The sequence below is a fragment of the Tachysurus vachellii genome, chromosome 16, assembly GCF_030014155.1.
Source record: "Tachysurus vachellii isolate PV-2020 chromosome 16, HZAU_Pvac_v1, whole genome shotgun sequence".
Classification (NCBI taxonomy): domain Eukaryota; kingdom Metazoa; phylum Chordata; class Actinopteri; order Siluriformes; family Bagridae; genus Tachysurus; species Tachysurus vachellii.
Genome location: NC_083475.1, coordinates 465,812 through 537,900, shown reverse-complemented (window position 1 = coordinate 537,900; position 72,089 = coordinate 465,812). Strand labels below are relative to the sequence as shown.

At 42.5% G+C, this 72,089-nt stretch overlaps 2 pseudogenes; one reads left to right on the top strand and one right to left on the bottom strand.

Annotated features, from left to right (window-relative positions):
• The first annotated feature begins 23,695 nt into the window (after nt 1-23,695).
• Nucleotides 23,696-26,993, top strand: LOC132859424 (uncharacterized; annotated as a pseudogene).
• A 34,508-nt stretch (nt 26,994-61,501) lies between these two features.
• On the bottom strand, nt 61,502-63,326 carry LOC132859422 (uncharacterized; annotated as a pseudogene).
• Between the last annotated feature and the right edge of the window lie 8,763 nt (nt 63,327-72,089).

Below are 72,089 nucleotides of genomic sequence, written 5' to 3'. Positions count from 1 at the left end.
ACTGTATACACAAAAAAATCGTTGACTTAAGTAAAGTTGGCTGCAATTTCCAGAGTCAATAACTCCTGATTTAAATTCAGTTACTACACAAATAACAACTCTTTTCTATCGTAGTAATGTAGATTTTTAGTAATGTTTTGATTTTTCCTCAAAATACATATGAACCTAAATATGAAACAAAATGAATATGCGGCCAACTTTACTTAAGTAAATTGTTTTTGTCACCAGTGGTGTAGTCGGGGCCATACGCACGTACACGGAGTATGCTTACTTTTTCCCCAGGGGTGTTTCCGTATAACGACTTCTATGGCTTAATATTAGCGTATACCCTCGGTATACCCACTTGTTTTGCTGCTTAAAAGGTCTATAATTTACCCTCGTCTTTTCTTCCCCTTTAACTGCATCACATTTTTAACTCACAAAACTTCGTTGTAATTGGTTAATTTTTATTTGAATTCCGCCCCCTTTCCCCGCCCCCGACAGCTGTCGTGTACCAACCTCACCAAGCGTTTACAGGGAGGAGAGTTGACTTCATCCACAGAAGCTGGGGCCTGTTGCACAAAAGTAGAATTAAGACATCCAGGATAAATGACTGAGCTGAGCTCAATGAATCCAAAACAAGTGCTACCGGGCTTAATTGGTTGCATAAAGACCAAGCCAGGATGAGCAGACACGGATTCATCAAGCCAGGTGAAACCAATCCTGGATATGTGCGCGCTCACGGCTCACTCAAACAGACCTGCCACCGATCACAGATTCACTGATTCACCATGGCAACTAGAGCGGTGTACTTTTCCCCGTCGGAGGCACAAATCCTCACGGGGGCATATGAGGAGGTAAAAGACATAATTAAGAAGAAAGGCAACACAGCCACAGTGATAAAGCAAAGAGAAAAAGCGTGGCAAAGTATTGCAGACCGCCTGAATGCGTAAGTAGTGCACAATTACACACTCACCGCTCCACTAAAAACATCACAATTACAATCCAAATAGCTAATTCACATCTCCAAAAACGCAGTTGTACTCTGATTATGAAACATTAGAATTTTAAATTGAAATGGACTGCAAATATGAGTGAAATTGTGTACAGTAACTCCATCACACTGTATAAGGCTTTGATAAATGATCAAAGCCTTACATTATTACTACGCTCACTAGTACGGTTTAATCTTAGCCTTTGTACTCTGCTTCTTATGTTGTCCACCGATTTTTCTGTGTGTTCTCCTGCTTTTATTAATGTAAAGCTGCTTTGAAACAATGAAACAATTGTGAAAAGCGCTATATAAATAAAATAAAATTGAATAAATAGATGAGCTAATAATAATAATCACTTTCATTTATATAGCGCCTTTCAAAGGACCCAAGGTCGCTTGCTCACTGACTCCATTGAATGTTCTTGTGTGATAAAGAAAGTGTCTCTTTTCGTGTTTGGTGTGTGTGTGATGTAGATTAAACATGACCGGGCCAAAACGGTCCACTTTTTACATCATGGCTGTGTCAAGAATATCACTGTGTTTATGAGGTAGTAATGATGAGATTTTGTGTTGACAGGTGAACTCTCTGGTGTGTTGCTGGGAGACAGGGGGTATGGCTGCCAGACTTTTCTCCTGACACCTTTCACATACCCCCAGGAAGCACAGCAGGCCTATAACCATGCCCATGCCAGGACCAGGGCCAGAGATGAAATCGCCTTTGGTCTCCTGAAGGCACGCTTTCACTGCCTTCACAAATTAAGGGTCAGCCCTGTGAGGGCATGTGACATTACTGTGGCTTGTGCTGTTCTCCACAATGTGGCCTGCCTGAGGAAGGAGAGGGCCCCCAGAGTGCCACCAGCCATGGACTGGGACAATCTGGCAATCTTCCCTGATGACGACAGTGGTCGGCTGCTGAGGGACCAATATGTGTTGAATTATTTTAGTCAGAATGTGTGCTTTCAATTTTGGTTAAATATGTCCTGCGGTGGCAGAGGAATTTGGGTTTTTTTGTGTTCAAATTTTATTTTATTTTTTTTTTTTAATTGATTTGGCCTCTTATGATGTTTGTGCTGTATACTGTGTGTAATACAAGCTTGCAGGGAGGCTACTGCATCCATTTATTTATCTGTTCAGTTGATGTGTATGGATTTGTCCTGCATTTATTTCAGTGTGCAGACATGCGGGGTGTGTTATATACAGACCTCTGAATGTGTACCATCACAGATGAATTAAGCCAGGATCACCAAGATATCCTGGCTTAATCCCTTATCCTAGTTTTGTGCAATAGGCCTCTGGTGTCATGCTGATGCAGACTTTAGTAAAGTTGGCCACTTATTCACAAATTCGTGTTTCCCGAGTCAACTCCTGAGCTAAATGCGGTTACTACACAAATAACACCTCTTTTCTCTCGTAGTAATGTAGAGAGGCAGCTACAGCCCAATTTTTCTCAAAATCAGCTTTCCTCCGTGGTGAACTGAGAGACAGATTCCAAAGGACCATCTGCAAAGTGCAAAACCCGAAAAGCGAATACTAAAAAACAGTCAATAACTTCACTGTAATACACAGTACTGTCACCAAATTTAGCTCACACATCACCGATGTCCTGATAGTTATACTTCAACACTTATTTTGGGTAAAATGTCTTTTTGTATAATGTTTATGATTTTTTTTATATGAAAATTCCATAACTTCACTATTATGGAAATTATATTCAATACCTTCACTGTAATACACTGTACTGTCACCAAATTCAGCTCACACACCACTGATAGTTATACTACAAAACTTATTTTGAGAATCCTTGCTTTTTGATTATTTTTATTGTTTGCATTATAAACAATATACAACAATATACATTTCACTGTGATGTAAACTTCATTCATTCATTCATCTTCTACCGCTTATCTGAACTACCTCGGGTCACGGGGAGCCTGTGCCTATCTCAGGCGTCATTGGGCATCAAGGCAGGATACACCCCGGACAGAGTGTGATGTAAACTTCAATGTGTAAATCAGCTTTTGTCAAACACATGTAATCCTGCTGCTTATATAAGAGCTATTACAGATATTGTTAAACTCTATGGGCTCTGTACTTGCTTTAGCTCAATGCACAATACCAAGGGATATGTCCGCTCGGTATTTGTGCTTCTGTCATCCCAAGGCGTTTTATGTGGCACCATTTTGTGCAGGTTCCACACTGAATCTATAAGGGGGAAATATGTAAATATGTCTAGAAACTATTTGCTTTAGGAATCCTGTAATGCATAAACAAATTGCCTATCCAAGTTGTAGGAACAACAGATAATAACTTGACTTCTAGTTGATCATTTGGAATCAGAAGTGGCTTATACGAAAGGCAAAGGCCTCTAGATTAAGCTTATTTTACCAAAATAAAATCTTATCATGCCTTGAATTTTTATTATTTAATTAGGGCAGAAAGGTGGAGGCTGAAGTATGAGAAGGAGCACCATCCTACTGAAGAATTTGCCCTCTCCTGTGGTACTGTATGTACTGTAATGGGTAGCAAGAATGTCTTGATACCTCAGGCTGTTGATGTTTCCATCCACTCTGCAGATCTCTCGCACACCCCCATTCTGAATGTAACCCCAAACCATGATTTTTCCTCCACCGAATTTGACTGTTTTCTGTGTGCATCTTGGGTACATGCGGGTTCCAGTAGGTCTTCTGCAGTATTTGCGATGATTGGGATGCAGTTCAATAGATGATTCATCAAAAAATCAACCTTATGCCACTTTTCCACAGTACATGTTACAATAGATAGAAAAAATGTTTGGAACATACTGTAACTGAACAAACAATACATAACTGAATGATAAATAGTTTTTATATAAGTGTATGAGTGCATTATGGTAGAGCATTACGTGAGCATCGCAAAGGTTGCGGGTTCGATTCCCAGGGAACACAGATACTGATAAAATGTATGTAACTCAAATGCACTGTGAGTTTCTTTGGATAAAAGTGTCTGCTAAAGGCATGAATGTTAATGTCATGTAAATGCAAACATTGACTTCTGTGTGTTGTTTTTGCTTTTCTTGTTTTGGCAGCGTGGCAGGGAACAGGAAGGTTTAAAAGGTGGGCAGGGGTAGTAGTATACCACATTTTTTTTTTGAGGACTACACCACTGGTTGTCACACACTAAACTGAAAAGACAGTTTGACCTAAGCTAATTCATCGATTCTAAAGTTAATAGACTTTTAGCTAGCTAGTGTGTTCAAAATAGACTTTATGTTTTGTTTTACAGTGGCAGCTGTATGATGTTTATTGACATCAAACATGCTTAGTGCCGTCCGAATTTAAACTTTACACTGGGTTGATTAAGACAGACAGACAGACAGACAGACAGACAGACATGCATACACACACACACACACACACACACATACACACACATATACATACAGTACATACCCATATACATACATACATACATACATACAGTACATACATACATACATAAACCTGTAACAAGTTAAATAGTTAAATAATAAGCAAGTTAATTTAAGCACAATACCTAACATGACAATGTTTGTGCATGCCATTTTTATCTGCTGTGCTGACGCTTATGTTTTCACAGTTGATCCATCTTGTAACCTTGTAAACCTTGAGCTTTTTGTAAATTTGCCATTACAACATTTGAGTGTTTATTACTTAGTTTAACACTTAAGACTACATTTTTTTTATACAATGTATAAATCATTTATGTTTTTTTTATAAGCTTTTACTGTCAAATCATAAGTTTAAAAGGTCTGAATTTTTCTTGCAGTGTATACTAAGATTTAACTCCTGTGTCCAGGTTACTAAGAAAAAGACTTAATTCTTTACTTGACTTTACTTGAAAAATACTTGAGCCCTGGATAATTATCTTTTTGTCCAAGTATTGTAAAAACCTTTTTGGACATAAGTTAACATCATAAAACTGGAATTGCTGTGATATTTCTCCTGATTGAAGTGAAATAAGTTACTTGTACTCAAAAAAAATTAAGGTAACAATTTGCATGGACATATACTGTATAAGTAGAATGGAATCAAAATAAAGAAGTTAGAATAGCTTAAATTATGTAATTCGACCACTTAATATCAAAATTAAGTTGTTTCAAATTAATGAAGCTCTTAGAGTCAAATCATGCTGGTTGTACTAAACAAATTGGGTTAGTCTAACTATAAAAGCTTCATGATGTCTACTTAATGACTGAGTTGAAATTACTTATGTAAAAAGATGCAAGCAAATTGTTACCTTAATTTTTTTAAGTTGAGCCAATTTATTATTTTTTTAGAGTGTGGGAAGTCCAGCTGAACAACCAAATTTACTGCCTTCTTCCCAGATAAATGACAAAAACCTCTCATATTCCCTTATTATGGATTGGAGAGGTTGACATGCAAAGTGGAACATCCAGAAGGATTTCCTACTGGTGGACAACCTTCAATGATCATTCTTAAATCCAGTTTCAAGTTATAATTTTTTATCAAATTATAATTTAGGATGAACACTTTACATGTTCGAATCAATGTAATTAATTCATATATTTTATGGAGACACACTATTGGTCCATCAGTAGCCATGTTTTTTCTCTAAATGAATAACTGAGCTTGTACAGATGTCAGATTACAAGTCAATTTTTTTCACACAAGAAGAAGTGAGGAGTAAATGTAGAATAAAATAAATTAATAAAAAAAATTTAAATATTTATAGTGTAAATTTATAAATAAAGTGATAAATAGCTAAATTAATAAATGGATAAATAAATGCAATTGCAGAGTATTTATTCTAAGAATAAAATGACAAAATAATGTATAATGTGAAAAGAACTGCTCATACCTGTAGCTAAGATATTTTCCAAAGACTTGCTGCATTTTGTCAGTATTTAATATCAACTAGTTTTGAATCTCTTCTTTGCCCACATCCCCAAAAGCTCACATCTCTTATTATAATTTGCAGGGCTACAATAATTACAACTGGTGTTATCAAGACACATTTAAAAAGGGAAAACCAGATGTGTTATGAGAACTTATTAACAATTTTTATTCATTATAATAGAATACAAAACCAGATATATTAATATATATTTCATATCCACTTCTAAATATTATGCTAACATGCATATAACAGGTAAACAGTTATTCCAAAATTAGCATGAATCTAAAGCTGACTTAGAAATAAGTTTCAGCTTGTGAAACACAACTCCATCTGGTTGCTTACGCCATTTCACTGTGATGTTCTCTGTCCTCAGAAGATCCTTCAGTTTCTGTTTGGTCTAAAGAACAAAATGTTATTATTAAATAAAGCACTATTGTAGAAAATTATACAGAAACTGAATACAACATCCTAAATCTAAATACAATACAGTTTATGTGTTTATATGTGTGATGAATACTGGGAAATGTACATTATAAGTCTTATGAAGGATGAGACCCACCTGCTCTAAGATGGCCTTCATCACTGCAGGATCATTCACATCCTCACTGGATTGGACCTTCACTCTTAGTGTTTGTTGTTGTCCTGTGATTTCTAAATGCAGAAAAACAAACAATAACACAAATACATTATTATTTTTTAACTTTTTTTTACTTAATAAATCATTAACTTACCTGCGTAACAAAAGAAAGGCATTATGTCTGAGCACAGAGCATCAACAGCCTGACTGTTATTTATATAACCACAGTTTTCATTCCCCAGGGCATTATCAGGTTTTCCAGTCATCCAGCTGATGGTAGAGAAATTGGTTTGGTCTGTCCACTTCCAGTAGTCTCTGAACAGACCAAACCAAGTCTTCTCATTGATCAGTCCCTGTATAACTGATTCTTCAGTTGGATCTCTCGAGCTGGCCAAGTCTGTGTGATGCTGTCTACAGTAAGCCTGAGCTGCCTGCCATGTCATATTAGTAGAAATGTAAATGTAACTCTGATTTCCAGTATAACTGTCTGTGAGAATAAAAAACACAAAATGAAAATAAAGTATTCATGTCAGTACTTCCAAAAATAAAAGATATACAGATTACAACATTAAAACCCTACAATGCTGACAAAACTGCAAGAATTTCAGAGAATCTAAAATGTGTTCTAAGAAAGTCTGTTAAATATTTTCTGCTTTAATTTAGCAAGAATACTAAAAACCTGCAGTTCAAAATTTTATTTTAAGAGCATTCTCTACTAACAAATAGGAAAGTGAGCAATATGTAGATTCTTACCATCAAAACAGACAAAAGGGAATTGAAATTTACAGGCCATATCTTTCCAACCCCAGGGAGCAATCGCACCACACTCCTGACGTCCATCCATATTGTTGGGTTCACCATTTTGCCATCTCCAAGTTCCCACTGACTCATTTCCCATAGACCAGCGCCAGCTGTTGATGGGATTGTAGAGTCCAAGCCAAGCACTGGAACTGAACTGTTGTTTTTGTGGTTCATTCTGAAGTTGGACCATGTCATCATTACTTTTGATAATAGCCAGGTCAGTGTGTGTGGCTCTGCAGTAAGCCTGAGCATCACTCCAGGTTTTCCCCTGCTGGATCAGATAGTACTTTCGAGAGATGGACAGGATGAGAGGGGTGAATCCTGGGGAAAAATTATTAAACATTTTATGCAATTAGCAATTTTGCAATTTTATTAGCGCTGTCAGAATTTATTCAATGCATTTAATTATTTCTTCCTATAATTTCCTTATTTTAATTGTGTGTTTCCCTAGTAAATGTTTTCAGCACAAAATATCTTCTTTCTCAGGTTTTCTCTTTGATGCAAAACATGAAATGATGAATTTTATTGATTAAGTCATCATTTTAATTCAGCAGACACAATTACCAATGCAAGTAAATTGAGAATTTTACATCTTTAAAACACACACACACACACACACACACACACACACACACACACACACACACACACTTCTCTCACCTGTGAAAAAAAGGAGTATAAAAAGATGATGTTCCATAACTGTTGTGTTGTGGACAAACTCACTAAGACATAAGAAACATGATTAAAGTCCCTTAGCAGAAAAAACTGATAGCAAGTACAAGAACCGCATTACTACAAATGATTACAATTGAAATCAATTCAGGGGAGGTGTTGTCTATAGTGTAATTATTGAATATATATTCTTTAGACCATATGTTTATTTTGAATTGTCAGAAGAACAGAAAAAAGGGCAAAGAGAAAGACAGGTCATAAAACAGCAGACAGTAAATAGGTCTGAATCAGGCTATGGCAACATGAAGCATACACAGAGCAGTAGGCAAAGAGCAAAACACAGGCTGTCATGACCAGATATATACTTCACAAAGAAGTCAACACACACAAGGATATAAATAAATACATTAATCAGTAATTAAACTGGTTAATTTCTTCATGTGCAGCATTTAAAGTCATTGGTGTTATTTGAAGCTCATGTTGATAATACCACAAGGGTAGCCTCCTTTTATCTTAGAAATATTGCTAAGATAAGAAATATGATGTCATTACATGATGCAGAAACACTAGTTCATGCATTTATTTCCTCTAGGTTGGATTATTGTAATGCTTTACTGTCTGGATGTTTAAGTCTAAGCTGAAAACACATTTGTTTAGTCTAGCTTTTATGAATAGCTTTTCTTAGGTAAATGAGCAGATCTGGAGGGTTCATGGTCATATAATGTTTGGTGAACTGGGATGTCTGGATGTTGTCTCCTTACCACCCTCACATGTTCGCTCAGGTTTGCAGACTGTGGATCGGTGGGACGCTTTACATCCCAGGAAGCCCTCATGTCTGTGTCACCTTCTGGCTCTAGCCTTTTAGTTATGCTGTCATAGCTAGTCTCTGTCCGCACTTTACACATAATGTACATTGTCAATAACCTGATTACAATCATACCTAACAATTTTCTCCCCTCTCTTGCTCTCTCTCTCGAGCTACAGTATATATGCCACTCCCTAGTTCCTAGCCTGATCGTCTCTTCTTATGGAGCTACTTTCTCAATCCTGATGTTCTACCCATAGTTGGAGTCTCGTTGCCTGTTGGTCACCCTGCCAGGGATTGATCTGCATGGTCAGCCAGTGACTCATGGGATTGTTGTGGATGAGGCTGACTGGAGACAGTCATGCCTTCTCTGAACCAATGTTGTGTCAGTCAGCTGTATAGTCTGGTGTTTATCAGCAATCATTTAAAGACTTTGACATTAGGGAATTAGTGTTGGGTCTGTGGTGAACTCAGAGTTTGTGATGACCCATTAGTTCCTGAGGAGCTTCCTCAGGAAAGGACATTATTTACATTATTTACTGTCCAGTGTCACCAAATGAGGATGAGGTTCACTTCTGAGTCTGGTTCCTCTCAAGGTTTCTTCCTAATATAATTTCAGGGAGTTTTCCTTGCCACCATAGCCTCAGGCTTGCTCATTAGGAATAGATGTTAAAGATATATAGTAACTTAATTTTAAACTTTACAATTTTCTCTTTTGTTTCTATGCTTCTGTAAAGTGGCGTTGAGACAATGTGAATTATTAAAAGTGCTATACAAATAAATTGAATTGAATTGAATTGAAAACAGGTGAGCTTAGTCATGGTACATGAGAGGAAACAGGCAATGACAAGAAGGGTGTGGAACAGAAGTGGAGGTGAGCTTCATAGCTCCTAAACCCTAACCCCTAACCCTAACCCCTAACCCACCCTTGAGCAACTCGCTCAGTGTGAGGAGGAGATTCATGACTGTATTATGCATACATAATGCTGCATTTATGCTACAAAACTGAACAAAAAAAAAATAAGTTTTTTATTCAAAAAGTAATATGTTTAGCTAGTTATCACAATTATAATAAATAATTTATTTCTAATTATTAACAAATAAAATACAATGCCTCACCTGCACTTCACATTTAACATTTTAGCATTTAATAGTAACATTATAACAGATCAGAGTGAAATTAGAGTAGTAATATTTAAATGAATAATTCACTCATTAATTTCCAAATATTACAGATGTTCATGACTGGGTACAGGTTTTCTTAATATTCACGTTTTAAAAAGGATTACGTAATTACTTGTGAATAATGAGGAATACAACAACAAAAAAATTAAATGCGTAACTTATTGTGAAATATTTATATTAAATACATAAGTGAATAAGAAAGTTCATCTTAACTCTTTTCTGTGTCCTGTGTGAAGTGGTGAAATATTAACAGCTGCTAATTTTTGATTATTAAAACTATTTAAGACTCATGGGTCTGTAATGTTTTTCTTACTTCAGGCTTAAACTCAGCAGAAATGTTCCACTGATCAATGGCAACATTTAAATATTTTATACATTACAGATTTTTTTCATGAGCTGTAGTAACTAGCATTGATTTAGTGTTAATTCACTATTAATTGTTTATCAGATACTGAATGTGATTTTTCATTTATACTTTTTTTTACATTCAAAAGTTTTTAATATCATGCATTAAGCTCTGTAAAAAATTCCCCATCAGGAAATAACTGAAGAATTATGAAAAATATTGAAACATACCTGGAATGTTAAAGATAGTAACCATCAGTATTTGAAGCTGAGAAGTAGTGTATCTCAGTATCTTTCAGATCCGTTCTGTGGTATGTGATAAACCAGGATTGCTATTTATTCTGTTTTAACCGTGATGACATAGTCCGTCTTCCCCCACTTTACAAATCAGATTAGATGGAAATCTGAGATTGACAGGTCATGAATGAACAGGAGGACTGGCCAGAGGACAAGTTCAAGTTCAAGTTCAAGATCAAGTTACTTTCATGTTCTCTTTAGTGTGTAATTGAAGAAGGCCTCATCAGTCATCTGGTAATCTGCAACACTACTGAAAAAAGAGTACAAAAAGAATTTTTGTCATGAATCTACACTAATTATTCCATTATAAATTATGTAATATATTATGTAATGCAGTTAAAAAGCATTTTTCAGCTGCAGTGAAAGAGAAAGCAAAATTGAAAAACAAGAAGTGGTCCAAAAACAGGTGATCTACAAGCCAAGATAACAGGTATAATCCAAAACAGACAAATGAGGTAACAGAACAAAATAAATACCAGAATAGCACAACAAAAAAGCAGGCTCAGTACTGAAACATTGAACATTACTTTGCACCAAATGTAGAAACACAATCGTTTAAATGCACAACCTATTTTAGGGTTGAGCTGAAAATAGATGAGAGCAATCAAGAAACATTCATTCATTCATCTTCTACCGCTTATCCGAACTACCTCGGGTCACGGGGAGCCTGTGCCTATCTCAGGCGTCATCGGGCATCAAGGCAGGATACACCCTGGACGGAGTGCCAACCCATCGCAGGGCACACACACACATTCTCATTCACTCACGCAATCACACACTAGGGACAATTTTCCAGACATGCCAATCAACCTACCATGCATGTCTTTGGACCGGGGGAGGAAACCGGAGTACCCGGAGGAAACCCCCGAGGCACGGGGAGAACATGCAAACTCCACACACACAAGGTGGAGGCGGGAATCGAACCCCGACCCTGGAGGTGTGCGGCAAACGTGCTAACCACTAAGCCACCGTGCCCCCCCCAATCAAGAAACATGAGGGAGAAAATAAATGACAATACATGGAAGGATACAAGACATGGGTCAAAATAAAGACATATTGTCAGGCCCCCGGATACGGAAGGAAGGAGACAGACCCGTAGGCAAGATAGCTTCAAATGATAGGGGTTTAATACATAAGGGAAACAAACATATCCACACGACACGGGGAACTAACGTTACTAAACTAATGAATCCTGAAATGAAAACTAATGAAAACTAATGAGCTCACATATATATACACACACACACAAGTCAGTCACACGATGGGGAACAGGTGAGGAGACAGGGAGGAGCAGACGAAGGTGGGGCAGACACATGACAATAACAAAAACATTAGCACGTGTCCAAAAGTCCGTGCTGATCCCTGACAGAACCCCCCCTTAAGGCGCGGCTCCCGAAGCACCAAAACCCGACAAGGTCCGGGGGGGGTTTGGCCCACGGCGATTGGCAGGTGAGGGGAGCAAGGACGACGGCGAGGCAAGTGGGGGGAGCAAGGACCACGGCGGCGCAGCCAAAGAGGGCCGAGCGAAGTCCACAGCAGAGCTGTAGGGCCGAGTGACGTCCACCGTCGAGCTGTAGTGCCGAGCAGCATCCCTGCATCCTGTTGCTCTTACTATATAACACCATATAACAACATCGGTTATGTCTCTGCCTTTGAGTGCAGGTGAGGACACGTTCGAGCTGCAGTCGGTGGAACTGGAGCTGGAGGCTGTGGAGAAGCAGATCCGCGACCTACAGGTGAAGCAGGCCGAGCTGCGGGAGCGGAAAGCGGGCACCGCGGATAATGGGTGCAGCAGCGGAGGACACGTGCCGGGCCCCGGTCGAGGACCTATCCCCCTCCACCACCGCCGGTCTTCGAGATCCCCACCCGGAACCGCTTCGCCCCCCTTCGTGAGACGGACCGCGACACTGTGATCATCGGAGACTCCATCGTCCGCCATGTCCGTGCTACTGTGGCTAAAGGTAAGGCTCGCACTCACTGCTTACCTGGTGCCCGTGTTCTTGATGTCGCTGCACAGGTACCTAGGGTCGTGAGCAGAAACACCGGAGCTGTGGTTCTTCACGCCGGCTCGAACGACACCAGCCTGAGGCAGTCGGAGATCCTGAAGAGAGACTTCAAGACCCTGGTGGAGACGGTTCGCAGCACAGCGCCCACGGCGAGGATCATCGTGTCCGGACCACTTCCAACGTACCAGCGAGGAATTGAAAGGTTTAGTAGACTTTTTGCTTTTAATGAATGGCTTCAGTCATGGTGTCCGGCTCAGAATCTACACTTTATTGATAACTGGAATGTTTTCTGGGAGCGTCCTAGGCTGTTCCGCGCTGACGGCCTGCACCACAGCAGAGTTGGAGCGGAGATCCTCTCGGACCACATCTCCAGGGCGCTGCACACCTTCTGACTGGTAAACTACGCCTTAAATTTAAATTTCAATAGCTATCCTTCACCTCATCACATCGATACAAATGCACACATACCTCTCCCCATAGAAACTGTGTCAGTTCCCCGAGCAGTGAGATTAAAAAGTAATTATGTAAGACGTTCTCGAAATAATCTTACTGTAATTAGACCAGAAAAATGCCAAAGAAACAAACAAAAACAGTTCCTAAAATTTGGGCTTCTGAACATTAGATCACTTGCACCCAAAGCACTTATCGTAAATGAAATAATCTCAGACAATAGCCTTACTGCATTCTGCCTCACCGAAACCTGGATTAAACCAAATGACTACATCGAAATGAGTCTACACCATCAGGTTATATCTATAAGCACGAGCCTCGTCAGACTGGTCGTGGAGGTGGTGTCGCCACTATCTTTAATGATTGCCTTATTGTTACCCAGAGAACACAGTATAGATTTAAGTCTTTTGAAGTGCTTGTCCTTAATGTTACACTATCGCACACGCACACGAAAAAATCCCTGATGTCTCTTGCGCTAGCGACCGTGTATAGACCACCAGGGCCCTACACCGATTTTCTTAGAGAATTCACAAATTTTCTTTCTGACCTACTGGTTAGCTTTGATAAAGTATTAATTGTAGGAGATTTTAACATTCATGTTGACGACACAAATGATGCGCTAGGACCCACATTCATGGACTTACTAAACTCACTTGGGCTTAAACAAAACGTCACTAGAACGTCACTAAACGTCACAAGTGATGATATCACAGACCATTATCTCATAATGTACACACTACCTGTAGAACAGGCTAACTGCGTTTCACCACATTATCGTCTCGGTAGAACTATTATTCCGACCACTAAAGACAGATTCACAAATAACCTGCCTGATCTGTCTGGACTTCTTGCTGCAGCCTTAAACACAGACGATCTAGATGAAATTACTAACAGCATAGGCGCTATATTCACTAGCACACTAGACACTGTTGCCCCAATCAGATTACAGAAGGTTAGAGATAAAACGCTTGCACCATGGTATAATAGTCATACTCACACCCTCAAGAGAGAGACCCGTAACCTCGAGCGAAAGTGGAGAAAAACTAAATTAGAGGTTTTTAGAATTGCATATAAGGAAAGTATGTCCAGCTATAGACAGGCTCTAAAAGCAGCCAGGGCTGAGCACCTGAGCAAACTCATAGAAAATAACCAGAACAATCCCAGGTTTTTATTTAGCACAGTGGCTAGACTAACAAAAAAACAAAAATCTGAACACACAATTCCATCACAGTTCAGTAGTGACGATTTTATGAGATTCTTCACTGATAAAATCGAAAGTATCAGGAATAAAATAGGTGACGCTCAACATATGAGAGCAACTAGCATCCCGGTCTCACCTAAGGTTCTAAACACACAACTACATTGCTTTACAAGTACAGGTCAGGAAGAGTTAGTTAAACTTATTACTACAGCTAAATCAACAACTTGTTCACTAGACCCCATTCCAACTAAACTACTGAAAGAAGTGTTATATAAAGCCGTGAGCCTCTTCTTAATATTATTAACTCCTCGTTATCTTTAGGTCACGTCCCTAAATCCTTCAAGTTGGCAGTTATTAGGCCACTCATTAAGAAACCTAATTTAGATCCTAATGGACTTTCAAATTACAGACCGATTTCACACCTTCCGTTTATGTCTAAAATACTAGAAAAGGTTGTGTCTGTTCAACTGAGCTCCTTCTTACAGGAGAACAATATCTTTGAAGAGTTTCAGTCAGGTTTCAGGCCCCATCATAGCACAGAAACTGCACTTGTTAAAGTTACAAATGACTTGTTCTTAGCTTCGGACAAAGACTGTATGTCACTATTAGTTCTACTTGACCTTAGTGCTGCATTCGACACTATAGATCACAACATTCTCCTAGATCGCTTACAAAATTACACAGGTATTCATGGACAGGCTTTAAGTTGGTTTAGATCCTACCTGTCTGATCGATACCATTTTGTAGAATTAAATGGTGAATCCTCCAGTTTATTACCAGCTAATTATAGGGTCCCTCAAGGATCAGTTCTAGGACCTCTGCTTTTCTCGATATACATGCTTCCATTAGGGAACATCATTAGAAGACATGGGATTAGCTTCCATTGCTATGCTGACGACACACAGTTATACATCTCATCAAAACCAGATGAAATAACTAAATTGTCGAAATTAACTCAATGCCTTAGAGAGATAAAAGACTGGATGAGCTATAACTTTCTGTTGTTAAACTCTGATAAGACAGAAACACTACTTATAGGCCCAAAAACTAGTACACAGAAACTCTCACAACTTAATTTCCAATTAGAGGGATGTACTGTTACTAGTAGCTCGACAGTGAAAGACCTGGGTGTTATATTAGACAGTAACTTGTCTTTTGAAAATCACGTCGCCCAAACCACAAAAACAGCCTTCTTCCACCTTAGAAATATTGCCAAGCTGAGAAACATCCTGTCTGTATCTGATGCTGAGAAGCTAGTTCATGCTTTCATGACCTCTAGACTGGACTATTGTAATGCATTACTAGGTGGTTGTCCTGCATCTTTAATAAATAGGCTACAGTTAGTTAGTCCAAAATGCAGCGGCCAGAGTTCTCACTAGGACAAGAAAGTATGACCATATAACCCCAATTTTATCGTCTCTACACTGGCTACCTGTTAAGTTTAGAATTGATTACAAACTGCTGCTACTTACGTACAAGGCTCTTAATGGTTTAGCTCCCATGTATCTAACTAGTCTTCTAACACGTTACAATCCTTCACGCTCTCTGAGATCACAAAACTCAGGACTCCTGGTAGTCCCCAGAATATCTAAGTCTACTAAAGGCGGAAGAGCGTTCTCTTATTTAGCTCCCAAACTTTGGAATAGTCTTCCTGATAGTGTTCGGGGCTCAGACACACTTTCACAGTTTAAATGTAGATTGAAAACTCATCTCTTTAGTCAGGCGTACACATAATACATCCCATAAATATTGTGCACTATCACACTAGACTTGCACATTCTTATGAACAGCAGATATGTTAATTCCTCTGCACTGCTCTTCTCTTCTCTTTTTCTACCCATGCTGATACACCCATGCTATGATCGTCTTCCGTGCGTTGAAATTTTTGGACCTCCACTGAGACAAGGCTGACTCTGTGAGAACCCTGAGACATCTACAGATCTACCGGCTCCAGTTGGACTCTGTGATACTTGTATATTTGTAACCACACCATCTAGTGTCACCCATATGAGGAAGGGTTCCCCTTGAGTCTGGTTCCTCTCAAGGTTTCTTCCTTTACCAATCTAAGGGAGTTTTTCCTTGCCACTGTTGCCTGAGCCTCCTCAGACTTGCTCATTGGGGACAAATACACATACACACATACATACATACATACACACTGTGAACTGTATATATCTTGAATTTTTATTATATTAATTCTTTATACTTCTCCTTATGTTTATCTTTTGTTCTATGTTTATGTTCTGTAAAGCTGCTTTGTGACAATGTCCATTGTAAAAAGCGCTATACAAATAAACTTGAATTGAATTGAATTGAAAGTTTAATACATAAGGGAAACAAACATATCCACACGACACGGGGAACTAACGTTACTAAACTAATGAATCTGCGCTGCCATCGGCAACGCGGCTCACATATATACACACACACACAAGTCAATCACACGATGGGGAACAGGTGAGGAGACGAAGGCGGGGGCAGACACGTGACAATAACAAAAACATTAGCACGTGTCCAAAAGTCCGTGCTGATCCCTGACACATATGTGGGAAAGTAAACTAAATATAAACACGTCAACCCAGAAAGAGCCTGCTGTAATACTGTGAGCTGCTATGAGCTCTGAGTTGTTTTGCTCGCAGTTTATATACAGTATATATGTATAGAGGTTCGCACCACTGCCATTCGGCCAATCTGCTCCTCATGTTACAGCCCAGGTGCTGAGAAGACAGCACCATTTCAGCACCATTTTCATAATTTTGTGGATAGCTGGGAAACACATGGCTCTGAGGCAGGGTGGCAAAAGCTTGCCAAAATCCATGTAAACAATCTGACCAGCATTAAGAGGTCTATACCATCAGCAAGGAGAGGAGAACGTGGACTTGGGTGCAATGCATCTTTAAGCATTGTGTTTTTTTTCCCTTTTCTGTTTTCACTCACACAGAGTGAATGGAAGATTACGATGAGGCCACCTGAGCTCACTGTGCAATAGAGTCCTTGAAACTATTGTTTACCAGGACGATCATTTTCTCTAGGTTGTGGCAGACACTTCCCAAGGGGAGGTTTGGGCCAAAGGATAGGGGGAGAAATAACTGAAATAGTTCAGAGAGGATATGCATGGCTCAATGTCTGAAGAGAGAATGTTGGGGGCAGCAGAGAATGAAGCCAGGAGAACCAGTGTTAAAAAAGCACTTCAAGATGGTACAAGATGGTTCAAAAGGAGCACTGCTATCACCTTAAACATTGCTGTTGAGCAAGTGGCAAGGGGAGACTTTTGTGGGATTTTAAAATGTGCTCAGGGCTGAGTTCAAGCTCAGACATTGAGATGGCGGAAGGTTCTGCAGCGGGCCTATCCAAAAGGATGAGAGCTAAGGTCAAGAAGAGTGCAATGGTCTTTAAAATAAATGTCACCTGTATTGACATGTTAGTTTGTAATGCATAATGCAAAATGTAGTGCTTACATGTCTATATACTTTTTGGGTACATTGTAATTTTATATTGGCATCCTTTGTTATACTCTGTACTTTTTTCAATTAGAATATTTATTTTAAAAACATTTAACTTAATAAATAAGATTTAATTGTATGGTCTTTGTAACTTTGGTCTTCAGATGCCTCTTTCAATTCAGTGATAATCTGAGCTAGATTTTTGTCTGCTTTTATACAAATTGTCTTATGTAAACAACTCTGTCCCTTTGTCCTACTTTACATAAAACTTTGATTATTAGGTCCTGAAGCGTGTTAGTGGTTTTTGGTATCGATGTATGTGATTGACACGAGGTTGGACAAAGGCGAGTGAGGATCCAAGTGCAGATTTTAGATTTTTTACTAAACCAAGACACACAAACAGGCAGGCAAAACAGAGCAGAATACAGAGCACACAGGAGACAGGAACATTAACACCAACATACAATATCTAACAAGCACAATGAAATAACGACCAACAAAAGGGAAGTGAACACACAGAGTATAAATAACAGACAAGAACCAATCACAGAGCAGAACTAATTAGAGACAAAGACAAGACACCTGAAGGAGAGAAGGAGTACAATTAATGTCCATGGAAACCAAAGAGTGGGCGGAGCAAACAATTAACCACAGGAAAAGACAGCAGACAGAAACAGGACAGAAACACAGACAGACTCATTACAGAGCCCCCCCCCAGGAGTGGATTCCAGACACTCCAACGCAGAACCGGAGGGTGGTGGAGCGGAGGCGGAACAGGGGGTGGGACGGTGGGCCAGGTCCATGTGGCGGCAGAGGCCAGGGCAGAGCCGGCGAAGCCGGAGGCCAGGGCGGAGCCGGCAGAGCAGGAGGCCAGGGCGGAGCCGGCAGAGCAGGCAGAGCAGGAGGCCAGGGCGGAGCCGGCAGAGCAGGGGGCCAGGGCGGAGCCGGCAGAGCAGGGGGCCAGGGCGGAGCCGGCAGAGCAGGGGGCCAGGGCGGAGCCGGCAGAGCAGGGGGCCAGAGCGGGACTGGAGACCAGGGTGGTGCCGCAGGCAGAGCCAGCGACCAGAGCAGGACCGGAGGCCAGGGTGGTGCCGCAGGCAGAGCCAGGGACCAGAGCAGGACTGGAGACCAGGGTGGTGCAGGAGGCGCTTTGAACCTATCAAGATGGACAGGAGAGGGAGAGACAGACAGAGACAGGGAGACAAAGCTGGGGATCGCTGGTTCTGTCGATCCGGTCGGTCCGGCTGGTTCTGTCGACCCGGTCGGTCCGGCTGGTTCTGTCGACCCGGTCGGTCCGGCTGGTTCTGTCGACCCGGTCGGTCTGGCTGGTTCTGTCGACCCGGTCGGTCCGGCTGGATCCGGTGTCTCAACAGGTTCGGGCGCTTCGGCAGGCTCAGGCGTTTCGGCAGGCTCGGGCGCCTCAACAGGTTCATGTGCTTCAGCAGGTTCGGGCGCTTCAGCAGGTTCGGGCGCTTCAGCAGGTTCGGGCGCCTCGACAGGTTCATGTGCTTCAGCAGGTTCATGTGCTTCAGCAGGTCCGGATGCTTCAGGTGCCTTCGGTGCTCCAGCCAGTGCCGTAGGGATGCCGGCCGCCCGAACCGGCACCATCGGGGTGTCCGCCAGCTTGGCGATCAGCCGGTTCCCCCGGACCTCGCCCGAGCTATCCGGTCTGGCACCCATGTGGACGGGTTCAGTCACCGGCATACACAGGCCTGGGTCGGGCCGAGGTACCATAGGGGCCTCGGGCGTCCGTGGCTGGTCTGGCTCCGCAGCCAGGGGACCCCGATGCCTACTGCCCCCCCCCAAAAAAATATTTAGGGCCGGTGTCCGACTCTGTCCTGTGCACGGTTAGGGAGGACCTGCCCAGGAGCAACGCTACGTTGGCCAGGTCCGTGAAAGGCCCCACCTCTCGGCCCAATGGCGCTAGGTAGTGCAGCCCGTCCTCCAAACCATGCCGGAACAGGTCCTTGAGGGCCTTCTCCCCAAAATCCACCTGATTGCACAGGTCCAGGAATACCTCCGTATATTCCTCAATTGGGGAATCCCCCTGACATAAACAAAACAAAAGTTCTGCTGGATCCATGTGGTTGGTCATTCTGACACGAGGTTGGACAAAGGCGAGTGAGGATCCAAGTGCAGATTTTAGATTTTTTACTAAACCAAGACACACAAACAGGCAGGCAAAACAGAGCAGAATACAGAGCACACAGGAGACAGGAACATTAACACCAACATACAATATCTAACAAGCACAATGAAATAACGACCAACAAAAGGGAAGTGAACACACAGAGTATAAATAACAGACAAGAACCAATCACAGAGCAGAACTAATTAGAGACAAAGACAAGACACCTGAAGGAGAGAAGGAGTACAATTAATGTCCATGGAAACCAAAGAGTGGGCGGAGCAAACAATTAACCACAGGAAAAGACAGCAGACAGAAACAGGACAGAAACACAGACAGACTCATTACAGTGATGGTGAAGATTCTAACATTAACCATAGGGGGCTTCTTTAACATTTGCAGTTCCAGATGATATAATAATAATAATAATAATAATAATAATAATAATAATAATAATAATAATATTTTTTTCTGTTTACTCTGAGAAATACCCTGAGCCACAGTGCTACCACTAACGTTGCTAATATCAGGGAATTACCATGCAGAGACACAGATTGAATAGCAAAACTCTGAAATTTACTGAAATTTCCAGTAAATATTTATATAGAAATGAAAGGCATAGGGGGGCACGGTGGCTTAGTGGTTAGCACGTTCGCCTCACACCTCCAGGGTCAGGGTTCGATTCCCGCCTCCACCTTGTGTGTGTGGAGTTTGCATGTTCTCCCCGTGCCTCGGGGGTTTCCTCCGGGTACTCCAGTTTCCTCCCCCGGTCCAAAGACATGCATGGTAGGTTGATTGGCATCTCTGGAAAATTGTCCCTAGTGTGTGATTGCGTGAGTGAATGAGAGTGTGTGTGTGTGTGTGTGTGTGTGTGTGCCCTGCGATGGGTTGGCACTCCGTCCAGGGTGTATCCTGCCTTGATGCCCGATGACGCCTGAGATAGGCACAGGCTCCCCGTGACCCGAGGTAGTTCGGATAAGCGGTAGAAAATGAATGAATGAATGAATGAAAGGCATAATTCAGGGTTCAAGGTTCAAAGTTTTTTTATTTTCAATGCTACCTCTGACATACATTGACAATTTTCTCTTGTCAATGTAATATACATACTTTATTACATACCTTTTATATTACATTGACAAGAGAAAATTGTCAATGTAATATAAAAGGTATGTAATAAAGTATGTGTTTGTGTAATAATATCAGCAGTTAGTGCAATATAGAAACAGATTTGTATGAAGGTAACAGACATAGTTATAATAAATATACATATATAAACCAAGTGAACATATCTCGTAAATCTGAATGAAGATACATGTGAGTAAATGTAAACAGTGAATTTGTAAGGTGCAAATATACATCCAAATATATGTAAACATTCTGAATTTGTAAGGTGGAAGACAGCAGCAGTATGACAGTAGTGCAAATAGACATGGTAATAGTCATGTATAAAAATGCAACAGTGTCAGATATATACAGAGAGTATAAAGTGTACAGAAACTCTAGGGACAACAGAGGCTAGCAGCAATGGCAAGGTATAAAACTGAAAGGTCTTGAACAGGTCTTGCACTCAGAATTGCTGAGGGATAACTGGTCACTGCCATTAGAACAAAGACAAATTTTTGGGCAAATACATACCTGAGAATTGTAAACTTAAACATTTACATTTTCGACATTTGGCAGGCACCCTTATTAAGAGCGATGTACAAAAGGTGCTTTTAAGTCTCTATCGATGATTCAAAAATATCAAGCATGTCTTTGAGACAGCACTGACGCAAGACTTTTTCATCGTGTAAACCTTCAGGTATGTACTGGCAGATTATGTGTGTCATAGAATCAAATTTAGAAGAGAACCCATCCTTATTTGGGTGACACTAGACAGTAAATAATGTAAATGTAAATAATTTATATTCTACAACGGTTTATAATTGTGCAACCAAGAGCTCCTGAGGAACTAATGGGTCAGCACAAACTCTGGCATAACACTAACTCACAGATCCAACACTAATTCCTTAATGTCAAAGTCTTCAAATGATTGCTGATAAAGACCAGACCAAACAGCTGACTGAGTGACCAAAGCAACAACAGTTCAAAGAAGCCAAGGCAGTCTAGGGGCGGCCACAACAATCACATGAGTCGCTGGTTGACCATGCAGATCAATCCTCACAGAGTGTCCCCCGGGTGACGACACTCCAACCAGAAGTAGAACAATGATTGACGAAGTAGGTCAGTAAAAAGAGACGATCAGACTAGGAACACAGAACACTGGGAACTCGAGAGTTCAATTCAATTCAGTTCAAATTTATTTGTATAGCGCTTTTAACAATTGACATGATCTCAAAGCAGCTTTACAGAACATGAACATAGAACATAAGGTTAATAGAAAGATTAATATAATACAAAAATTCAAGATTAATATTAGATATATAAATGTATTAGTATTTATCCCTAATGAGCAAGCCTGAGGTGACTCAGGTGACTGTAGCAAGGAAAACCTCCCTTGGATGGTAAAGGAAGAAACCTTGAGATGAAACAGACTCAAAGGAGAACCTCATCCTCATATGGGTGACACCAGAGGTGTGAAAATAACATGGAGTGGGCATCTCCTCTTAGTATGTCCGAATAATTCATGAATCACAGTCGAAATGGAGCTGATAAATCTCTTGATGCCTTGGGATCCTCACATGGTTGGCTTCATCTCAGTGAAGGTCCAAAATCTTCATGGCATGGAAGACAATTGGAGCTGGTACAATTTTTAGATATCTTAGGATGGGTAGAAGAGAGAGGCAGTGGAGAGGAATTAGCATAGCTGCTGTTTATAATATTAGCAAGCACTAGATGATGATGTACATGTATTAAAGCACAATATTATGGGATGCATTATGTGTACACCTGACTAGAAATAAATTTTTAATCTACATTTAAACTGGGAAAGTGTGTCTGAGCCCTGAACACTTCACCCTTAACAGGAAGACTATTCCTAAGTTTGGGAGCTAAATAAGAAAATGCCCTACCGCCATTAGTAGACTACCAGAAGTCCTGAGTTTTGTGATCTCAGAGAGTGTGAAGGATTGTAACGTGTTAGAAGACTAGTTAGATACATGAGAGCTAAACCATTAAGAGCCTTGTATGTAAGTAGCAGCAGTTTGTACTCAATTCTAAACTTAACAGGTAGCCAGTGTAGAGATGATAAAATTGGGGTTATATGGTCATACTTTCTTGAGAAAGTGAGAACTCTGGCAGCTGCATTTTGGACTAACTGTAGCCTATTTATTAAAGATGCAGGACAACCACCTAGTAATGCATTCCAATAGTCCAGTCTAGAGGTCATGAATGCATGAAGTAGCTTCTCAGCATTAGCTAAAATTAGGATGTTTCTTAGCTTGGAAATATTTCTAAGGTGGATGAAAGATGTCTTTGTACTATAGGCGATATGATTTTCAAAAGACAAGTTACTGTCTAATAAACACCCAGGTCTTTCACTGTTGAGCAGTGTTGAGATGTACAGTACATCCCTCTAAATGGAAGTTGGTGAGAGAGCTTCTGTGTACTGGTTTTTGGACTGATAAGTAGTAGTTCTGTCTTATCGGAGTTTAATAACAGAAAATTGCAGCTCATCCAGTCTTTTATCTCTTTAACGCACTCACTTAATTTAGACAATTTAGCTATTTCATCTGGTTTTGATGAGATATATAACTGTGCATCGTCAGCATAACAGTGGAAACTAATCTCATGTATCCTAATGATGTCTCTAAGGGAACCATGTATATTGAGAAAAGCAGTTGGCAGTTCGGGAAGACGGCAACTGGGGCGGTATGGGCTAGCACCCCTAGCCGCAGCCTCTGCGAAGAGGAACCCAAATCTAGCTTCAGATCAATTAAATGAACAATACCCCCAGGGGAGCCCGAGAGGGGGGGAGAAGGAGAACCCCATTCGGACGGATTTAAGGTTATCGACCATTAGCAATGGAAAAACGACTATGAGCGCGGTATGTCCTTGCGGAAAGATCTGCAAAAATGCAAGAGGACTGAAGATCCATCAGTCACGGATGAAATGTCTGGAGCAACGGCAAGCACCACAATGCACAGGCCTAGTGCCTGGTGAGTCAGAAGAGGAGCAGGGCCCGGAAGCACCCCATAGAGCCCAGAGCCTCCAAGTGGTGCAAACTGTCCCTCCAGTCATGCAGCCTGAGAATAGGAGGATCAGGTGGCCTCAAGCATGTAAAACAGCAGAGTGGCAGGCGTTTGATGACGATGTGGATAAGGTGTTGGAAGCAACGGCCAAGGGTGATGTGGAGAGGAGGCTGCAAACTATGACGACCATCATAGTGAGATTGGCGGTGGAGAGGTTTGGTGTGGAGGAGGAGAGAGGAGTAAACAAACCATACACCAAAAACCAGAGGGCAGTCAAAATCCATAACATTCGAATAGAGCTGAAAACCCTAAAGAAGCAGTACAAGGCAGCCAGTAAAGAGGAGCGTGGGCCACTGGAAGAGCTGCGCTGCATCTTAAGGAAGAAGCTTCTTACCCTGCGCAGATCCGATCAACATAGGAGGCGGCGAAGGGAGAGGGCTAGGAGGAGAGCAGCCTTTATTAGGAACCCATTCGAGTTCACCAAGCAGCTCCTTGGGCAGAAGAAAGGTGGACGCCTAGTCTCTTCGAAGGAGGAAATCGACCAACACCTATCAAATACCTTTAGCGACGCCTCCAGAGAACAAGAGCTGGGGCAGTGTGACGCCTTGATAACACCATCAGAGCCTGTGGAGGCTTTCGACCTGAGGGAGCCACTCCTGAAAGAGGTACAGGAAGTGGTTAGGAAGGCAAGGTCTGGGTCTGCACCAGGACCAAGCGGAACATCTTACAAGGTGTATAAATACTGCCCCAAGCTGCTACAGCGGCTGTGGAGGATCTTAAAGGTTAGCTGGAGGAAAGGAAAAACCTTAAAACAGTGGTGGATTGCAGAGGGAGTTTGGATCCCAAAAGAGGAAGACTCTAAGACCATCAGCCAGTTCAGAATCATCTCGCTTCTAAGTGTTGAAGGAAAGATCTTCTTCAGCATAGTTGCAAAGCGTTTGGCAGAGTTCTTCCTCAAAAATGGATACATTGACACCTCTGTGCAGAAAGGTGGCATACCAGGTGTCCCAGGCTGCCTAGAGCACACAGGCGTGGTTACACAGCTCCTCAGAGAAGCAAAGGAGAACAGGGGCGATCTGGTGGTGCTGTGGTTAGACCTGGCCAATGCCTATGGCTCTATGCCCCACAAACTGGTACAGGAGGCTCTGGAGAGGCACCATGTTCCTGTCATAGTGAGAAACCTTATCCAGGATTACTACAGTGATTTTATGCTGAGAGTCTCATCTGGGTCAACAACATCAGAGTGGCATAGGCTAGAAGTAGGAATCATCACAGGTTGCACCATCTCAGTGATCCTGTTCGCCCTAGCAATGAATATGTTGGTGAAATCTGCTGAACCGGAGTGTAGAGGGCCCAAATCCAAAACTGGAACACGGCAACCACCAATCCGTGCCTTTATGGATGACCTCACAGTGACAGCGGAGTCAGTGCCTGGGGCCAGATGGATCCTTAAGGGGCTGGAGAGGCTGATTGAATGGGCCAGGATGTCATTCAAGCCTGCTAAATCCAGATCCTTAGTGCTGAAGAAGGGCAGGGTGGTGGAGAAGTTTCGTTTTACCATATCAGGAACTCAAATCCCAACCCTGTCTGAAAAACCAGTTAAAAGCCTGGGAAAGACTTTCGACAGAAGCCTCAGGGATACAACATCCATCAGAAACACCTGTGAGGAGTTGGAGAGGTGGCTGAATAATGTCGATAAAACTGGGCTCCCTGGAAAGTTTAAGGCTTGGGTATACCAACATGGGATTCTACCAAGGATACTGTGGCCTCTGCTCCTGTATGAGTTTCCAATTACCACCATCTCAGAACTGGAAAGGAGAGTCAGCTGCTTCCTAAGGAGATGGCTGGGACTCCCGAGGAGCTTAAGTAGCATCGCCCTTTACGGAAACACCTGCAAGCTGCAGCTTCCTCTAAAATCCATCGAAGAGGAGTTCAAGGTCTTGCGCGTAAGAGAGGTGCTGCAGTACCGTGAGTCTAGGGACCCTAAAGTCTCCGGGGCAGGGGTAGTGGTCAAGACTGGCAGGAAATGGAGGGCAGAGGCAGCAGTAGACCAGGCAGAGTCACTGCTGCACCATGGTGTTCTGGTGGGAGCAGTGGCCAGAGGAAGGGCTGGGCTAGGAACCTTTCAAGGGCCCCGGTTCGACAAGGCTCGGGGGAAGGAGCGGAGGCAGTTAGTTCAAGGTGAGGTGAGGGCTGCGGTGGAGGAGGAAAGGTCCAGCAAAGCAGTGGGAATGGCATGTCAGGGTGCCTGGACTAGATGGGAACAAGCTGTGGAGAGGAAGATCACCTGGGCTGACCTTTGGCGGGCAGAGCCACACCGCATCAAGTTCCTGGTGCAGGCAGTCTAGGACGTTCTCCCCAGTCCATCCAACCTGTACACCTGGGGTCTGGTCGATACACCAGGATGCGTCTTGTGCCAGAGAAAGGGAACTCTTGAGCATATCTTGAGCTGCTGCCCAAGAGCTTTGGGGGAAGGCCGGTATCGCTGGAGGTATGACCAGGTGCTTAAAACAATTGCAGAGAACATCCAGGCTACTATCAACAACTGCTGGAAGTCAAAGCACCCCAAGCAAACCATCAGCTTCATCAGGGCTGGAGAGAAACCAGAAAGATCTGCCAGGGTAACATCAGGGCTTCTGAACACCGCACAGGATTGGCAGCTGAAAGTGGACTTGTGTAGAAAACTTAAGTTCCCTCAGCATGTCGTCAATACCACCTTGAGACCTGACATTGTCTTGGTATCTGAGGCAACAAAGACCCTGGTCATGTTGGAGCTCACTGTGCCATGGGAGGATCGAATGGAGGAAGCTTTTGAGTGGAAGAGGGCGAAATATGAAGGCTGATGAAGTCGATGAAGACGATGAAGTCGTCAACGACCGCCATAACCAAGGCTGGAAGGCAAGGTGCTTACCTGTGGAGGTGGGGTGCAGAGGCTTTGCAGGGCAGTCCCTCTACAGGGCCTACACTGCACTTGGCATCACGGGTGAGAGAAGAAGGAGGGCTATCTGTAATAGCACAGAGGCTGCAGAGAAGGCTTCGAGGTGGCTCTGGATCAAAAGAGCAGATCCGTGGACAAATGCTGCTAGGGCACAAGCTGAGGCATGATCAACCTCAGTTGATTCACCTGAAGGAGGGTGTCTGATGTTTCGAAAGACCCGAAACACCCAATGAGATCAGGAACATCACTGATGATGTGCCCTAGCTTAGCATCAGTTGATGTATCATTACAACAAGAAAAGCAGAGGTCCTAGAACTGATCCTTGAGGGACCCCATAATTAACTGGCAATAAACTGGAGGATTCACCATTTAAATCTACATAATTCTATCGATCAGAATGGTAGGATCTAAATCAACTTAAAGCCTGTTCCTGAATAACTATAATTTTTTTAAGTGATCTAGGAGAATGTTTTGTTCTATAGTGTCGAATTAAGCACTAAGGTCAAAGTAGAACTAATAGTGACATGCAGATCACTAAGCTAAGAACAAGTCTTTTGTAACTACTGCAGTTTCTGTTCTATGATGGGATCTGAAACCTGACTGAAACTCAAACTCTTCAAACTCTTTATTGTTCTCCTGTAAGTAGAAGCACAGTTGAACAGACGCAATCTTTTCTAATATTTTAGACATAAACAAAAGGTGTGAAATAGGTCTCTAATTTGATAGTTCATTAGGATTTAATAGGTTTCTATAGGTTCAATAGGTTTTCAATAGGTTTCTTAATAAGGGGCCTAATAACTGCCAACTTGAATGATTTAGGGACGTAACCTAAAGATAGCGAGGAGTTAATAATATTAAGAAGAGGCTCACCAGCTTTATGCAACATTTATTTCAGTAATTTAGTCTAGGGTTTAGGGTCTAGGGTTTAGTCTTAGGATTTAACTACACCAGGCTACGTATGTAACCCGGTTCCCTGAGAAGGGAACGAGATGCTGCGTCAGTGCTGACGCTATGGGAATGCTTCTTTGAGAAAGTTGTGTCTGAAGCTCTGTGTGCACACGCCATTTTAATGGCTCGGAAAGGACACGTGACGGAGTAATTACTCGCCAGTAAGTCCATATAAGGGCATCTACGTCACACTGCTCCAGCTTCTATTTGTCGGAAGGAAGCGCGAACGGACGCCCGGGGCGTGGCCAGCAATGCAGCATCTCGTTCCCTTCTCAGGGAACCGGGTTACATACGTAACCTGGTGTAGTTCCCTTTCGAGGGAACGAGACGCTGCGTCAGTGCTGACGCTATGGGAACGCCAATACCCACGCTGCCACGCACCGGTCGATGACTGTGCCAGAGGCCGTGAAAGAGCACGAGCAAACTGCGAACAGCACATCACAGGCCCCGCAGTACCTGGGACCCTGGAGTGGGGTCCAAGTCCAGGTCATAGAATCTGATAAAGGTGTGTGGAGAGGACCATCCTGCCGCAGCACAAATATCTTCAATGGGGACACCCCTGGCCAAGGCACTGGATGAGGCGATACCCCTAGTGGAGTGGGCCCTGATGCCGAGAGGTGAGGCCTGACCGCGCACCTCATAGGCCTGAGTAATGGCCTCCACCACCCAGTGCGCCAGGCGCTGTTTGGAAACCGGATTACCCCTATTCCGGCCCCCAAAACAGACAAAAAGGGCGGAGGAGTTACGCCACGAGCTAGAGCGGTGGACGTAAGTCCTCAGGGCCCTTACCGGGCAAAGCAGATGCAGCCTCCCCTGTTCCGCCGACTCATGGGGCGGGGGACAATAGGCCTGCAGGATGATTGGACAACCCGCCATCCTGGGCACCTTAGGGACATAACCCGGCCTGGGGTGCAGGATAGCCTTGGACATGCCGGGGGAAAATTCCAGGCATGTGGGGGCGATCGACAAAGCCTGCAAATCACCGACTCTCCTGAGAGAGGCCAAGGCTAGAAGCAGAGCCAACTTCAGGGTCAGAAACCTCTCGGGGGCTGACTCCATGGGCTCAAAGGGGGCTTCCAGCAGCCCCTCCAGGACCACAGAGAGGTCCCAGGAAGGAAGGCGTGGTCTAGAGGAAGGCCTCAGCCGCCTGACACCACGCAAAAAGCGAGAGACCAAAGGGTGCCTACCCAATGAGGCCCCAAGGACAGGTTCGTGGTTCGCAGCGACCGCGGCCACGTACACCTTTAGAGTAGATGGGGACAGGCCCCGAGAAAAGCAAGACTGCAGGAACTCCAGCACTGTACCAACCGGGCAGTGAACTGGATCCTGAGAGTGCTCGTCACACCAGAGGCGAAAAAGCCTCCACTTCAGAGCATACAGCCTCCTAGTGGAGGGAGCCCTAGCATTCAGCAGAGTCTCTGTCACCTCAGTTGAGAGGCCTGCGTCTAGGAGCTGGTCCCCCTCAGGGGCCAGACCCAAAGCTTCCACATCTCGGGGCGGGGGTGAAGAATTGCCCCCTGCGCCTGAGAGAGGAGATCCCTCCTGACGGGAACCTCCCATGGAGTGCCGTTCAGGAGTGAGACTAGGTCCGTGAACCATACTCGAGAGGGCCAACGAGGGGCAACTAGGAGAAGGTTGACCTGGTCGTGGCGCACTCTGGCTAGGACTTGCGGGAGCAGAGCTACCGGGGGAAAGGCGTACAGACGGAGCCTCGGCCACGTCCATACCAGGGCATCCAGGCCCAACGGGGCCGGATGAGAGAGGGAGAACCACAGCGGACAGTGGGTCGACTCCTCGGAGGCGAACAAATCCACTTCCGCCCGGCCAAAAATCTGCCAGATTCGCTCCACCACATGGGGGTGAAGCCGCCACTCCCCGGGCCTCAGCACCTGCCTCGACAGGAAGTCTGCCTCCCGATTCACACGCCCTGGGATAAAAACCGCTCTCAGCGAAAGAAACCTGGTCTCTGCCCAGAGCAGAATCTGCCGCGCCAACCTGAACAGGGGGCGTGAACGCAGACCGCCCTGATGATTGATATAGGACACCACCGCGGTGCTGTCTGTCCGCACCAGGACATGGCAGCCCTTGAGGTGTGGGAGAAAGTGTTTCAACGCTAGAAACACAGCCCTCATCTCCAGGCAATTGATGTGCCACGAGAGACAGGGGCCCTCCCATAGACCCTGGGCCGGGCGGCCATCTAAAGCCGCGCTCCAGCCCGAGAGCGAGGCGTCCGTTGAAAGAGTCCTGCGACGGTGACACGACCCTAGAATAGGACCCAAGGCCAAGAACCGGGGTCTTTTCCACAGAAGAAGAGTACGAAGCCCACGGCGCGTAACCCATATAACCCTGAGGGGATGACTGCAAGGATGAAAGCCCGCACCCCTTAGCCAGAACTGGAACGGCCTCATGTGAAGCAGACCCAAAGGGATAACGTTGGCTGCTGCTGACATGAGGCCGAGCACCCTCTGTGCCTCGGCGACAGAGAGGCCGCGGCCTAGCCGAATAGCTTTCACTGCTGCCAAGATGGAGGCCACCCGAGCGGGAGACAGATGTGCCCGCATCGTGGTGGAATCCCAAACTACCCCCAGAAAGGTGGTTCTCTGAGAGGGAGCAAGCACACACTTTCCTGGGTTCAACCTGAGGCCTAAGGACCTCATGTGGGCAAGCACAGCATCTCGATGACTGGCTGCCATAGCCTCCGACTGGGCCAGAATGAGCCAGTCGTCGAGGTAATTCAGTATACGGATGCCCTGGAGATACAACGGTGCCAGGGCAGCATCCATGCACTTCGTAAACGTACGGGGTGAAAGGGCTAGGCCAAAAGGAAGGACACGATACTGGTACGCTTCGCCCCCGAAAGCGAACCTGAGGAACTTCCTGTGTCCTGGCAGAATGCTTATGTGAAAATAAGCATCTTTGAGGTCGATCGTCACAAACCAGTCCTCGGATCTGATCTGGGACACGATCACCTTGAGCGTGAGCATCTTGAACTTGTAGGTCTTCAGAGTACAGTTCAGAGCCCGCAGGTCCAAAATCGGACGCAACCCCCCGTCCTTCTTGGGAACAACAAAATATCGGCTGTAAAAGCCGGAGTCCCGCTCCGGGAGGGGAACATGCTCTATGGCCCCTTTCTCCAGAAGCGAGCCGAGTTCCTCTTGGAGGAACACTGCCTGGTGCCCGCCCACGATCGTGGGCAACATGCCCTGGAAGCCCGGGGGACGGGAGGAGAACTGGATCCTGTACCCCCTTTCTACAGTGTCCAGGACCCACTGCGACACCCCTGGCAGAAGTTTCCACGCTGCAGACCTCCCGGGTGCCCTGAAACAGCGCACTGGCAGGCGCTAACCCGGGAAGATCCGTACACAAACGGGGAGCCGAGACAGGCCCCACTGCCCCCCGAAACGACAAAGACGGCGGGGCAGGCAGTAGGGGGGGCGTTCCTGAATAGGACGCCCCCAGGAGCCCCCGCTCTCGGGCATCAGGACTCCTTTGTGGCTCGCCTGGCTGAAATAACAGACCTAAGGTCCCCTCTCCCCTGACGGGTCTGGGCCCGGGTACGCTGACCGGCCTCCCTAGTCCTAGACAGGGGGGCACGGGCCGCTACACTAACCTTTTTCACTGCCCTAAGCGAACTAGAAGGGGGCAGGGAGTGGCTAGATGAAGGCCCAGGCTGCTCGCCGCGGCGAGGGAGAAACTCCCTGAATGCCGCCGATTGGCGTTTCACCTCCTGGTGTCTGTCGACGACAGTATTCACTGCGTCACCGAACAAACCCAGGGGCGACACCGGGGCGTCCAGGAGAAAGGACTTATCCTTTTCCTTTATGCCGGTTAAATTAAGCCACAGGTGCCTCTCCGTGGCAACTAGCGCAGCCATTGAACGGCCTATGGAGCGGGCCGTCTGCTTCGTGGCACGGAGTGCAAGGTCAGTGGCCCGGCGGAGCTCAGATATCGCCTGAGGTCCCAATTCCTCCCTCCCATCAAGCTCTGCCAGCAGGTCAGCCTGGTAGGCCTGCAAAACGGCCATGGTGTACAGAGCCGCACCTGCCTGGCCTGCCGCTGTATAAGCCTTACCTCAAAGGCTGAGGTGGTCCTACAGGGCTTGGAGGGAAGGGCAGGTCTCCTCCATGCGGGCGATGCAGACGAGAGATAGTCCGTGAGCGTCTCCTCAACCCTAGGCATCGCCCCATAGCCATGGCTTTCAAGCCCTATGATGGCTGAATAATCAGACATGGCCGGAGAAAAAACACGCGCCGCAAATGGATTCTTCCAGGACCTCGACACCTCAGCATGGAGGTCAGGAAAAAAAGGCAGTCGCCTGCGTGCAGGTGGCCTGCGGCCTGAAGTCAGAAAGCGGTCGTCTAACTTAGAGCGGGCGACACTAACTTCCTCTTCAGGCCAATCCAAATTTAGCCTACCCACGGCGCGTGACACCACTTCAAGGAGCTCCTCGAACGCGACTGACTGCTCTCTCTCATTCGGCTTTACCGAGGGGGAAAGCACGTCCCCGCCCACATCGAGCTCCTCAGAGCAGCATGCTCTCTTCCGGGTCGGGAGAAATCGCAGAAAGCGCGAGCTCCCGAAACCGAAACTGAGCGAACAGAGTCAGGGGAGAGGGCAAGAGAAAGGGAAACACCCGTCTCTTGCTCCGCCTCCGCTAACTCGACCTGCGAACCCCATGATCGGAGCCGCCGCGCCGCCTCGGCGGACGCAGGACCCGAACCACGAGGCGCAGCTGATTGCTTGGAAAACACAGCCAGGCGGGAGTGGAGAGTGCGCAGAGGGAAATCCTCACAATGCACGCAGCCGGCTCCCTCGAGAGCCGACCGTGCATGCTCCTCTCCCAAACACACAACACAAAGAGAATGCGAGTCGTCCCCCGTGATAAAGCGGGGGCACGGATGCACGCATTGCTTAAAGTGCTTGGACTGTAACATATTTATGTCCCTCGCCTAGCTTTCCCTATTTTTATTTTTTTTCCCTGCACTCGACAGACAGTGACAAACGACACACATACACAGAGCGCTTCCTGAAGACAAAGAAAGCTGGAGCAGTGTGACGTAGATGCCCTTATATGGACTTACTGGCAAGTAATTACTCCATCACGTGTCCTTTCTGAGCCATTAAAATGGCGTGTGTGCACACAGAGCTTCAGACACAACTTCCTCAAAGAAGCATTCCCATAGCGTCAGCACTGACGCAGCATCGAGTTCCCTAGAAAGGGAACACATGTTGGTGATGTAGCTGTAGTAATAGGTTTATTTAGCTCTTCCTGTCCTGTATTTACAAAGCACTGTAGTTGCTTTATACAGCTTTTGGTGAGACTGGGTCATGAGATGCTGTCATGGGTTGAACATCAACTACAGTATTTTGCTCCTGATACTTTCAATTGTGTCAGTGAATAAAGTTCTCACTACTGAACTGTGATGGAATATTGTTTGCAGATATCAAATTTTTTGTTAATCTAGCCACAGTGCTAAATAAATAAATAGAGTGGCATGTACAGATTGACAGAGAGACAGAGCGCGAGCGAGAGATTAGAAAGATTTTAGGTATGACTGTAGTCATGTGATGGACAATGTAAATGATGTGCAAAGTGCATACAGGGACTCCAGCAAGACTAGCAATAACAGCATAAATAAAAGGGAATGTCAGAAGGTGACACAGACATGAGGGCTTCCTGGGATGAAAAGTGTGCCACCATTCCACAGTATGCAAACCTGGGAGACTTGCAAGGGTGGTAAGGTGACAGCATCCAGACATCCCAGTTAACCAAACATTATATGCCCATGAACCCTCCAGATCTACTACTTTGCCTAAGAAAAACTAGTTATAAAAATCTAGACTAAAGAAAATGTGTTTTTAGACTGGACTTAAACACTGAGTCTGTGTCTAAGTCCCAAACACTAATTCGAAGTCTGTTCCTGTAATGATACACACGCTACGGACCAAGCTAAGCAAAACAGAGTGAGGTTTATTGAAGTCTGTGAACATATATATCTGAAATGAAACGTACAAAGTACCACAATGTAGCAGCACACACAGGGGATATTACAGGAATCCGGGTCAATGAATCCTTAACTTGAGGAAGTAGATATAGGAGCAAATCCTATCGCTCCGAAAGTGAAGACGAAGGAAGGGTAGCCAATTGCTAGAAGACAAACAGAGGTCTGGAGCTTGAATGACTGCAGAGAAAATCACGTTAGTACATATGAGTCCAGACAATGAGTGAGTGACTGAGAGTGGGTGTTGATTGGTGAATGAGGAACATGGTGCTGATTAGCACTCAGGTGAATGTGAATGCTGGTGAGTGAGGGAAGGACTAGGGGTCTCATTTATAAAACTGTGCGTAGAATCCCTACTAAAAGTTTACGTGCGCCCAAAAGCCAAAGGTGGCGTACGCCAAAAAATATTCCAATTTATAAAACCATGCATATGCACACCTGCAAGCAATGCCCTGTACATGCCCATTACACGCTCCACGAAAGTGGACCTCGTTATATTGAGTTTCCTCTGCGCTCTGCAGGTTTAAAAATGGGTTGAGGAGCCAGCGTCTCAGGGGGTAGCCACTGTCACCTTCAGGTTATAATTATATTAAAAGCAACATTGTTATAATTATATTAAAAACAAAATTGTTACAGTTTCTACTTTTTAATATTGTTAAACTCACCAAGAAGCCAGCCATCACGTACTGCGCCTGCATTTAATCTGTTCCCTACACTGTTATGTGTCAAGATAGTCAACTGCAGTCAATTGAGCCGATTACATTTGGGAAACCAGACATTGCTTAATTGCATTTTAATTTCGGCCTGTTCTCGCACAGTGTAGGGGAACCTGATGTATCAACTACCCATATTAAGTATACCATTCAAAACGACAGATATTATGGCACTCAGGGACGGCTGTGATATACCAGACCTATAGGGTGAGATTATAGATTCCAATAGAATTATTTCATATACAAAAAGGTCATAGAGACAAAGTTGAGGATTACTTATAGCTTTTTTTATATAAATAATTTACCTGTCTGCCAATTCCCGCTGGAAACAGCCGGTTGCCAAGAACCCCAGAGTGGTGAGGATTTGTATTTGGACTGGGATGGCATGGTTCCGGCGTGTGGCCCTCTCTTATAAATCAGCTTATTAGCCAGTCATAATCATGGTCCCTGAAAACTCGTTCTCTCATTCTGCCATTGGCGTAATCCTCCAACAGTGCCAGCAGTGCCATCATGAAGCATTACATACCTAGGTCACCGGATGAGTTATATGTTTGTAGCAATTAGACTGATCGTTAACACCTTGAAAAAAAATCACATAATTAATTTGTGGGTGAAAATTTAAGACGAAAATGTTATAGTGAACACATGCTTCTTCATGACGGTTTTGTAATGAACACCGTAATAGTTAGGACCGATGATGAGTAGCGATTGTGCTTCATGACTGTATTTGCAGACTTTAACATTTTATGATATATGTACATTAAGGAAAATATTTTGTTTTTACACTGTGTTCTGCAGTTCTCTAATAAAAGGGTATTTCATGCTATTCTGTATCACATGTAGTCGCGCCATCTCCTGTGCTCCCGTTGTGGACAATGTGACTGTAAGGCAGCGCTGATTATTATTATTCTTATTCTTACCATCCGATGCACATCCATGTCACTTCTATACCTGTACAATCTGTTTTGCACCTTATAGTATTTTATATATAATATATTGACATATATTTACACACATATATATATACATATATATAAGTACATACTGCATATAATGTGTAGTGCTACTGTAAGGATGCCCAATAGTACACTGTGTACTGACACGTATGAGCATATTGCACATGTTCATTTGCTGATTCCATTATCTGTTTGTTAATTGTACATATTGTACACACATATTGCACTAACTATATGTATGAGCAAATTGCACATTTTCACATGTCAACTCACTATCTATATTTTTATCTGTATATCTGTATAACTGTTCTGCAAATTCTGGAGTTTGCTCCTAAAAATTTCACTCAGCAAGGCACATGTGCTGTGGTGATGTGTCAATAAAAGTGACTTGACTTGACTTGACTTTTTTGAATGCGTTTTGAATTACGTTTGGATTTTAATAGATGTATATAGCCTAAAACAATCGGCACAAATAACACTGTTGGATTTAATATTCATGATAATGTGGATATAACGTATGAAATGGAGTGAAAATTAAATGTCATTAATTCTTATAATCGTTCTTCCCACATTTATTTTCTACAATCTAACTTCAGTTCACGACCTCACCATCTGTGTTGCCAATTCCCTTTGTCTCCAGAATGTGCGTACGCACGTCTCAAAGTTTGCTTAAAGGTGTGCACATTTTCCCGTCAAGTTTGTTTTTGATAGATCACAACCTTTGTGTGGGAACTGGCGTACGTACATTTCCAGCCCTGTTTTGTGCGTACGCACACTTTATAAATGAGAACCCTGGTGACTGAGGCTCGGTATGAAAAGCTCTGCCCCCTGATTTTGGCCTTTTGTACTTAAGGTACTACCAAATAACCTGCACCTTTTAATCGAAGTAGGTGTGACAGATCATAAAAAAACAAACAAAAGATCACTCATGTACTATGACACGAGACCATTAAGTGCTTTATAGGTTAGTAACAGAATTTTATAATCAATGGGAAATTTGACTGGGAGCCAATTCAGTGTGGATAAGATAGGGGTAATATATTTCTGGTTCTAGTTAGGACTTCTTTTTTTATGCTCCTACTGGAACATCCAGACAGTAAAGCGTTAAAATAATCCAACCTAGAGGTAATAAATGCATGAATGTAATGATGTCATATTTCTTATCTTAGCAATATTTCTTAGATGAAAGATGGCTAACATTTAACCATTATTTATGTGAACTCTAAATGAGAGACTGGTATCAATAATCACCCAAAGGTCTTTTACTGCTGCACATGATGTGATTACTCTTTAATCAGAACTTACTTCTGACTGCCTGTGGTCCTAGTACAAGAACTTCTGTCTTTTCAGAGTTAAGCAGAAGGAAGTTAGTAATTGTCCTTCCTACAATCTGCAATCTTATGCTGGTGATTCACATCTGATTTATCTGAATCATATAGCTGCGTGTCATCAGCATAACGGTGGAAACCAATGCCATTTTTATAAATGATTGCACCAAGGCAAAGCATATATAGGGAGAAATGCAAGTGTCCTAAAACAGAACCTTGCGGAACACTGAATATTACCTTAGTTTGATTAGAGAAGTCACCATTTAGATTTATCAACAAAAAGCAATCAGTAAAATAATACCTGAGCCAAGAAAGGAAAGGTTAACACTAACAATATGTTCTAGTCTATCAAGTGCTGTAAAAGGAGCAGAGAGACATGGTGAAAATGCATTTATAACAAAGATGTGTCATGGTATTTACAGTCAAACTCTAACACTGTAACTGTACATATTTCAAAACAATTATCCATATTAAGTGTTAGGAAACAGCTAAAGTCATTGGGTAGTGTATTACAGAGCTTAATCAATTTATCATGGAGCTCAATCAAATCAAATATCATCAATTAAATTTTTTGACTCTGTGACCTTCAGATACTAGAATCCTGAGCAGTTTATTTGCCTTCTTTCAAGCAAAATGGCTTATGCAAATCACTCTGTCCCTTTGCCCTTATTTACGTAAACTCTACTTAACATGTTCCTGCATTCCATTGACATCCTAAAATTCAGCCAGATTTAAGTACAAACTAAAGAGCAGAGCTACATTTTCCTTCTTTCAGAGCACAGGACTGTACATTTACATTTAGATTTACATGTATGCCATTTGACAGATGACCTTACCCAGAGTGACATACAGAAGTTCTTTAAAGTCTCTAGGAATAAATACATTGATTCTGGTTCACTAGGACACAGACTAAAGTGCAGACAGACACATGGTCTGTGTGGAAGGTGAGTATGTGTATTTATAGTCAAGAAGCTTTTATTGTCATTTCAACCATATATCCACACAGTGAAATAAAGCAACGTTTGTCCAGGATAAGGGTGCAACAAAAAAAAAACATAAAGCTACATAAAACAAGACAAGAGAAAATGTCCTTCTACCCTGCTAAAAAAACAGCATTGCTGGTCCAGCATAAGGTATGTTTTGCATGCTGGGACCAGCTTGGGATGGTGGTATGCGTGCTGGCCGACCAGCCTGGGATGCTGGTGTGCTGGCCGACCAGCTTGGGATGCTGGTGTGCGGGCTGACCAACTTGGGATGGTGGTATGCTGGTCCAGCATTAGGTGCTAGATGCTGGTGTGCTGGCCGACCAGCCTGGAATGCTGGTGTGCTGGCCGACCAGCCTGGGATGCTGGTGTGCTGGTCAACATATGTTGTCTTTTGGATGCTAGTATAATCCTAGCTAGACCACAACAAAACCCATTTGTTACATATCACATTTCTTAGTGCATGTTCATAGTTAAATAAAGACCAAGACAATTTTCTAGAGAATTGTAATTCACTTTTTAATAAAAAAAAAAAAAACATTCTGGATATTCCTATCATTTACATGGATTTCTTATATATATATATATATATATATATACATATGGAAATCAGTATATATACTGTATATATGTTTGTTTAAAATATTTATTGGACAATGACATTTGCCATCACACTGTAATATACACACGTGCACAAATAATGTTATACAATATAACCTTTACAACACACATTTTTGGTCTTAGCTTCCGCTCTCTCTTTTAGTGAGTAACAAGTAGTATGTGGTGGCGATGACCATGTTTTTTAAGAGGTGCTACCCGGAGTCGTTTGCCTTTAGACAACTCCTGCTCTATGTCTTCTTTATTCTCTGAAAAATTATGGAAACAAAATAAAAACAAAACTATATATCAATGCGGGTTTCGTCCGGTCGTGGAACACTGGACCATCTCTATACCCTCACCATGTTGCTGGAGGGTTCATGGGAGTTTGCCCAACCAGTTCACGTGTGCTTTGCGGATCTGGAGAAGGCTGTGTCCCTCATGGTGATCTGTGGGGGGTGCTCTGGGAGTATTGGGTCCGGGGCCCTCTGCTAAGGGCTGTCCGGTCCCTATATGACTGGAGCAGGAGTTTGGTTCGCAGTGCCGGCAGTAAGTCAGACTTGTTCCCGGTGCATGTTGGACTCTGTCAGGGCTGCCCTTTGTCACCGGTCCTGTTCAATATTTATATGGACAGGATTTCTAGGCGCAGTCGGGGGCCAGAGGGAGTCCGGTTTGGGGACCACGGGATTTTGTCTCTGCTTTTTGCAGATGATGTTGTCCTGTTGGCTTCTTCAATGAGAATCAGCAACTCCAAGTCCGAGGCCATGGTTCTCAGCCGGAAAAGGGTGGCTTGCCCCCTTCAGGTTGGTGGAAAGCTCCTGCCTCAAGTGGAGGAGTTTAAGTATCTTGGGGTCTTGTTCATGAGTGAGGGAAGGATGGAGTGGGAGATCGACAGGCGGATCGGTGTATCTTCTGCAGTGATGCGGTCGATATACCGGTCTGTTGTGGTGAAGAAAGAGCTGAGTTGCAAGGCGAAGCTCTCTATTTACCAGTCAATCTATGTTCCTACCCTCACCTATGGTCATGAGCTTTGGGTCATGACCGAAAGGACAAGATCATGGATACAGGCGGCCGAAATGAGTTTCCTCCGCATGGTGGCTGGGCGCTCCCTTAGAGATAGGGTGAGGAGCTCGGTCACTCGGGAGGAGCTCAGAGTAGAGCCGCTGCTCCTCCACATCGAGAGGAGTCAGCTGAGGTGGCTCGGGCATCTGTTCCGGATGCCTCCTGGACGCCTCCCTGGGGAGGTGTTCCGGGCATGTCCAACTGGGAGGAGGCCCCGGGGAAGACCTAGGACACGCTGGAGGGACTATGTCTCTCGGCTGGCCTGGGAACGCGAATTCCCCCAGAGGAGCTGGAGGAAGTGTCTGGGGAGAGGGAAGTCTGGGTGTCCCTGCTCAGACTGCTGCCCCCGCTACCCGGCCCCGGATAAGCGGTAGAAGATGGATGGATGGATGGATGGATGGATGGACTATATATCACTCATTTGTTTATATTTTGCAGTGAACGAGTTACGATAAAACAGCTACTGCTGTGCAGGAACTACATTTACCTTCGTGAACATAATTGCTTTAAAGGTTGCATAGCAACGCTGATGCTGGGTAATATCTCTTCACATTACCGCTTTACTAATAAAACAGACAAACAACTTAACTACCTCTTAATTGAGACAAATGGATTATATATATATCTTTCAAAAACGATCATTCTGTATGATTTATATGCTGCTTCCCTCATGGAGCCCAGGAAGTTAACATTTGTTGGTATTACTATATTCAATCTGTGGAGACACTTTAATCCCTAACGAATGATTTTTAAATGTTTTTATTCTTTGTTATTCAAAGCTTTTTGAGCTTTGTTATTTGTTATATATTCAAAAGAGGGAGCAAAAGAAATAACACACTTATAATTAAATATATTCCAATATATTGTGTTTTAATCTTATATTAATGTGTTACATAGAAACACACACGAGCAAAAATAAATTTTGCTCCCATAAAGCTCATTCCAGCAAGATCATACTGGTTAACCAGCTACACCAGCCCCGTTTTGCTTGATAACACCATGACTATGCTGGACACCCATCTCTACCAGCACTATACCCGCACTATACCAGCACTGACCAGCATTATACCAGCACTATACCAGCATGAACCAGTAAAAACCAGCCTGGATCAGCATGGAATTCCTGCTGGTTTATGCTGGATTTTTCAGCAGGGTGATCAGGAGATGAGCTTCTTTGTTTGAATAACTAGGGCAACAACCATTCCTATCTCCTCCCATGTCCTCAAAAAAGCGATCTCTCACCAGTGCTTAAGGTAATGATTGGCTCAAACAGAAGTTCTAGGATCAATATAAGTTTTAATTCAGAAAATTCATATCAAATCAAAACTGAAACTTAATCCAAAATCAGCATCAGAAAACAGTCAAAAGCTGTTAAGTCGGTACCATAATGACAAACAATCGGACAAGCAAATCCAAAGAATGAAAGAAAGAAATTGAGGTCAGGAAAATACAAACAAGGTCATACGCAATAAATCTATGCAACAAAATAAACTTGGTATGTAAAACACGGAAACATTACTTTGCAATATAGATTGCATGTACGCTGCTTAAATGTCCGTGTAAACCCAGAAGTGGCTTGACCCGTGAGTGGAATATTCTGGGGAGGGTTCCCTTTGGCATTTGGAACAAGGCGTACTGGTGCAGGGTGTTACAGAGCTGGTAACCCGCCCATTCCCATTTATGAACACCTCCGGGTGTGCTTTGGCATGGAAGGTTAGGGATATGCGATAGGAAAGTGGAAGTGGTTTATGTGGCATGGTTTATGTGTCTGAGGTCAAAAAATGGGCCGATGAATACCTTTTCGCAAGGAAATTGAAATTTGAGGTTGTGAGTAGAAAACTATACTTGTTGGCCGACTTGGTACTGTGTATGTGGTCATCTTTTATTTTACTGGATACACTGTCGGTGTTTGGCTTTCTGGAGACAAAAATGCACTTTCCCAGACTAACTGACTATGCCATATTCAATCATCAACAGCTGGGACATTGGGAGGTTTTCCAGACCAGGGGAAAAAGAGGGGCTGGTATCTCTAGACTCACTAAAAGGAGGTTAAACCTATAGCTGAATGAGTGAGGGAAATGAGTATGTAATGTATGAATGTAACACACTGCCAGAGCCTCCTCAATGTACTCCTCCATGGCCTGGTATTCTGGATCAGATAATGGGTATAGCTGGCATCTTGGAGCATAAAATTTGGTAGTAAATCAATAGAGCAATCGCATGAGGTTATAGTCAGGTGACTCTGTCCTTACTAAAAACCTACCATCAGCATAATCTTTAAGAATGAGTGTAGTCTATGGTGCTCTGGGCTTTCCACAGAGGTATTTAAACATGGACAGAGAGGTTGCATGCTTAACAGCTCAGACAGTATGGTGACTATTGTTTCAGTTCTTTTTTTCTGCGAAGAAAACATAGGGTTGTGAATCTGGAGCCATGCGAACCCCAAGATGACCAGGCTGACAGGTGATGATGTGACATAAAAAGAAAGTTCTTCCATATGAAAGAGTCTTACATGCAATGTGATGGGGATGGAATGAACAGTGACGTAGCCCTAATAAATTGGTCAGTTGTTGCCTACTGAGATCCCTAAAAGGCTCCAAAAGAAAAGAAAATAAGTCCCTGAATGTTACAAGGTTCAGGCAATAGAATCCACAAGAGGCTCCAAAGGGGAAAAAGTCCAAAATCTGCAATAGGCTGTAAACAAGAAAGCTTTTGGAGGAGGGGGCGGGTGCCCTCTGGTGGATGGGACAGGGCATACTGGTGCAGGGTGTTATCAAATCAAATTTTATTTGTCATATACACATACATACAGGGTACGACATGCAAAGAAATGGTTTTTGCATCAGTCCGGTATATAAGCATAAAAAAGGAATGCATCTGTGCTTTAATTTCACTGTACTTAGTATGTTGACAATAAAAGAATGTCAGCAAGATACAACCCAAGCTATTTTTTTCTTTTGCTCCAGGGTCCTAAATAAATTGGGTTCTTTGTACCAGTCAGTTTACTTATTATCTCATTTCCAAGGGCCCTGATTGCTGTGAGCAAAGTGATCATGAAAACCATATAGGCTGAGCCTCAGCCTCAGGTTCGACTCCTCAGAGGCAAACAGAACCACTTATGCCTTAGATCTAATTTGTGACCCAATGACCTTGAAGTTGTACCTTAACATCTTAAATGTGTGCGTTTCAGTGTACAATTCAGTGTGCTAGTCCAAAAAATGGTGTAGCCACTGTCCTTCTTAGGAACCAAGAAATGTCAACTGCAAAGCCAGAGGCTTGAACTGAGAGGTGAATGTGCTCTATAGCCCCTTTTTCACATTCTCATGGAGAAATAAAGCTTGGCATCACACATTGAAGGAAGGAGGACATGAACCAAACTGGATTCTGTAGCTTTTTTCGCACTTTACCCAGAACCCACTGCGGCACTCTTGGCAGAAGCTTGGCAGGTAGTCTGAGAGAGGTGTTAGCCACTTGTTGTTCTCTCCTTGCCTGGTGCCCTGAAACAGTGAGCTGGCAGGGCCTAATCTCGGAGGTGGCATGCAGGAGCATGGGTGGGTGGGGCTGTCTGCGTGTGTATGAGAGAGAGAGAGAGAGAGAGAGAGAGAGAGTGTGTACGTGTATTAGAGAAGAACATTATTCTCTGTACAGAAAGTCTGCAACATTATCAGAAAAGCACTAGAGATGTTTGGGTAGGCAGCAGTGAAGATAGCCATAAAAGGGCATCCCTAGAAATCCTAGCCCTTGGGGAGCCTAGCCCTTGGGTATTCCTTTCAGCCACATTTAGCCCTAGAATTCAGGGTGCCTGAAAGAAAGGTTTTGTCTTTTCCATTTATCTTAGACAAACTGCTTCTCTATAGCAACTGGCACAGAAGTGGCATGGTTGAGGGCTTGGCTCATCTGCTTTGTGGCACATAGGGCTAAATCTGTGGCTTGGTGAAGTTTAGAACTTGTGAGAATAATTGTATAAAATACTTTTCTGATAATGTTGCAGACATTCTGTACAGAGAATAATGTTCTTCTCTCATACACGTACACACTCTCTCTCTCTCTCTCTCTCTCTCTCTCTCTCTCTCTCTCTCTCTCTCATACACACGCAGATACCTTGACCTTAGCATAAGCTCCTCTCCCTGGTACATCTGCTCTGCTACAATACACTTTGTATGAAAGCAGTTATGAAAAACATGATACTGCAGCTGGGAGGTTTCCTGCTTCATGATAACGGTCAAGCCTGCTTTTGCAGATACTAGCATTAAGCTCTGCACACACACATTACGCCCGTCCTCTTTTTGTACTACTATATATTCAAATTTGACACAATAAACTTTGGAACTTCTCTTTGAAAGACTTGAGTGTTTCATTGAGACTTCCCCAAGGCCTTGTGGAGAGCAGAAAACGAGCAGAGGGAGAGGGGCTGAGTTTTGAATCCTGTCCAGGTGGCAGACGATAGAGAAATAATTCCTACAGAACTCATTGGTGATTCCCTCACCGCAGATGAGCTCCTTTACTAGGCCAGCCTCGTACAGCTCCAAAACCGCCATAATGTGCAGCACTGCACTGGCACAGTCTGCAGAAATGTAGGCTTTTAATCAGAAAGATGTACAACATGTAAGGGGAGAGATTCATCAAGGACCACAATGGCGGAATACCAGTGTCCTACTAATGAATATTCCATATCCTTGACAGCTCAGTGTGGAGGTCTGGGGAAAAAAAGGAAGATGTCTGCATGGAGGTGGAAGGGTGCATGAAGTTAGTGCAAAAGTGGAGGTATTATAGTCAGCTGATAGGTATGACAAAAAGATATTCACAAAAACTGTGAATCCATGACAGCCTGCCTCAACAGACACGGGACTCGAGCATCCTTGAGAGTCATGCATGCATGCTCATCTACCAAACACACAAAGCAGAAAAAATGAGACATACACACACTTTCTGGACCAGCATATAGGAGGATTCTACAGTGAACTTCCTCAATTAGGCTGAGTAGTGGATCCTCTCACTTTTGAGACTGAGAAACAAGTGAGGATGATTCAAAACACTATGAACCTTTGTATATGTTGTGTAAATGGACCACCTCTTTTGGAGTGTGGGTTTACTGTATATATATAGTGTTTGGCTTATGTATAATACACTACAACTGGGGCAAAAGTTATTGGTGGTTTTGTGTGGTTTATCACGTACATGCTGTGGAGAACCATGATTTTGAGTGTAACCAGTGCTACTCTGAGGCAAATGTTTAACAATCTTATTTTGTGATGGCTCAGGATGCATGCTGTGTTTTTATTTGCTCTAAGCTATAGCTCCTGACACATCTGATAACATATACCATATGGATGAATTAAAATTTTAATTTTTCCTAGTAAGCACTACCAAGCCAGAGTAATAGTTACTAACATATTTAGTTTTTCTTAAGGATGTATGCCCTTTTTTAATGTTAATTCCTGTGCTTGTTAAAATTCTTTAAGATCTTTACTGAGTTTCTAGAAATGGTGAGAAAAGGCAAGTACAAATGGTATGAATTGTTGTTTATTATCATTTAAAACTTTGTTTTTCCTTTTTTTTATTCTTCTAAGGAAATTGAAGAACATTAAATAATACCAGAGTGGCTTGCGCTATATCCTCTGGAAAAATGCAAATTCTAGGAAACATAATCAGATCAGATTTTACTCATTTTGATTTGATTTTGTGTGTAAACACATGTCTGTCCTTGTCTTTAAACAACACTAGTTGCTACACCTTTAACTCAGAACACTGGGAGCTCATGAGTGGAATGTATAGCTCAGACAGAAAGAGAGAGAGAGAAAGAAAAAAGAGAGAGAGAGAGAGAGAGAGAGAGAGAGAGAAAGGAATGTACAGTAATTATGTGTTGGTTAAAGGCAATGTACATATAATATATGTCTGCTATACTGACGAAGAGATGCCAACTTCATGTGGTCTTTGAGGACAACAATCTCCTCATCAATACAACATTTATCAGACTGTATATTTATAATCACACCCTCCAGTGTCACCCAAATGAGGATATGTTCCCCTTTGAGTCTGGTTCCTCTCAAGGTTTCGCATTCAAGGGAGTTTTTCCTTGCAAATGCCGCCTAAGTCACCTCAGACTTGCTCATTGGGGATAAATACAAACACATCTAAATATATCTAATATTAATCTTGAATTTTGCATTATATTAATCTTTATATTATTCTTTATAATTACCTTTTGTTCTCTGTTTATGTTCTGTAAAGCTGTCAACTGTTGTAAAGCTGAGACAATGTCAACTGTACAAATAAATTTGAATTGAATTATGTGCAAAGTGCATCCAGGGACTCCAGCTAGAGTAGCTATGGCAGTATAACTAAAAGCAAGAGCCAGAAGGTGACAGACATGAGGGCTTCGTGGAAAATAACACACTCTATGACCATCAACCATCTAGAACTTCTCCTTTACATAAGAAAACTAAACATATAACAGGGTTCATATGTAACCTTAGATGTTCCATTTTAAGGAACCCAATGCTGTGTCATGGCTTGACACTATGGGAATGGCAATACCAATGTTGCCACACAAGGGAAAATGTCTATCTCACATGGCTGTTTGAATTGACAAGGGCGACTGCTGGGATCAGACACTGATGATATTTTTCCTAATCCATTTTTCCATCTCGTCTGACCGTAACATTCTTTTAAACTTGGCCTCATAATCTTCAAGGTGCATTTTGGAAAAGCCCAGTCATGACTTCATGTGGCCTTTCTTGAAGAGTGTCCAAGTTGCAACCCTCCCATACAAGCCACATTTATAGAGAATTATGTTATTGTTGTTCCATTCACACTATGACCACCCTTTCTTTTAAATTTCTGCACCTGCTACAAACTTGTTTCTTGATAGCCTCACTAACCAGTTTCCTTTTTTTTGTGTTCATCTATTGACCTGTGCCTCCAGAAATATCCAGAAATAGCTCAGTATTTATAGTGAGATTCTTTTCTAGTATATAAATAACACAAAAATGTTTACTAAACTAAACTTTGATTAGTTTAAACAGAATACATAATATCGGAATCAGAATCAGGTTTATTGGCCAAGTGTGTTGACACACAAGGAATTTGGTTCCATCTGTTGGTGACTTTCAAAAGTACAGACATAAATAACACTATAAATTTAGCTTGGACTGTACAAGACAAAAACAGACAATACAGAATATATGAGAAAAAACAGACAATGTGAGACAATATAGACAGTACAAGTATTAAATAGGAATACAAAGTATATGAGAGATCAGTAATGTACATAACGTGTGAGTGCATAGTAGTGCAAATAACAGTATTGTGCACCAGGTACGATAAAAAGTTTACTTTAGAACTTTTGTACAATATACAACAGCAGTAGTATGTAATATATACAGATGATGTGTTGACTGACAGTTCTGATAATACAGTTGTAATGACGCGTCATAATGTTGATGATCCATTTGCAGCTTTATTAGGCAGAGCTCATAAATAACTGGCAAGGTCAGAGTCGGCAAACACAACAACGTAGAGAAGGCGGAAAACAATCAAAAAACCAGACGAGAGAAACAGAGTAATAAACCAGGACTAGAAACAGACAGGAAAACGCTCAGACTGATAGCAATAGCTAATCGAGAGTTCGCACTGGGGTCAAGTTCAAGTCCGCTTATATAGCGTGGGAAATAGGCTACAGCTGGCGGCATAATTTGTCCCGGTGCGGGGATTGTGGGAACTACAGTCCGGAAGTGACTAGTACTCCGGAGACGCTTCTCTCTGTTGGTGCTCGGGAGGCGGGGCAGGTGCTCTAACTGTGACAGCAGTACTTATAGGGAAGGGAATATACTGTAATTATGGTGGGTTGTTAATGAGGGTGATTGTCTGGGGAAAGAAATTGTTCCTGTGTATGTTTTGGTAAACAAAGTTCTGTAGCGCCTGCCAGAAGGGAGGAGCTGAATGAATTTGTGTCCAGGGTGCGAAGGCTCAATAGTAATTTTTCCTGCCCGGTTTCTGGTTCTTGTATGGTACAAGTCCTGGGGAGTGGGCAGGGGGGCACCAATTAGTTTTCTGCTGTTTTAACTGTGTTGCAGTCTGTTTCAGTCATTTTTATAGAGGCAGTGGGGAGAGGACACATCCTAAGGAGCACCAGTGCTGACTGTCCGAATTTCTGAAGGTAAATCCTCCCAGTCTCACCTGTTGTTTCCTGCCTGTCAGGAAGCTGGTGATCCACTGACAGATGGAAGGGGGTATAGTGAGCTTTAGGAGATTAGAGTGGAGATTTTCCAGAATTATTGTATTAAAAGCCGAACTGAAATCGACAAACAGAATCTGTGCATATGTCCCTGGGCAGTCTAGGTGTTGCAGAATGTAGTGCAGCCCAATGTTATGTGGGCCTTTATGTGGGCCAATACCAGCTGCTCAAAGGTCTTCACATTATGACTTGGGCATGTGGTAGCCTAGTGGTTAAGGCGTTAGGCTACCAATCAGAAGGTTGTGAGATCAATCCCAGGTCCACCAAGCTGCAACTGTTGGGCCTGAGCTAGGCCCTTAACCCTCAATTGCTCAGTTGTATAAAAATGAGATAATGTAAGTCACTCTGGGTGTCAGCCAAATGCTGGAAATGTAAATGTTGGCAGATGTAGAGTGTCAGCCCTGTAGTCATTCAGTCCAGTGATGGAGGGTTTCTTGGGGACCAGGATGATGTGGAGATTGTTTCAGCAGGAGGGGAACTGACACAACTACAGTGATCTGTTAAAGATATGGGTGAAGATAGGAGCCAGTTGGTCATCACATGCTTTGAGACAGGAGGGGGAGACACCGTCTGGGCCGGGAACTTTCCTTGTCTTCTGTCTGCTGGGAGGAGATGTTAAAGGGGTTCCCAGAGGTGTAATGGGGTAGTCAGTGGGCTGGGTTGGATGAGGTGTGAAGATATTTTTCTCAAAGGTGTTGAGGTCGTCAGCCAGGTCTTTGTTTGGGAGGGGTGCCCTGCTGAAAAATCCAACATAAACCAGCATGAATTCCATGCTGGTCCAGGCTGGTTTTTACTGGTTCATGGTGGTATAGTGCTGGTATAAAGCTGGTCAGTGCTGGTATAGTGCTGGTATAGTGCTGGTATAGCTGGGTGGCCAGCATAGTCAAGGTGTTATCAAGCAAAATGGGGCTGGTGTAGCTGGTTAACCAGTATGATCTTTCTGGAATGAGCTTTATGGGAACAACCTTTATTTTTGCTTGTGTGTGTTTCTATGTAACACATTAATATAAGATTAAAACACAATATATTGGAATATATTTAATTATAAGTGTGTTATTTCTGGGGGGCACGGTGGCTTAGTGGTTAGCACGTTCGCCTCACACCTCCAGGGTCAGGGTTCGATTCCCGCCTCCGCCTTGTGTGTGTGGAGTTTACATGTTCTCCCCGTGCCTCGGGGGTTTCCTCCGGGTACTCCGGTTTCCTCCCCCAGTCCAAAGACATGCATGGTAGGTTGATTGGCATCTCTGGAAAATTGTCCCTAGTGTGTGATTGTGTGAGTGAATGAGTGTGTGTGTGCCCTGCGATGGGTTGGCACTCCGTCAAGGGTGTATCCTGCCTTGATGCCCAATGACGCCTGAGATAGGCACAGGCTCCCCGTGACCCGAGGTAGTTCGGATAAGCGGTAGAAGATGAATGAATGAATGTGTTATTTCTTTTGCTCCCTCTTTTGAATAAAGAACTGAAATAACAAAGCTCAAAAAGCTTTGAATAACAAAGAATAAAAACATTTAAAATTCGTTCGTTAGGGATTAAAGTGTCTCCACAATTTAAATATAGTAATACCAACAAATGTTGACTTCCTGGGCTCCATGAGGGAAGCAGCATATAAATCATACAGAATGATGGTTTTTGAAAGATATATGTATATATACGTATATATATATAGAGTCGCTGTCAGGCGGAATCCTCGTATCTCCAAAACCATTATTTTTCAGGAAATTAAAAAAACGCTGTATTTTTTTGCGTTATTAAACATTGTATCGTTAAAGTTGTTATTATACCTTATATTGCTACCATATACTGTTGTGTACCAACATTAACACAACATTTTCCCAAAGTCACGTTTTATCAGAGATACAGTACAAGCTTTATGACTTGGGAGCAGGGAGATACGAGATTATGCTGTCATTGATAAGAGCGGTACGGACACAGACGTCGCTGCTGCCAGCAGTGTTCAATAAAGTCTGCGGTCACGTTGAGCCTTTTGACAAGAGACAAGGCTTCAATAGTTGACTGTAGTTACATACATCTTCCTAAACTCTATTTTAAAGGTTTAAGAGCTATAAGTGATGCAATACGAAACACGATAAACTGATTAGGCTGTCTAATAGGTGGAAATTATTCTAATCTGCTCGCAAACTTACCTTCGTGGCTCACAGGTTTCTTTCTGCACAGAAGCATTACAGCTATCAATTTTTAACAAAACAGGCCTACTCAAATGTATCTAACCTAATTATTTTCACTTGTTAGTGTCCAAAAAACAGTGTTTTACATGCACAGTGCCAAGAGAGGCATTGTCTATAAGTCGGCTGACTTAAAGTCAGTAAAATAATAATAAAAACAATAATTTAATAGTGGTATCCAAAACATTCAATTTAATTCAAATAGTATATTATAAAAAAACATTTTAAAACGTCAATGAACATTATAATATAATAAGCAGTATAATAAGCAGTAATAAATAGATATTTAAAATACATCAATAACACAGATAAACATCAATAAAATCATAGTTAAAGGGATAGTTCACCCAAAAAATAAAATTAATAAAGTTTAAATTATCGTTTCACTACGTTATACGGCATGTTTACTTATAATAACGAGGCAAAAAGCCAGCCAGCTTGCTTAAAGTGATGAGCATGACGGTTGCACATAACGGTTTGCCTTGACATGTTGATTCGTTGCGACTCTTAATCTTGAGGAGAAATATGCCGCGCAGCTCTCCCGCGGAGTGAAGAAGAGGTGGAGTTACGAGATTTCTCAGACAGTTGAAGTGTCCAATGGAGTTATGAGATTTGCTTTCAAGCTATTTTCAAGACTTTAGATTGGTTAATAACTTGTAAAAATAACAGACCCACATGGGGACTGACCAATAGTATCGATATGTGAAAAAATATGAAATTGACCAAATTTGGACATACGAGGTTTCCGCCCGACAGCGATGATATACATTTGTCTCAATTAAGAGGTAGTTAAGTTGTTTGTTTGTTTTTTTAGTAAAGCGGTAATGTGAAGAGATATTAGCCAGCATCAGCGTTGCTATGCAACCTTTAAAGCAATGTTCATTCATTCATTCATTCATTCATCTTCTACCGCTTATCCGAACTACCTCGGGTCACGGGGAGCCTGTGCCTACTGTATCTCAGGCGTCATCGGGCATCAAGGCAGGATACACCCTGGACGGAGTGCCAACCCATCACAGGGCTAAAGCAATGTTCACGATGGTAAATGTAGTTCCTGCACTTTCCAAAAATAAATCTCGCAATGTTTTCGACTACATTATATACCTTACAGTGTTTATCGAAATTAGTATAAATGCATGTGATCCAGATCATCTTGTTTTTCACCGTAATTAGGATTTTGTTTTGGGGTAAATAAAAAGCTTCCGCTTCTTCACGATGAATCTGCTGAATCGGGTATCCTGCCTTGATGCCCGATGACGCCTGAGATAGGCACAGGCTCCCCGTGACCCGAGGTAGTTCAGATAAGCGGTAGAAGATGAATGAATGAATTAATTTTTCAGAGAATAAAAAAGATATACAGATGTGGCCTTTTAAAAATCCCGCCTCGGAGATAAGAGTGCCGCGCAGACTCCCGGCAATTTGCGAGACTCTAACGAAGGGGGGTCAAATTGTTCAGCGCAGGAAATACAAAACCTGTAGAGGGCAGTCGTGTTTCATGTAGGCTGACGAGTCGACAATATGTGTTATTTTCTTTTGCCGGTTACATAAACAGTCACATCTGCGACTATCTCCGTTGTCACGGCTGGCTTTGTGGTACCGCTCGATGTGTCGGTGTGTTACGGAAAAAATGCTTCTGTTGGTTTGTTGATGGTAAACATCATTGTTGATGGGGTTATTAGCGATAGTTTATCAGTATTGCAGCAAATAGTTTGTTTTGTATTTCCAAAACTTTTAAATCTGAATAAAGAGTGTTATTTGGTGTAATTAGTGGTTTGTTTTTTATATATTATGGTGTAGTAGAGGATATGGCAAACAGCTCATCCTGAATGAAGCAGTGAAATTTCACTATTCTTATTACCAGAGTTGTCATATAATATATAATATAAAACTCTTCTTTTAAATTCTCTCTGAGGGCTAAAACCCCCAAAGATGAAATCCTAGAACCGCCCCTGCCCTACACTCGTAACATATTCATTTATTAAAAAAAAAAAAAAACGGCATCACCCTCATGTCCATGTGTACACGTAAAATAAAATATGAATTATTAAAAAAATAATTATGCATTATTTATAAAAAATAAAATATGATATTATTTATGTCTCCCCACAGTCTTTATTTTAGCTGCTTCATAACATTTAGCCTTGATAGACCACTGACACAACCCCCAATACAGGGATTCAAAAGAAAACCGTTTTTTTCCTGTTATCACCATGTTGTGGGGTGATTGCAGTTACTGTTTAACACTAGATTTACTGACTTTTTTATTTTCTGGTGCAGGTCCCAAGGTGTGATTCCCCCTGTTGAGATTTTCACAGTTATTCCCCATCACCCATGAGGCCTGGCACATTTGCATTTGTTCACTCAGAGTAGCTCAGATCCAAGGCAGGCCAAACCTCTGTCTGTGACATAGAAACCTTCAGAAATGCCTGCCGTCTATACAAAATAGTCGGTTTTATTTATAAAAAAAATTGTGTGAAAACAGAATGAAAAGTTGCTAATACAATGACATGAATAAAATGAAAACTTGCTAACACTTCAGTCGCCAATGTATGTTTGTACACAAATGTCATAAGCTGAGTGAAGTTATGGTCCATGGCTTTTGACATGTTCGTACACATACAGAATAAAATGATGTCATTTCATTTTCATTGGCCATCACTGAATTATAACACCAAAAGTGAATTTTGAGACGGAACAAGAACCCAACATGCCTCCACGGAAGATGCACCGTGGTACTGGGAAGCCCTGTCTGAGCCAGACGGCAAAAGACAGCACTGTGTGGGAAGAGGAGGACATTGGAATGCCCAGTGCACTAGCAAATCGCTTGTGCTTCACTGCGCAAGCTGGACCCACAGAGTCTTTGTGTGTGACATGGAAACCTTCAGAAATGTCTGCCGTATTTATACAAAAGAAACACATTCACAATATATGGATACACAAGTCTGTTTTATTTTAAATAGAACTTTCACATTTCAAATTTGTTGAAGCGTGTCCAGATGTCAGAGATCGCAGCAAATTTGTCTGTGTGTGTGTGTGTAGCATCATTTCAGTAGCATCATTTCATATTTTGCCTTCTGCTAGGCAAAGGCATATCAAAAGTGTGAAATATTTACAAATGTGTAGCTTTTTTTTTCTGGAGGCCTAATGGAATGCAATGCCCAATTTGTGTGTGTGTGTGTGTGTGTGTGTGTGTGTGTGTGTGTGTGTTTGTGTGTGTGTGTGCGTGCTTGCATGTGTGCATGTGTGTGTGTGAAATGTTTACAAATGTATAGCTTTTGTTCTGTCTTGAGGCCAACTGAAATGCAATGCCCAATGCTTTGAACAGTGTTTGACTGTGTGTGCGCGTGTGTGTGCATTTTATGTGTGCATTTTTGTGTCTGTATGTTCATTGCCAACGAAAATAGACAAAATTAATTTTACTTGCAAAGTTCATAATTTGGGGGGCATGGTGGCTTAGTGGTTAGCACGTTCGCCTCACACCCCCAGGGTCGGGGTTCGATTCCCGCCTCCACCTTGTGTGTGTGGAGTTTGCATGTTCTCCCCGTGCCTCGGGGGTTTCCTCCGGGTACTCCGGTTTCCTCCTCCGGTCCAAAGACATGCATGGTAGGTTTATTGGCATCTCTGGAAAAATTGTCCCGATTGTGTGAGTGAATGAGAGTGTGTGTGCCCTGCGATGGGTTGGCACTCCGTCCAGGGTGTATCCTGCCTTGATGCCCAATGACGCCTGAGATAGGCACAGGCTCCCCGTGACCCGAGGTAGTTCGGATAAGCGGTAGAAGATGAATGAATGAATGAATGAAAGTTCATAATTTGGAACAATCCTGGTAAATTTCAGGCAAATATTTGGAAGGAAACCCAAGTTATGACACATTAAACTTTCCAGATGAGTCAAATAGACCCCAGGTCTGCACAAGTTGTCATTGTATTAGCAACTTTTCATTCTCTTTTCACACAATTTTTTATAAATAAAACAGACTATTTTGTATAGACGGCAGACATTTCTGAAGGTTTCCATGTCACAAACAGAGGTTTGGCCTGCCTTGGATCTGAGCTACTCTGAGTGAACAAATGCAAATGTGCCAGGCCTCATAGGTGATGGGTGTGTTTGCACAACAAAAGCAGGAGGAGAATTGAGCTGAAGAACTGTGAAAATCTCAACAGGGGGGAATCACACCTTGGGACCCGTACCAGAAAATAAAAAAGTCAGTAAATCTAGTGTTAAATGCTATTTACTGCATAACTTATAAACATTCATCTGAAATACCCTATAACTTATAAAAAATGGGTCGATATTGCATAACTTAATTTGACATATGTTGATATAACCAACTTAAATTTACAGCAATAAGTGGAAAGTTTTACGTAATCAAAAAATGGTTAATACAAAGCACAAGCTTTTTCTTGCAGTTACTTTGTTTAAATGCTATTTACTGCATAACTTAAAGGGTATTTCAGATTAATGTTTATAACTTATAAAAAATGGGTCCAGAGCCGATCCTGACCTCCCTGGGGCCCTAAGCAAAATTCTGCTAAGGGGCCCTCCTACCTGACCCGTGAGCCATGTAAACCATTTGTCACACATTCACACTTGACAGCATCTCCTCTACTAACAAATTTCAGCATAGCACCTGTAAGGTTCAGATAACTACTATTATTCACTTTATAAGCTGCATTAGGCCCCACTTAAACTGCCTCCCTCAGATTCCTCTTTATCCATTTTCAAATATAAAATACTATTTATAATATGACTTGGCTCTTGCAATATTCAACTAGTGAATATTCAATAGCAGATATCAGCAATTACGTTTTTACTAGTGTAAAATGTAATTCCTGATAAAAAAAATATGGTTACTACTAGAAATCACACTCTTAATATTTACATTTTAAGTATTGAAAACTGAATTGATATCAAAAATCCATATCATGTGAATGTATAAAAGCTAAAATGCTTGCCATACAGTATCACTGTGTTTTATAGTATGCATTAGAGCAATACTTGATCCCTGATGGTTATTATTTACTGAGGAATGTGCATTCATATAGACCTGGCATTATGCTCATTCCAATGTAAATCCATTGGTTTCCATATTGCATTAACGTTGTTGTAACCTTGAGAGACTATAGGGGTGCTGAGCTCCTTTTCAGGGGTGCTGAAGCTAAGGTTATGATCAAAAGGCACACGGAGGCGTGTCATTTTAAATGTCTTTATTATTATTATTATTATTATTATTATTATTATTATTATTATTATTGGGCTTTTAACTTTTTATTAAATGACAAATTCCTTTCACAAGATCATTATGGACTGTCCCTAGTCTCTCACCTGATTCTGTCTTTTTTTCTTTTTTCATGTCCGTAGCGCACTGGCAAGCCACACACACACACACACATACACACACAGAGAGAGAGAGAGAGAGAGAGAGAGAGAGAGAGAGAGAGAGAGAGTAATGCTAGGAGTTCAGGAGTTAAGCCTGGTTCAGGTTAAATCCTCTGTGTGTGAGGAATGAATAAATACAGCAAAGTGAGTGTGTTTTCACACATTCTGGTGATATACAGTGATATGTAGTTTATTTTCACTCTGGTCCAAACGCCAGGGCTTCCATGTTTCCAAAAGACGCACGTGACGTCATGTTTACATGACTCCCGATTGTTAAAATGAGTATCAAATTAACGATAAACTTTACCAACAGAGACACACGTACACACTACACAGGTACACAGTTTATTTGTCGCGCTGCTGTTTTTGTTTCATGCTCTAGCAGTTAATAAACAGAACTGCATGCGTCTTGCGGAAGAACATTGTAACCGGCGCTACTTCTCTCCATTTATGACTATGGACGAGTCACTCAGGTCCTGTGCTACTCCACAGCGGCGGCGACCCGCTGGACTAAAATATTAATAAAAATTTTAGGGGTGCTGAGCTCCTTTTTAGCCTCGCCCATGTTACACAGTAAACATTGACACACGCTGTAAAATGAGGCAGGGGGGCGGGGCCTTGCGTAATTTGCGGGGCCCTACGCAACTTGCGTATAGGGCCGATCGACTCTGAATGGGTCGATATTGCATAACTTAACCCTCCTGCAGACCTCGTCTGAATTCCTATACAAATTAGGAGCGCTGAGTCAACTTGACCTTGTCTGTTTTGACTGCTTATAAAAAATGAAGTATATATATGATAGCCTTTTTTTTCACCTTTTTTGTCTAACTTGTTTACAACATATTAACATATATTTTGCGAAAAAATTTGTAATATTTGATATAATAAACCTCATTAATATGCAAAAATTCCTCATTTTCTAGTAAAAAAAAGAAATTTTGAATTATTTTCACTCTAGAGGCACAAAAGTTAATGCACAATTACAGGCTGGTATATTTCAAAGCCAGGAGATTGTTTTGAAACCATTTAGACCATTTGTAATGTCAGTAAATAAATAATAATAATAATAATAATAATAATAATAATAATAATAATAATAATAATAATAATAATAACAAATTGAATAACATGGTTTAGGCTTGCTAAGTACAAATTTACAGAACATCAATCAATACAGAACACAGCAGTGTCTTGAAATGTGTCAATGAAATTAAAATGAGCCAGTATTTGTGCACCTGTAAATGTACAAAACGAATGCAGTACAGAAAGCAATGCAAATAAATGATTTTAGAGATATTTCTATAAATATCTCTAAAATAAATGATTAAAGTAACTTAATAAAATCTCTTAATGTCACTTGTGTTATGTTACGCCTAACTTGAACTGTGATTTCCTTTATATTTTACATTGCTATTATTTGAGTAAATGTAGGCAACATATAATAATAAGAATGTTTCATACGTCTTTATAATTATATTTTATTGTGTATGTTTTCTCACAATTCTGATGTAATGTGAAGTAAAATAAAAAATCTATTTTTTTAAATGTAAATTAATAATATAAACATATTATACAATCTTAAAAAACCTTTGAGTGCTTAAGAGAAACAGGGTTCTTATGTGCCACCTGGTGGATATTCTGTGAAGCGAAACACATTAAGGTGATTGCTAAGATAGTCCCTCCGAACAGAAGTGCCGCAAGCCGCGGCAAACTGCGGCAAGAATTGCAGAATGCCGCGGCAAAAGACGTTTGTTCTTAAAGGCCACATCTGTAGAGCAGGAATTGTCTAAAGGCCAACGACTCCAAATGGGTTTTGTTGTGATCTTGCTAGCATCCAAAAGACAACATATGTTGACCAGCACACCACCATCCCAGGCTGGTCGGCCAACACACCAGCAACCAGCACCTAATGCTGGACCAGCATACCACCATCCAAAGCTGGTCGGCCAGCACACCAGCAACCAGCACCTAATGCTGGACCAGCATACCAGCATCCCAAGCTGGTCGGCCAGCACACCAGCATCCCAAGCTGGTCGGCCAGCACACCAGCAACCAGCACCTAATGCTGGACCAGCATACCACCATCCCAAGCTGGTCCCAGCATGCAAAACATACCATATGCTGGACCAGCAATGCTGTTTTTTTTTAGCAGGGTGGTCTCCTGTAGTTTGTGATATCTTGCAGGCCTTTCCACACTAATGCATTGTGAGATGAAAATCTGCTTTTTAGCTTTTTGGCTTGTTGTTACTGAATTTGCAGAAGGTTTTGGTTGGCACACACATGTCTTCACAAAAACTGATGTAAGATGTCACAATGTTAGTCAGTTCATCCAGGCTGTCAGTTCCAGCCTCAAAGATACTCCAATCAGTGCAGTCAAAACAGTCTTGTAGTTCCTGCTTTGCCTCATTGGTCCATCTCTTCACTGTTTTAACAACAGGCTTTGCAGATTTTAGTTTCTGCCTGTATGTTGAAATAAGATGAACGAAGAAATGATCGAAGTTCCCCAAGGCTGCCCAGGGTACAGAGCGATATGCATCCTTAAGAATTGTTTAGCAATGATCCAGTGTATTTTTCTCCCTTGTGGGACAATTTATATGCTGTCTGTATTTTGGAAGTTCAAGTGCTAGTCTTGCCCTGTTAAAGTCACCAAGGATTATAAAATGATAATCTGGATTTTTTTGCTCCAAGCCTGATATTTGGTTTGCCAGGTTTTGCAGTGCATCACTCACATTGGCCTGCGGTGGGATGTAAACTCAGGTCAGGATGAATGAGGAAAATTTCCGCTGTGAATAAAAGGGTTTACAGTTTATGAACAGTGATTCCAGGTTTGGGCTGCAGTATTTATTCAGCTGCCTTTCTTTTTACCTGATAGCTCTGTTATGCGATATGCTCAGTGTAATTGGAAGCCCGGGAGAAGTAATCCACTGTCTGGGATTGAGTGACTGAGCCAAGTTTCGGTAAAACAGAGAGCAATGGAGAATGCAAAGTCTTTGTTTCATTAAGAAGAATCAGTTTGTCCATTTTGTTTGGCAGTGAGAGGAGGTTCGCCAGGTGACTAGATGGGAGCGCAGTTCTAAATCCCATCTGTCGCCGGGTGACCCTGTTTTTTTAAGAGGTGCACCGGCGCACTTCCCTCGCCGGCGTCTCCTCCATGTACTATAGAGAGCAGCTGCTCCTCCAACTATGAGCTCCAAAAACTTTCTGGATTTGTAAAAACTGGTGAAACAGTGTCTGGAGTGAACTGCCCGATGTTAAGTAGTTCTCTAGTGTAAGATATCAGGGTAGGGTAACCATACACACTGACAGTAAACAAAAATTTAAAAAGTACTAGAGAGAGTGCCGAGGCTGTCATCCACGGCACCATCTTGCCGTACCTATCATATACAGGGCTCTCAAGTGTCACACATGACATGACACTCGGTCTTTTGTCACGCTCCTACCACACATTGTATTTCTCACGCAGAAATACTTACTATTTATCATATATTTAATATGCCGCAGCACCCAAAATGTACCAGTCCTCACCACTGTCTCTATGGAACCGGGCAGGAATCAAGTGCGTCTCCCCTGGAGTTCTTAGTCGAGCCTGACACTTATCAGCCAATCAAAAAAAGAGGCTACACAATAGCCAATTAGAAAATAGCACTATTGTATCTGGGTAAGATTTAACGCAACAACCAATGAAAAAAAGCAGATCCTGGAATTGTTCAGCATCATCCTTGTTCACCCACAGAGAAAACCACTGGAGCTGCAAGCATCACTTTGAGCACAGAGTAAAGCGGACTTCACACTGCACACGACAAACGACGGCCGATAAACTCGAAGTCATTCATTTCCTATGGAGAGTCGCAAAGGTGCTGCATGAGGTGCAGACCATCTGCGGATCCATAATTTTCGGATCCGTTTTGTGCGTTAGATCCGTTAAAAAATTTTAACTTGTGCGACTACACCGCATCCGATATGCCGACCGGATGTGATGTATTCCAATGTTGTCCAATCGGGTGCACAAGGAGATAAGAATTATTGAAAAAAAATTAATTATTTACTTTAGTAATTTTTAAACTTTATCAAAAAAATCTATTTGTTTGAAATAGATTGTTATTGATAAAAAAGTAATAAATTATTAATATTTATATTGTATTATTTTTAATGTTCTGTCCATGTTTCCTCAAAAATTATTTGCGGTCTTTCTGGATTTATTGTTGCATTGATTGTTTCTACTCCTTCAATAATTAATTCCTTCATTCACCATGATAAATGGAGGGAGAATACAGGCTCTTGCTTTTGCTCTCCTTTACTGGAGACGCAAAAGAAAACATTGCAAATCAGTGTGGGCAAAACACTACCTGACTCGGAGAAAAAGTCTCGGTGAGTATCACCGTTTAGTGCAAGAGTTTTGCCTTAATGGAGAAGATTTTTTGGTTATTTTCGGGTGTCACGAGAAGATCTCAAGGAGATTCTTCAGGTCATTGGCCCAAAAATTGCCAGGCAGGATACTGAATTTCGGGAATCCATCAGCCCAGCCGAGCGCCTGGCAATTTGTCTCAGGTAAGTTACATACTATGGAAACACACACACACACACGTATGTATGTATGTATGTATGTATGTATGTATGTATGTATGTATGTATATATATATCATAGCATACAATATACATATAGCATGTGTGGGGTCGCCGGTCACCGTCCAGGTTGCTCCGCTTAGATTGTGCTTTTATTTACTTTTTTACCTACTTTTGCTTTCTGTTTTTACACACATAACCTCTGCACTGATCACTTACGACAAAGGAACACTTTTGGACATTGGACCTTACTTCCCTAACCTGTTTCAGGACACTTTATCCCTCAACCCATCGTGGCCATCTGAGATTCTCCAGAACACTGAGATGAACAATGGCCACCTGAATAACCACCTGAGGCGACGGATCAAGAAACACCACGGGAAACGCGCTGGGATCCGCAACAGACTGAGAAAGAGAGCTCACAGTCCTCCTCTGCCGAGCATTTTGCTCACCAATGTCCAGTCTCTGGAGAACAAGATGGACGATCTTAGAGCCAGGATAAGTTTCCAACGGGACATAAGGGACTGTAACATCCTTTGTTTGTCTGCAACATGGCTCACGCCCTCAGTCCCGGACGCTGCTGTAAAGCCGTCTGAAAACTTCTCTGTTTTACGGATGGACAGGACAGCCGAGGCCGGTAAATCCAAAGGTGGTGGAGTGTATTTCATGATTAACAAGAAATGGTGTGACCCCAGGAATATCTCCACTCTGTCGCGCTCCTGCTCGCCTCATCTGGAACATTTATCCATTATGTGCCACCCATTCTATTTCCCCCGGGAGTTTTCATCGATCATTGTTACTGCTGTTTACATCCCACCACAAGCTGACACTGGTTTGGCTTTGTCCGAGCTTCACGATGCCGTCAGCGGCAACATCAACAAACATCCTGACGCTGCTATTATCATCGCTGGGGACTTTAACAAAGCCAACCTCAGGCAAGCTATGCCTAATTTATATCAACATGTATAGTGTCCAACCAGAGGGCCGAACACACTGAATCAGCTAGCCGAACAAGCAACGGATACAATAACTATAAGGACCTTCTCAAATCAGAAACCTTGGGTGGACAGAACAATCCGTGCAGCAGTAAACAAACACACTGCTGCTTATAACGCCGGTCTTTTGTTGGGAAACATGAGCGAGTACAAAGCATCATTCTATGCTCTCCAACGCGCAGTAAGAGTCGCCAAACACAGATACAGGGAACGCATAGAGTCACATTTCCAGCTAAATGACTCCCGATGCATGTGGCAAGGATTAAGGACCATCTGTGCATTTGGAAATAAATCCTCTGCAGAGGTGAGAGCAGATCAGTCGCTGGCTGACGAGCTAAATATTTTCTACGGCCACTTTGAAAGTCTGCTGATCAGCGCATCAGGAAGCAGCAGTCAGAGATGCGATAATCATGTGATCGCCATGTCAGAGGACATCATTCTTTTCCTCTGTACATGGTGAGGTTCCATGGCAGCATCTGGTGTAGTAGTCCTTGCTACAAACAAAAGGCCACCACAGATTCACAAAAGCCGTTTTCCAGTTCAGTGTGTGGGTGTCGCTTATTAATTTTGCATGCCAAATCTTCCTTAAATGATATCAAATGATTAAACCTCCAGTTTTTTATTATGAATGATATTAATATTATATATTATTATATAAATTATAAAATTATTATTATTATTATTATTATTATATATCATATGGCATTACAATCAGATCTAAGGCATATTTTCTTAGTACTGATTGCCTAAACAAAAAGCAAAGTAGCATAACACAAGTTCAAGTAAATGAGTAATCAAAGTAACTTTTATTAAAGAAATTTTCAATGAATGTCTTGTATGTTTTTAATGTGTGGGTAGTGTGTATCAGTGAACATGTCAAAACATGAGCATTAATAACATAACAGGACCTGAGTCAGATTTTACATAAGTATGGGTATTGTAGTGGTTTACATAGTGTGTTTGTATGTGAGAATGTGTTAGAGTGAATGAACAGGGTAAATCAGAGATGAGGTCCCGATGAAACTTTCTGCAAAAAAGTAGGTATATTTTAGATTTTAGTCACCGCCATTCACAATTTATAAAAGATGATCAACACTAGATATCAAAAACTCACAGTTAAATTCGGCTTCAAAAATTAGCTGGTGAATTTTCAGCTTGGTGAGCTCCCTGGATTTTGTCTCAAGTCTCTTCAGGGCTGGCAGCAAACTCTGCAGAAAGTGCATGTCAGGATCATCTGATACAGCAGGGGTGGGACAGCTGGACTTTTCTACTGCTTCAACAATTGTCTTTTCAAAACAAGATATTGATGTTGCCTCTATTCTTCTGCCCCATTGTCGTGGCTGGGAAAATCTGTGCTCTGCCTCTTTCTGCTCTCCTCATCTCCAGTAAAGTCCTCTACCAGACTCTCCATCCTACTCTCTTCTGCACTTTTTTCTGCCCTGTGCCTTTCTGCCATGTCATTTCCTCCCTGCATTTCTTGAACATGTCTTTCCTCAGTGATTGCTTGTGCTCTTTCTTCTTCATCTCTTCTCCCTTCTCCCCTCTCCTCCTCCATGTTCCCAGATGTAGGCCGAGAAGAGATGAATGGAAGGAGGAAAGACATAATTTGGTAGTACCGCCATGGGCGTTTCTGGGTGGCAGCTGCTCCACTTTTTTTTTCTTCTCCTCTCTCCTTTCCCTAACATAAACATCACGGAGATCCCTCCACTTCTTCCTGCACTCATCAACTGTTAAGTTTAAAAAGAATTACATTACTATGTAAATCATGTTCATGGCTACTACACTTTTACCATAATAACACCATGGTAACTACACTTTTACCACAATAACACCATGGCTACTATACTTTTACCACAATAACACCATGGCTACTACACTTTTACCACAATAACACCATGGTAACTACACTTTTACCACAATAACACCATGGCTACTACACTTTTACCACAATATCACCATGGTAACTACACTTTTACCACAATAACACCATGGCTACTACACTTTTACCACAATAACACCATGGCTACTACACTTTTACCACAATAACACCATGGTAACTACACTTTTACCACAATAACACTATGGCTACTACACTTTTACCACAATAACACCATGTTAACTACATTTTTACCACAATAACACCATGGCTACTACACTTTTACCACAATAACGGCATGGTTAATTTTCAGAAGGGAACTGATGTCATTTCATACTGCTAAACGTACATGTGATCAATAAACTTCAAAATTAATGTAAACAAACATTGTTTAAAACATTCATTGTTTTTAAAATGTGCGTTTTTATTTTACTTAAACCTTTTAATACTGTAATTCATATACTGTAAAATGCAGGCAACTGCATGGAAATGCTAGGCTAGATGCTAATTAAGTTTGCAAACATTTAGCACATTTTGCAAATACAACTCACCTGAAAGACCGACAATCTCGGCAACTCGCTTCCATGCTTCATTTTTCCTTTAAACATCTCTGTAGGATTCGAGATTTGGATCATATAGTAATGGATTTTCCGAGACCGCGAGAATTAGCTTCTCTCCCATGTTGACATCTACACGATCATATTGCACATTCCGTGCGACTGTCACTGGGGCGAAATCCGACAGTCGTTTCCATTTGTCGTGTGCAGTGTGAAGGCCGCTTAAGTCATGATCTCCTGTTGTAATGTTACAACAAATTCACAACAAAAAAATTGTTTGACACAAACAATGACATTGTGACTGCTGTTAGAGATGTTTCCCACATAATCATCATCAGTTTTTCTTAGCCAACAGTTTTACAGCGTGTTCACTGACAACGCCTGCACCAGTGGTTCTCAAACTGGGGGCCCTGAGATTTTATTCAATATTTTATTATTTTTTATAAAATAAGGAATTTATCATAAATTAAATCTCAGAAAAATAAGGCTACTAACCACCAGCACTACATTATATAATTTCAGATGTTTTGTTTAATTCAAATATTAAGTTTTGGAATGTTTTATGTCATAAATTTTCTTTGGGGGCTAGACATATTTAAAATATTTCACTCTTGCCCAGAGATGGGGACTCGAGTCATATGACTTGACTCGAATCGGACTGAACTCGCACATTTGAGACTTGAGACTTGCTTGGCAAATATTAAAAAAAGACTCGACTTGACTTTGACTTGACATTCATGACTTGAGACTTGACTCGGACTTGAGTTAAATGACTCGAAATAACTTGTTTTTTGTTTGTTTTTTTAAATCTGTTTTTAAACGCACGCAAGAGCGTAATCTAATCATGTGACGCAGCAGGCAAGCAGAGGGAGAGCGCTCACTAACTAATAAACCTTAACAGACGTGACGAAACATGAAAGGCGCTACACACACACACACACACACACACACACACACACACACATTCAATTTAAAGGGATAGTTCACCCACAAATAAAAAAAAATTCATAATTTTCTCACTTCCATAGTGGGGAAAAAAGAATACTATCGAAGTGAATGGGGCTCATGTGTAATGAGTCTGTCTGTGTTTCTGTCCTGTTTCTGTCTGCTGTCTTTCCCGGTTGTTAATTGTTTGCTCCGCCCACTCTTTTGTTCCCATGGACATTAATTGTACTCCTTCTTCCCCTCAGGTGTGTTGTCTTGTCTCTAATTAGTTCTGCTGTGTGATTGGTTCTTGTCTCTTATTTATACTCTGTTTGTTCACTTCCCTGGTGTTGGTCGTTGCCTCATGTTGGATGTTGGTGTGCCTGTTCCTGTGTCCTGTTAGCCCTGTTTGCTGCCTTGTTCTGTCTGCCTGTCTGTTCATCTGTTTCTTGTGTTTTGGACTATTAAACTTTAAATCTGCATTTGGATCCTCACTCGCCTTTGTCCAACCTCGTGACAGAACGACCAACCACATGGATCCAGCAGAGATTTTGTTCCGGTTATATCAGGGGGATTCCCCACTGGAGGAATATGTAGAGGTGTTCTTGGACTTGTCCAATCAGGTGGATTTTGGGGAGAGGGCCCTCAAGGACCTGTTCCGGCATGGCTTGAATGACGGGCTGCGCTACCTAGTGCCATTGGGCCGAGAGGTGGGGCCTTTCACGGACCTGGCCAACGTAGCGTTGCTCCTGGGCGGGTCCTCCCTAACCGTGCACAGGACAGAGTCGGACACCGGCCCTAAATATTCTTTGGGGGGGGGCAGTAGGCGTCGGGGTCCGTGGGCTGTGGAGCCAGGCCAGCCACGGACGCCCGAGGCCCCTACAGTACCTCTGTCCGACCCAGACCTGTGCACACCAGTGACCGAACCCGTCCACATGGGTGCCAGACCGGAAAGCTCGGGCGAGGCCCGGGGGAACCGGCTGATCGCCCAGCTGGCGGACACCCCGATGGCGTCGGTCCGGGCGGCCGGCATCCCTACGGCACCGGCTGGAGCACCGAAGGCACCCGAAGCGCCCGAACCCGCCGAAGCGCCCGAACCCGCCGAAGCACCCGAACCCGCCGAAGCGCCCGAACCCACCGAAACGCCCGAGCTTGCTGAAGCACATGAACCTGTTGAGGTTCCCGAACCTGCTGAAACGCCTGAACCTGCTGAAACGCCCGAACCTGCTGAAGCACTTGAACCCGCTGAAGCACATGAACCCGCCAAAGCGCCCGAACCCGCCGAAACGCCCGAACCTGCTGAAACGCCCGAGCTTGCTGAAGCACATGAACCTGTTGAGGTTCCCGAACCTGCTGAAACGCCTGAACCTGCTGAAACGCCTGAACCTGCTGAAACGCCCGAACCTGCTGAAGCGCCCGAACCCGCTGAAGCGCCCGAACCCGCTGAAGCGCCCGAACCCGCCGAAGCGCCCGAACCCGCCGAAACGCCCGAACCTGCTGAAACGCCCGAACCTGCTGAAACGCCCGAACCTGCTGAAACGCCCGAACCTGCTGAAACGCCCGAACCTGCCGAAGCGCCCGAACCCGCCGAAGCGCCCGAACCCGCCGAAGCGCCCGAACCTGCTGAAACGCCCGAACCTGCTGAACCCGCTGAAATACGGGATCCGACCGGGTCGACGGAACCAACCAGGTCGACAGAACCAGCCGAACCGACCGGGTCGATGGGACCGACCGGGTCAACCGAGCCAGCCGGACCGACCGGGTCAATGGAACCGACCGGGTCAACAGAACCAGCCGGGTCTACCAGGTCGACAGAACCAGCCGAACCGACCGGGTCGACGGAACCAGTGGTCCCCAGCTTTGTCTCCCTGTCTCTGTCAGTTTCTCCCTTTCCTGTCCATCTTTACAGGTTCAAAGCGCCTCCAGCACCACCCTGGCCGCCAATGCCGTTATGGTCGCTGGCTCTGCCTGCGGCGCCACCCTGGTCTCCGGTCCTGCTCTGGTCGCTGACCCTGCCTGCGGCGCCACCCTGGTTTCTGGCTCCGCCCTGGCCTCCTGCTCTGCCGGCTCCGCCCTGGCCTCCTGCTCTGCCGGCTCCGCCCTGGCCTCCTGCTCTGCCGGCTCCGCCCTGGCCTCCAGCTCCGCCCTGGCCTCCAGCTCCGCCGGCTCCGCCCTGGCCTCCAGCTTCGCCGGCTCCGCCGGCTCTGCCCTGCCCTTTACCGCCACATGGACCTGGCCCGCCTTCCCGCCCCCTGTTCCGCCTCCGCTCCGCCGCCCTCCGGTTCTGCGTTGGAGTGTCTGGAATCCACTCCTAGGGGGGGGCTCTGTAATGAGTCTGTCTGTGTTTCTGTCCTGTTTCTGTCTGCTGTCTTTCCCGGTTGTTAATTGTTTGCTCCGCCCACTCTTTTGTTCCCATGGACATTAATTGTACTCCTTCTTCCCCTCAGGTGTGTTGTCTTGTCTCTAATTAGTTCTGCTGTGTGATTGGTTCTTGTCTCTTATTTATACTCTGTTTGTTCACTTCCCTGGTGTTGGTCGTTGCCTCATGTTGGATGTTGGTGTGCCTGTTCCTGTGTCCTGTTAGCCCTGTTTGCTGCCTTGTTCTGTCTGCCTGTCTGTTCATCTGTTTCTTGTGTTTTGGACTATTAAACTTTAAATCTGCATTTGGATCCTCACTCGCCTTTGTCCAACCTCGTGACATCATGAATGGTTTGGTTACAAACATTCCTCAAAATATCTACGTGTGTTCATCAAAACAAAGAAATTTATAAAGGTTCGTAACATCATGAGGGTGAGAAAAAGATGACAGAATTTTCATTTTTAGGTGAACTATCCCTTTAATTAATAAATTACACACTCTCTCTTTCTCTCTCTCTCTCTCTCTCTCTCCCCAATAGTTAATTCACTTCAAGGTTTGTGTGATTCAATAATTTACATTTTTTGATTGACGTGATTGACGTGATTGTTGTTGTTATTCTGTTATTAAAAAGGAAGGATCTAATGTAAGGGTGTGTTCATGTCCCATTAAAAGGGAATGTCTGTTCAAAAAATGCCATTTGGTTGCATAGAAAGCATTGTACTTTTTTATATATACTTTTCCATGGTCTTCTGTCATGTTTGAGGCACATTGAAACTTTTCATGCTTTTATTTTGGCCTTATTTCAGTAACATTTACATCTTAGGCTTTGTAGTTTTGATTTTTACTCATTTTTAGATTTTTATTGTATTTACAACTCACCTGTATATGGACACCTTTTAAAAATAAATGCATGTAATCATTTTTTGGTGCAAATAAAACTCTCATAGTCCATAAATACTGTAGATTTAACTTTGTTTAATATATACATTTAGTTAAATCATCAAACATCTGTATGACTTGCCAGTGACTTGCTTTACTCAAGCTACGACTTGACTTGAATTGCTTGACATAAAGCAGTGACTTGACTTGACTTGACTTGACTCTCCCAAAAAAATGACTCGGACTTGCTTGAGACTTGAAGGTTAAGACTTGAGACTTACTTGAGACTTGCACATGTGTGACTTACTCTCACCTCTGCTCTTGCCTGTCTTCAAAACTTGAGAGCTCTGCATATACGTGTACATATTTTAATTATGATGATATCTAAACAGCAATTTCTCTATGCTTATCCTTGTTTTTTTCTTATACCCTGCTCATGTCACACCTTTATTACACACAGCCTTCTTCCTCTAAGCTTCTTAAACTGCATGTCATATATTTACACCTGAGATTGTATACACACACAAAGACTCTACACTGACCAGCCATAATATTAAAACCACTGACAGATGAGTAACACTGACCATCTCGTTACAGTGGAACCTAAGAAAGGTTAAGAGGTGGGATTTATTTTGTTTGGCAGCATGTGAACAGTCAGTTCTTAAAGTCGATGTGTTGTAAACAGAAAAAATGGGCAACGGTATGAATCTGAGTGACTCTGATAGGGAACAAATTGTCAGAATATGCAGCAGGTCCTGTGGGATTTTCCCACTATGCAGTGGTTCAGGAATAGTTTGAGTATTAGTGCAGTGAATGCAGACATGCACAGTCTAGTCACTAAAGAGTGGTGTCAACCATCTAACCTGTAGCAGCACCTTTTGGTAAACCTCCACTGATATCATATACTGCTGGATTTAAACACTAATATTTGATGGATAATATTTAATGTTTTCACATGCTGTTATTCTGACATGAGATTTCATTGTTTACACTGCAGGCAGGAACTGCAGCTATAACAACAGTCTAAAAAACAATTTTAGGATTTTTTTTCCTGTATTAGCTAAGATGCTATCAATGTATACATGAATAAACAGAAGAGAAGCACTAGAAATCTAACTGTGTTTACTTATAGTTTAGCCTAATTTAACTATATATTAGCAAAAGTTAATAGCCCTTACGGGGGGCACGGTGGCTTCATGGTTAGCACGTTCGCCTCACACCTCCAAGGTCGGGGTTCAATTCCCGCCTCCACCTTGTGTGTGGAGTTTGCATGTTCTCCCCGTGCCTCGGGGGTTTCCTCCCCCAGTCTGACATTAATAAATGGATGAGTAATTTTTAATGTTTTAGAGAGCAGGGGTGTTTTTTTTTCAGGTATTATATCATTTCTATTTTGTAGAAAAACATCTACCTTTTCTAATAAAGCTGATCTTTATTAGTTTATAGACTGTATAGTATAGACCTTTGTGTACATATGAAGTTCGATTTGTATTTTGAATATTATTATATTCTATGAGCTGCGCATAGAATCATTGGTTGTACATTAGTTTCATAATATCTATTTCAATAAACTAAACTAAATAGTTTAAATAGCTTTGGTTGTTTTGGAGCCAGGGGATCTATCATTTTTGCCACTAGTGCTGTTATTTTAAAAAAGTGACATGCTCAACAGATATTGTCAGGACATAAACAGCCAAAAACTAAAAATGCACACCCAGACTGATTCAGCACACTATTAGAAGTAAAATAGTTACATTTTTAACTACAGTTTTTAATGAACCAAAATATCTTGATAATTATCTTGATGATCATCATGATAAATGGTGGACAATGGTACTTGCTTATACTTACATACATGTTTTTTTTTTGTTTTGTTTTTTTGTAAATAGCTGGTGTGAGCTTACAGGATATTAGATTTCTGATATGTTTTGAACTGATCACCAGTGAAGAACATTATTAATCTTTTCACAGCATCATAATGATTATTAGTAGGAAGGAACACAGTATTATTTTGTACATTATTATTACATTTATGAGACCTTGTAGTGAAAAATCAGCACAATCTGATATATGATAATGAGTAAAAGTATAATGAGTATAGAAGATAACTAAGCATACTCACACTTTAAAACACTTTGAAACCTTTACAGTGTGTGCTCAATAAATCAATAAACTTGTTTAAAAAATAAATTGTAGTTTTCCTTTTTCATAAAAAGTAAATGAAACAAACACAAAATACAAATCACAAATGCTTTATTTTTCCTCAAACTAGCGTGCTACCAACCTCAATTTTTTTTTAATCACAAACAAAATATTATAATTTTTTTTTTTGTCCAGAAATAATGTCCAACAAAAAAACAAGTTCTGTGCTTTTCTTTTTTCCCTGCATGATCTCCCTCCCATTGTACTCTATAACACCTGGTTGTAAAAAATAATAATAAAAAAACTTTCTGTGCTTTATCACTAGAAAATATTGAGGTATTGTTCAGCAAAACTGTTCAAATGTGGGACAAGAACCCTGCTAGTCCAGACCCAATCAGGATGTTACCATGGTTACTATTAAACAGAGATTAGCGAACAAAGAACAAAGGTTTAATAATCATTAAAAAGAAATTAAATATCACACCCATGAAATAATTATCTGTGGTGAAACAAATATTAGATAAAAATAAAGAGCTAAACATGAGATAGAAACAGATGGAGATGTGAATTTGGTGAAACCTGTAGCTGAGTATAATAATGTTATAATAATAAGCTGAAATAATGTGAATAATGTGTTATTCTTATGAAATTTCTGAATCAGTGTATGAATGATTCAGCTCTAAAACTACTGCAAATGTGAGACAGGCTCTAAAGCTTCACCTAAATTGCTGTGTCCAGGAAAAAGAGGTGTGAGGTGAGCTTCCTTCAATCCTGGTGAGTTTATTATCTTTGATTCTGGAAGGCAGAAACATTGGTGTAAAGAAACATCAGCACCGTATATTCAGTAAAAAGGATGACCAAAACACTCACACATAAACAATATTAGACTTGAAATTAAATTAAATTTTCAATAATTAAAAATATTAGTAATCAGTATCTCACTGTAGTTTCTCTAGTTTACAATGTGGATCCATCAGTAGATCAGAGAGCAGCTTGACTCCTGGTTCTCCTGGCATGTTATAGTACAGATTCAGTTCTTTCAGGTGTGATGAAGAGTTTGACCTCAGAGCTGAAGCCAAAGCAGCACAACCTTCATCTGAAATACTGCAAGAATAACATTCTGCAAGAAAGAAAACCTTCTCACACGTAATACACTCAGTTGTAGCATTTAAAAAATTAAGTATACAAAATTTTTATATACCTTACATACATAATTCAATTCAATTCAATTCAAGTTTATTTGTATAGCGCTTTTTACAATGGACATTGTCACAAAGCAGCTTTACAGAACATAAACATAAAACAAAGGAGAAGTATAAAGAATTAATATAATAAAAATTCAAGATATATACAGTTCACAGTGTGTATGTATGTATGTATGTGTGTATGTGTATTTGTCCCCAATGAGCAAGTCTGAGGGCTCAGGCAACAGTGGCAAGGAAAAACTCCCTTAGATTGGTAAAGGAAGAAACCTTGAGAGGAACCAGACTCAAGGGGAACCCATCCTCATATGGGTGACACTAGATGGTGTGGTTACAAATATACAAGTATCACAGAGTCAGACTGGAGCCGGTAGATCTGTAGATGTCTCAGGGTTCTCACAGAGTCAGCCTTGTCTCAGTGGAGGTCCAAAAACGCACGGAAGACGATCATAGCATGGGTGTCTCAGCATGGGTAGAAAAAGAGAAGAGAAGAGCAGTGCAGAGGGATTAACATATCTGCTGTTCATAAGAATGTGCAAGTCTAGTGTGATAGTGCACAATATTTATGGGATGTATTATGTGTAGGCCTGACTAAAGAGATGAGTTTTTAATCTACATTTAAACTGTGAAAGTGTGTCTGAGCCCCGAACACTATCAGGAAGACTATTCCAAAGTTTGGGAGCTAAATAAGAGAACGCTCTTCCGCCTTTAGTAGACTTAGATATTCTGGGGACTACCAGGAGTCCTGAGTTTTGTGATCTCAGAGAGCGTGAAGGATTGTAACGTGTTAGAAGACTAGTTAGATACATGGGAGCTAAACCATTAAGAGCCTTGTACGTAAGTAGCTGCAGTTTGTAATCAATTCTAAACTTAACAGGTAGCCAGTGTAGAGATGATAAAATTGGGGTTATATGGTCATACTTTCTTGTCCTAGTGAGAACTCTGGCAGCTGCATTTTGGACTAACCGTAGCCTATTTATTAAAGATGCAGGACAACCACCTAGTAATGCATTACAATAGTCCAGTCTAGAGGTCATGAAAGCATGAACTAGCTTCCAGAGATGGGGGACTCGAGTCATATGACTCGACTCGAGTCGGACTTAAGTCGCAAATTTGAGACTTGAGACTTGCTTGACAAATATTAAAAAAAGACTCGACTTGACTTTGACTTGACATTCATGACTTGAGACTTGACTCGGACTTGAGTTAAATGACTCGAAATAACTTGTTTTTTGTTTTTGTTTTATCTTGTTTGTTTTTAAATGTTTTTAAATGCACGCAAGAGCGTAATCTAACCACGTGACGCAGCAGGCAAGCAGAGGGAGCGTGCGCACTAACTAATAAACCTTAACAGTCGTGACGAGACATGAAAGGCGCTACACCA